Source organism: Prunus dulcis, chromosome 4, assembly GCF_902201215.1.
Source record: "Prunus dulcis chromosome 4, ALMONDv2, whole genome shotgun sequence".
Classification (NCBI taxonomy): domain Eukaryota; kingdom Viridiplantae; phylum Streptophyta; class Magnoliopsida; order Rosales; family Rosaceae; genus Prunus; species Prunus dulcis.
Genome location: NC_047653.1, coordinates 5,217,709 through 5,279,407, shown reverse-complemented (window position 1 = coordinate 5,279,407; position 61,699 = coordinate 5,217,709). Strand labels below are relative to the sequence as shown.

Here is a 61,699-nt window from a genome sequence, read left to right as displayed (position 1 = left end):
TTGCAGTTTTGGCTCATGCAAGCGACTGAGCATTTGGTGCCTTGTGCATTTTTGGCTTTTGCAGGCGAAGGAGCGTTTTGGTGCCTTGTGCAGTTTAGGCTCATGCAGGCGAATGAGCACTTGGTGCATCGTGCAGTTTTGGCTCGTGCAGGCAAATAAGCATTTGGTGCGCAGTTTAGGCTCGTGCAGGCGAACGAAGGAGCATTTGGTGCTTTGTGCAGTTTAGGCTCGAGTAGGCAAACCAAGGAGCGTTTGGTGCCTTGTGCATTTTTGGCTCGTGCAGGCAAATGAGTAATTGGTGCCTTGTGCAGTTTAGGCTCTTGCATGCAAAGGAGCATTTTGGTGCCTTATGCAGTTTTGGCTCGTACTGGCGAAGGAGCGTTTGGTGCCTTGTGCAGTTTTGGCTCGTGCAGGCGAAGGAGCGTTTGGTGCCTTATGCATTTTTGGCTTTCGTCGTTGGCGAAGGAAATTTTGGATTTGCCTTATGCGTTTTTTTCATCATCGGCATGATGAAGGCGGTGCCTGAGCGGTTTGTTCGAATTTATTTTTTTTTGGAAGTTTTAGAATTTTGTCTTGGCGAAAGCGTTTGTCGAATTTGTGTTAAGAGAAGTGAGAAGTATCCTCCTTATGTTTTTCACCTCGGGAGGTGCTCGACGCATTATTCTTGAAGAATCCCTTGGGGAAGAAGTCATATAGCATGATGGGGCTAGGCGACCTTTGTTTCAAGAGTTCATCTTTTGGAACCATTTTGTTCATATTTGATAATTCATTTCCTCTATGCCTTTTATGTGATTGAGGAGAACTTCTTTTGCTTACAAATCTTTTTGATCGAGGAGTTCTTGGCAAAGGAGCATTTTTATGTAACTTCTTCCGAGTAGCCAATGCCCATCCTTCATTATCGTCATCGAATGAATCGACACTACTTTGACTTTTCACTCCAACACACTCATACGGATTGAGTTGATGGGTTTCAGAGAATGCCCCCAGTGATTGAAGTGAGGGTGAATGTGCCGAACCAGATAAGACAAACGAGATCGTAGCATGGTTAGACTCTACCACCTTGTCAAGATCCATTTCGATTCTTCCTTGTTGTGCCAACTTCATGATGAGATCTTTCAACACGAAGCACTTTTCCTTTGGGTGATTGATGACACGATGGTACATGCAGTATTTCGGGTAGTTAATATGATTCATCTCTTCAGGGCGTTTGCACTCAGGTAACTCAATCACCTTCTTCTCAAGTAAGTCTTCCAGCATGCCTTCTACGTCAGAGTCTGGAAAAGGATACTTCTTCTCCTTCATTTCTTTTAGGGGGTGTCGTCGTGGTTCTTGATCTTGAGTCGACTCGGCCTTCCTCGCATCTTTCTTGCCTCGAGTGGAAATCTTCATTGGAGTAGCACTGATCGTCATTGACTCCAAGATGCGTGTCCTCAAAGAGTCTGCCCCATTTCTCGACGACTTGTCATTTCGATGATCACTCACCATTTCCTTTCTTCCATCGTGATTAGCGATACTTAGCTCTATATCATGCGCACGAGTGGTCAATTCTTCAAAGGTACGGGGTTTGATCCCTTGAAGAATGTAGAGCAGCCCCCAATGCATACCTTGAATGCACATCTCTACAGCCGATAACTCTGACACTCGATCTTTGCAGTCGAGGCTTAATGAACGCCAACGATTGATGTAGTCAACAACAGGTTCGTCTTTTCGCTGCTTTGTGCTAGTGAGCTCTAGCATGCTAACTGAGCGACGAGTGCTATAGAAGCGGTTGAGGAATTCTCTCTCCATTTGTTCCCAACTGTCAATTGACTCAGGTTCCAAGTCAATGTACCAGTTGAATGCAGTGCCTCGGAGTGATCGGACAAATTGCTTCACGAGATAATCGTCGTTAGTGCCAGCGTTGTTGCACATCTCGATGAAGTGGGCAACATGTTGTTTAGGGTTACCTTTTCCATCAAACTGCATGAACTTTGGAGGTTGATAGCCCGTTGGCATTCGAAGGTTGTCTAACCTTTTGGTGTAAGGCTTGGAATAGATAAATGTATCTTGAGAAGGCCCACCATATTGAGCCATGATGGTGTTCGTGATCATGTCCTGAAGTTGTTGGATAGATAAAGAACCCACCGAGGCTGTGTTGCCTTTTCCGTGCGACTTATCACCCGACTCTGTTTCATGACCCAATCCTTTCTCGCTGGATTCAGCTTCATGATGTGATTCTTTCTTATGCACGTCTTGACTAGGCTCCTTATCTTGATGTGTCTCCCACTTGTTAATGAGAGAAGCAATCTGCACATCCTTCTCCTCGACCATCTTAGTCAGTTTAGTGACTGCTTCGCTCATATGGGCCAGCTGTTCTTCAATAGACATAGCTCCCGTCACCATGACCTGCATAGCCATAGAATAAGACTCACCTACGGATGCCGAGGTAAGCTTCTTCTGTTGATCGTCAGGAGGGGATCCATGGTATGAGCCTGTGCTCGAGTCAGCGTCTGAAACAGGCGAGAGTGAGCGTTCTCTCGAATTTTTCGAACCCGAAAAACTCCTCCCTTCACTCCGAGAGTTTCTCTCATCCGCCCGAGAGGTATTCTTCTTTTGCCCCAATGAGGCCAAATTGATAACCGGTTCGCGCCTTCGGTGAACATCTTTCGCCTTGGCTTGAGTCGGTATGGAAGTAACATGTTGAGTTGCGGATATCGCCTTGGCCTTGCTCCGGATGACGACCCCAACAGAATCTCCGCTTGAGAAGGAGGCGCTCACGCTTTTGCCTCTCGTCGCGGGAACGGATTGAATCTTCTTGGAAGCCATCGTTTTTGGTGTGTTGATTGATTTTGGAACTGGAGAAAGAGATGAGAGGCAGAGATGGTCTCACTGGGCGTGCCAAATTTGTAAACACGAATTTCTTGCGACAAATGAGACAAGAACACGTGTACAAAATAATATTGTATTTATGAAATTTAGGGTTACAATCTCTGTCTTGAATCCTCTGATTCGATCTCCAAAGTGTTTAAAGAAAATTTGTGTTTGATACAAGGGTCGTAGAGACTTGATCTTGATCAAACGGGTAGCACGAAGCTTGTTTGGTGTTTGGTGTTTGGGATTTTTATGGTGAAGGAACCGGCACGTATTTGTTGTGCTTGGTGGCTCTTCCAAGGTAGGGTGAAGAATGCAGAGAGTTTTCTGTTTCTTCTGAGTGCTAGGTTTTTTTTTTCTCCGACCCTTCTGACCTCTTCTTTCGTCTTGAGGCCTCCTATTTATAGGCTTTTGTCGGATGCTTGACCTAAATAACTTTCCTTGATTTGTGGGATTTGATTTGATTTAAATCAATTCCCATAATCTGGCAATTTAACCAGATTATCTTCAATTGATTAACCTGATTAATATTTGATTTAAATCAAAGTCAATCATAGAAGATTCTTTCCTTTAATTTTGTCTTCATCTTGAACCGTTTGATGCACTCCGTCGGATGTCGCCATTTGTCATTTTTGACAATTAATCCAATTTTGATGAGTCACACGCCACATGGGTGAATTACGGGGCCCACGATTTAATCCACCGAACCCTAATTATTTTCTTGTCAATAGAATTTATTACACCAAAATTTCTGTGTCTACAGACATCTAAAGCCAATCAAAATTAATCTTGGTCCTATCTAAGAAATAAATCTTGGTTTTACAAAATATAAGAAGGGAAATATGGAAATAAATATTTTACAAAATTAAAAGGAAAAAAAGAAAAGGAAGTTGCAGACATGACTAAAGAGTTCGCATGCACTGAATTGCAGCCTCTTGGGGAGATCGACAAGGGATGGGTCCCCCAGCATGGGTTTGGGCCTATCCGTTTGTCAGTTTTATTGCGGATAATGCCTCTATCTTCTCCGGCCCACGTTTTTTTTTTCAATTTTGTTCTCTTTTCTTTCATATTTCACATGAAATGTCCAGGTGGAGCTTGTACAACACTCACACGTCACTAGTCACAAGGCTCGCAACAATAACTGAAAAAAACAGAAAAAAGAAAAGAAAAAAAAGGGAAAGTTGTGCTAGCGAAAGTTGTCTGCGTGTGGGATCGTTTTCAACCTTTGATAATTGTAGGATGCATCATGCATGGGGTCACTATTCGTAACATTACTAAAACCAAAGATGAAAAGAAGGACAAACATATGTGGGTTATGTAAGTTGATGAAGGGAAATGTGCCAGTCTTTTTTACTCGAGTTTGATTCTTTTCTCGATACAGTAGAATAGTTTAGAATATTGTTTTGTCATAAAAAAGAAGACGAATCGAGTAAGTCCATATATAGATGAACCCGTTTAAATAAAAAGGGGCTCTATAAGCTGGGCTTTAATAAAAAGCAGTTGGGCTTTGATTGGGTCCAATAATGAATAGAGCCTGGAAGTTGCCCACCTGAGAGGCGGGTCTGAGGTTCGCGGAAGCAGAATGCGGATAAGCAGCCAACCGAAAAGTCAGAGGTGTGCTACAATTGTCAGCGGAAATAACAACGATACAAACCCAGAATCTGGCATGACGCATACCAACAAGACCATCTCAGAAAACGAAACCCTCCATTGGAGGCCTTCAAGATCTCTTCCTCTGTAACTGAGAAGAAGAAAAGAAGAAGAAGACAAAGATCAAGAATGGGGTTTCTCACTTTTGCAGCAGCAGGCGGCGGCCTTATTCTGATGGGTGCATACGAAGCCATTTCTACCTCAATCCAAATCCCAGACCAAGATTCAACTCCGTCGTCACCTCCATCTTCACAATCCTCAAATTCAAGAACGCAGACGAGCGTCCAACCTCGCACGTCGTCGATTTATTATCTCGCTGCCTCTGTCATCTCGTTACTTTTCGTTCTAAATTCTTTGGTTTCATTCTTTGACGCAAACGACGCGAGTGACCGAGTCGGCTCAGCCCTCCAATTGCAAGTGATTGCAATTGCCTCGCTCTTCTTGCTTTACGCAATCGCGGGTCTCCTGGTAAACTTCACAAATTCCACTATGCCTTGTTCGTTGCTCAGTTTGGTTGGTCTTTTCGCTTTCATTGAAGAATTTTTACTGTTTTACCTTCGAAAAAAAGACAATAGTGGGATTGAAAATCGGTACTTTGATATGTTGCTTGTGCCAATTGCCGTTTGTATATTCTCCACAATGCTTGAATTCAACAACCCAAAATCGAATTACCCTAAATTGGCTCGTGGGGTTGGGTTACTTCTGCAAGGAACTTGGTTTTTGCAAATGGGTATTTCTTTGTACACCAATTTGATAGCTCACGGGTGTTCTTTGCACGAAAAGAGCAGAGGGAATTACACTGTGAAGTGTAAGGGGCACCCTGAATATCACAGGGCTAGAGCCATTGTCACACTTCAGTTCAATTGCCACCTTGCTCTTCTAGTGATTTTGGTTGTGGGAGTGTACTCAATTATTGGTAAGAAAACTGGAGGCAGGGGTGATGTTTCAAGCTATAAGCCCCTTGGCGCCGAGAGGCATCAATTTGATAATCAGAGCCAGTTTACTTTGGATTCTGAAGATGATGATGTTGATGAAGAGATTAAAGAAGAGGGAAACTTGGCAATACAGAAGGCCGGTGAAGTCGAATTGGGGATGAATGGTTATGGTTCTCACAAGTGAGGTATATTTTACCAATTTTGATACGGTGAATGTGAAACTCCTATTTTTTGTCCCTTTCAGTTTACCACTGGTACAAGTGACTTGGGATACACTCTTCTTCTGTTTTCAGTTATGTAGATTTGATTTTAGTTCATGTGATACATTGTGTTGTTCTTCAGACATTTTTCAGTTTTTGGTAAATTTGATTTGATTACTGTTTGTAATTTGGTTCCTAAGTTCAGTTTTTGTTAATTTCTTTGGGTCGATATTCGAGCAATGCTTTGCTTCTTCTGTCCCAAATAGAATATATGAAAAATAGAAAGAAGAGTTGTGTGCTAGACAGGGAAGAAGATTTGTGTATTTATTGATATCTTTGGTGTTTAAGCTGGAAGATCATACAAGAGCAGGTTAGATTTTGAACTTCCATTATAACCTAAACAAGTTTCCCACTTCCTAATTCTGTAAGAAACTCCACTGCTTGCTTGAATGATTTTCTTTATTTGGGAGGGAGGAGACTAGCGTTTGACACTTAACATAGAAGACAACAAGCAACTTACTTTTTATTTAGCCAATGGGGTCATACCATACTGGAAAAGTATGTTCGGCCTAATACCAGTTGTCTCAGGTTCAAAACTCCTAGACACTGGCGTGTGTTATTGCAAACATACATACTTGGCACCAAGATGAATTTGAAGGCAATACATGCTTTGTATATATAAATCAATTGACTCTGTTAGCAGTTGTAAAACTAAAGTGAACAAGGTATAAGGCAGTGCCCTATATATGTGGGCTGACTTGAATACTTTCTCCCAAATTGAAGTAATTCCCACAATAGAAATCCTTTGTGCAGGATGTCCTGTACAAGGCCTGAATAATTCCAACAACGTGCTTCTTATTAGACAAAAAACGAAAAGGCATTTTGAAATGATACAAGTTACAGGAGTATAAGACTTGGTACTTTTAATGGTCGACGAAACCAAATACCACTTTTTTGGTTCTAACAAAATACCATTTTATATTAAAATCTTCATTTCTATTATACTAAATATGATCAAACGGCTCACAGTGGTTTATAGATGTCTCTCTTTATTTCATCACTCTAATTTGGCCGTCCCTTAGATTTTAAGGGCCCTGTGCGAAACTTAAATTGGAGCCTCACATAATCTAATACGAAAATACTATAAAAATTTGCCAGAACTTAATGTCATAAACAATTTTTTTATAACTAAAATTCACCATCAATAAATATGTAATGACAATCAGAAATCAAATTCATAAAAATTTAAATGTTTCCACTTGATAAAGTTAAATATTTTGTACAAAAATAAGCTCTTTGTGCCCCTATAAAGTCCCTTGCTACCTCCAATAAGCAATCTGTGTTTAATAGGGAAAAAAATTTGGCAATCACAAATTAAAGAGTAGTTGCACACAAATGTCATTAACAAATTAGATTATATTGCATTAAACACAAAAGCCACAACAAAAACATACCTGACCATCCAAAAATCATTCACATTGTATTTGCTATCTTATTTGAAGAATTAAAACTATTACCAGAGCTTTTAGGAATAAGAGTTTTCTCTTTTTGGTGTTCAAAATCTTGAAATTGAAAGAATAAAAGAAATTGTCAAAGGATTGAAAAAAGAACCAAAGAGAAATTGATGAATAATGATGATTACTTACCAGAAAATCAGACTTTAAGAGAAAGAAGAAGCCATGAAGTTTTTTTCGTTTTGTTTTGAATGAAGAAAGTACTTTTCTTGGAGGAGAAAATCTTTTTTATTTTATTTTTAAGAACGATAGTTTGGGGGATATATATACTCCTCCTATGGTGTGGTTAAGCTTTGATGTTTCCTGTTTTTAAAAGGCTTTCTGTTTTTTTTTTTTGGTTGAAAATTTATAATTATGTAAAGTTTGAATTCAAAAATAATATCAAAAACAGCCAATAGATTGACCTCAGGGAGTATCGAACTCTAGCACTTTTGTCAAATAGATATGAGCTCCAACCAACTTTCAGAACATGGTATTAATAGAATCAATACATGCCTGACACGTGCGTGTCTACTCGTTGAAAATGGTACTGGTTGATGGAGGATGCAGCCATTTCTGGCCATAGAGACTTCATCTTCACCACAGACACAGAATACGTACTTAGGTCACCCCATGGATGTGATTGAGTACTCGTTTGGTATTGCTTATTTGGGGTGATAAGTGATTTTTTAAAAATTTTGAGAAGTCCAACCCGTTTGGTAATCTATAAGAAAATCACTTATTATTTAAAATTGCCATTCATTTTCTTTTCTCATTTGGAACCTGGGAAAATACCACATACCCAATTTTTTTAAAGTCTGATTTTCTGTGGATAACCAGGGAAATAGCTACAATTTGGTAAGCAATTCATTTAGTTTGCTTTAAATTTTGTTGTGATTTTGAAAATTATTATCTGGGTTTTCTTTTACTGCCTTTTGTTGCCTAAAAACTTTAATTGTTATTGTATTTTGTTTACTTTTAATCAGCTGCTTTCTTTCTGTACCGGCTTGCATAAGTTATTTTATATATTTATTGCTTCCTATTGGGGTCTTACTCTGTATCTAGTAGCTTTTATTGAAAATCTTGTACATTCTTGAATGGTCAGGAGTTTGGTTGGTTGAACTTTTGTTTCTCCTTCGATATATTTCAGTTATGACTGACAATATATTTATTTTTAATGAAAATTTTATTTATTTTATTTTTAATGCCAAATTGGCCCTAGCCATATGCATCAACGTGGATTTCAAAACCAGTGCACCCCATGAATACGTACGTAGTGAAACTTTCTGATCTTTTCCTTTGTCTTTTCAATGAGTTTTGGAACTATTAGCCGGTTGAATTTTTTTATATTTTTCTTTGGTTTGATCCAAAAATTGGCTTGATTTAGTAATTACATGAGATTTTGTTTTGAGAATGATTTTTTTTTGGAACCTGAGACTACTAATATGTAAGTCAAGGTCATTTTTCACTAAGTTAGACTCTATTGGAAAGTATTTGTTCTCCCAAAAAACCCTAGCCCCCTTTCTCCCAAAAAATACTCTTAGAGCCTTTTCCACTTTGAGGGGGGAGGAAGCCATTGTTCTTCCCCCCTCTCCCCTCTTGTAACACCCCGACTCCAAATTTAATTGTTTATTTTAATCGATGTAATTAAATTTACGAATTTACCCTTGGGGTAGGGGTAAATTGGTCACTTTCTTATCCGGAAGGATTTTGGGACTGTGGATGGTATTTTTGGGTAGGTGGTACCGAGACGAATTCGTAGACAGGCGGTAGGCTTGAATCGGAGTTGTAACGAAAAAATTACGGGCAAAATACTTCCAGTGGCAAACTTGTAATTATTTCAAAAAGTTTGGTAAAAATCAGATTTTCACCTCAGCCTTCTCTCTCTCTCGCGCGACACTCTCTCTCCTCAGTCTCTCTCTCTCCCCGACGTCCGCTCTCTCTCTCCTCGGTTCTTTCAGTTCCGGCCACGGCAGGACCCGAGACCGGTCCCGTTTGACTCGCCTCGACGTCCCGATCAAGCCTAGGCCGTTTTCCCCGTCGGAAACCACGAACTCCGGCCGCGAGCTCGACTGGTTCGAACCGGAGCTTGCTCGCCGTCGCGCCGTCGCCTCTGCCGCCCAAACTCGGTGATTGAGGTATGGTTTCTCCTCCTTTTTACGAGTTCTAGCTGATGTTTGTATAGGTTTGGATCGATTTGTGAGTGTAGAAACCGATTAGGAAAACCTAGGGTTTGGGCCGAATTTCAAACTGAAATTCCGACCAGTTGCCGCCCGAATTGGGCCTCCCCGTAGTTGAAGAAAGTGATCCTGACCTCGAGTAGAAGCTAGGGTAGGAAGGGTGACCTCGGGTGTGGAGTTTTTCCGTCGCCGGAAATTACTCTGCACACCCACGCGCTGCCGGCGCGTGTGGCGGCGCATGGGCGAGTCTGGTGAGGCTGCAATATAACCCGATGAGATCCTTAGGTGGTCACGAGCGCGTAGGAATTCGCGGATCTCAATTCGGATGTCGTTTGACTATCGAACGGATATTCGCATATTGTGCGTTATCCGGGTTCGATAGGTTTCGACCGTTAGATCTTTCTCGCAGTAAAGTATGTTGTTCTAGGAATTCCTAGGACCGTATGGGACTTCACGGATCATGAATCGGAACCCCGGATGTTCCGATTCAAAAATGCAAAGTTTGCGGGTTAGCGATAACCGTAAAAATTGTGAACGATTCCTAAACCTGTAATCGGACCTTAGGATACCTCCTTCACTGTGCACGGATGGGGAATTTGGGGATTTAATCCTTTAATTTGTGATTTCCGCTTAGACGTGATTTTTATACCAATTAACGGTTCGTATCTCGAAATAGGTGTTTCGACTGCACGTACTCAGCAGGCAGGACCCTCACATGGTCAGGCAGCGTGGGATTATCTGTGAGTGGACTTTGTTTTAATCATATGCATGGTTTTAATTGATGAAAATTTCTGCATAATGTTTTAATGGTTTATGGAATTTATATATTATATTCATGAAATGATTTTGATGGTCGTATAGTATTTGGCATTACATTGTGAGTTTGGTATTTTGGGTTTTTGAAAGTGCAGTTATATGGAGAGTGGGGAGGTATAAGTATATATTCGCTATAGATGAGATATTGGGGTAGTTGGAGGTTGATGTGGAAGAATGTGGTTGTGGAGAGAAATTGTGTGATTACACTACGTAAGTACCTTCCCCAGTTACTAGTCTCACTCGCGGCGTTGGATGTTCCGGCGTGTGAGACACTTTCCATATGCGGCGTTGGATGTTCCGGCATGTGGAAAGACTTATTATAGAGTTTAGGGTCATCACCATGGCGTTGGATGTTCCGGTGTGTGATGACCCAGTCTGCGCGCGTAGGACATAGTTTGGAAGCTACACATGGCGTTGGATGTTCCGGTGTGGGAGCTTTGGAGTTTCGTCCCCCGGTTGGACCGCTCATCCCTAGACGCAGGATAGCACCTAGAAATCCTGCAGACTAGTTAAACGATCCCCCAGTTGGATTGTTTTCCCGGTACCTAGGTGGTGTGCTGAGTATATCGTATAGCTATATATATATATTTATTTATACAAGTATCTTTATACGGGTATGTATGGTTGAGTGGGTAAGGAAGTTAGTGGCTTGAAAGGAGTGGTAAGTTTGAGAGAGTGGGGATTCTTTTTAAAGGAGGTAACTGGTATTTTCTGAAATGTTTTTAATGAATTAAGTTTTGGGTAATTATTTATTGAATTGTGAACCTGCATGTCTTGAGCATTATTTTTACATGGTGGGGTTATTATATTGTTTTAACTGCAATTTGGTTTTTGTCCACTCACATATTTTCTGTTTTGCGCCCCCCCAGCCAGTAGTCGCTCCAGGAAGCGTGCAAGTGGTGTACGAAGTTCGATCTGGGCATCTTTCTAGTTAGGAACTGAGTAATTTCTTCTACTCAACTGTACTTGTAATCTAAATTCAGTAGATGCTCTGTATTGCCCTGATAGATTTTACTTGTGAGGCCGTAGGCCTTTCTAGTGTGATTGTAAAATTGTGAAAGCATGGTGTTGGTTGGGACTATTTTTATTACTGTGTGTTGCAGGTGAAGTAAATTTTGTTGGGATTGCTTAGTTTACAGGGGAGACTCTGCCAAATTTTTGGTAGAAAGTCTCGAGGTTTAATTTAGTGGGCCCGGCATCGGGATGATGCCTGGCAACACGACGGGTCCGCTTCCTAAGCCTGAAATTCGGGGCTGGTCCCGCCACCTCTTCTCTTCCCTCCTTTCACCTCTTCCCCATTTTTCTGCAGACAAAGGGTTTTCCCTATTTGTCTTAGTTTTGTTATTGTCACACTTTATTCCCAGCCCGGCCAGAACACGATATAACCGCTTTGTCCTGGCTAATTGCCACATTCTCACCAAAATTTCAAGAAGGATTTGTTCCTGGGAGCTCACGGAGCAACTTCCCAGGGTGGTCACCCATCCTGGGATTGCTCCGGCCTCCCACTCGCTTAACTTCGGAGTTCCCAGTACTCCGAAGCCAGTGAGCTCCCAAAAGGCCTCGTATAGGTTCAGAGTGGCGCAGCGGACCGGGCCCAACTCCACCTACTACGATATTGTCCGCTTTGGCACCCACGACTGGGCCCTCACGGGTTTGTTCTTGGGCCGCACTACATTCTCATGCGCACCCAAGAGGCCTCACAAGCTATGAGGATGCGAAGATATATAAGTAATATCACCCCTCCCTCCGCTTGGTCAGATGGATCGGACGGCCTCACCGCAACACGATATTGTCCGCTGGGCCTCCCGCCACATTCTTTCACAGCCCTCCGCAAGGATTTGTTTCTGGGAGCTCACTGAGCAACTTCCCAGGGGGTCACCCATCCTGGGATTGCTCCAGCCTCCAACTCGCTTAACTTCGGAGTTCTTACAACTCCGAAGCCAGTGAGCTCCCAAAAGGCCTCATCTAAGTTCAGAGTGGCGCAGCGGACTGGCCCAACTCCACCTAGCATGATATTGTCCGCTCTGGGCCCACTCGACAGTATCCCGCACGGATTTGTTCCTGGGAGCTCACGGAGCAACTTCCCAGGGTGGTCACCCATCCTGGGATTGCTCCAGCCTCCAACTCGCTTAACTTTGGAGTTCCTACGAACCCAAAGCCAGTGAGCTCCCAAGAGGCCTCCTCTAAGTCAGAGTGGCGCAGCGGACTGCGCCCAACTCCACCTACTACGATATTGTCCGCTTTGGCACCCACGACTGGGCCCTCACGGGTTTGTTCTTGGGCCGCACTACATTCTCATGCGCACCCAAGAGGCCTCGCGCTATGAGGATGCGAGGTGTGCCATATAAGGCACATCACCCCCCCTCCGTTTGGTCGATGTGGGATCTCACAGTTATGATTTTCATCCAATCATTATATGCGGCTGCGGCTTAGCGTCGGATCTTCACATGCATTTCCCTGTCGGATCTCCACCACCATCTTTTTTGCAATTTCTTTATGTTTGGAATAAGTTGCAAAGACTTTTTGGGTTCTCTGTGTTGTTTTCATCTCTCCTTTTGTGAGAGTTTTTCATATCTCCTTTGTGTGAGCTTTTCATCTCTCATTTGTGAGAGTTTTATTTGTATTGTTATGGCTTGATGTTTTCAAGCTTTATCTCTTTTTTATTATTCTAAGTTTGCAATCTTAGTTGGGATACTTATGCTAGAGTTTCTTCGATCCTACCTGATCGTTAGTGGAGACACGCCATATTATCTTAATTTTGATATTAGACTGCTCCGTTATTGTAATGGCTCTTTTGTGGCTAATGATTTTTTTAGCTGAATTATGAATGCAATCATAAAATTTCTCAAAAAAAAAAAAACTCCATTACTGTTTTGAGAATGATTCTTTAGCAATAAAGAATGATGAGTATTTGTTATTGCGTGAAGCATTTGAGTTTCAAGTATGAGCATATCGCTAGCATGGAGGACATTCAAAATTTCTAGAACGTAGGCCACGGTCCTCTCTGTAAATCTTTTCTACCTCACATGTAAAGTATCTGTGGGCTCTTCACCCCAAAAAAAGACAAAAAAGAAAAAGGTATCTGTGGGCTGTTAAAGTAGGAACGGATGAATTGTGTTGGCTTTTGCCTCAATTTTTAGTCGTGGTCCAAGGGGATCTTGTAGCCAATGCATATTTTCTAAATGAAGTATATTTTGACTCTTTTTGGTCGACTTTTATTGATGCATTGCTCTCATTATCATAGCAGCCTCGCTCCAGTTCGCTATTCTTGTGATTCCAAACCGCCGGCTCGCTTCTCTTCCAATCGGGTTATGAGGTTAGAATTCAAGAAGTCAACCAAAAAAAAAAGGGGGGGGGGGAAGGGATGAGGTTTGGGGAGAACGTATACTTGTCTGCCTTCCCTCATTAGATAAAAATGAATGGAAGTCAAAGGTATACATGAGGGATGTAAAGGATTATATGTCAATAATCATACGTGATAGTTTTGACATTTCTCTTAACTTAATCAATTCGAATTGGATACGTCAAGAGAAGACTTTGCTTTAGCTTGATCTGACGAGTCCAAATCTGCTCTCTCCATTTTTCTTCTCCTTCTTGTATGTCCTTTTCTAATTTCTCCTGGTTAAGTACTCTGTTTTTTTTGTTACTAGTTGTCCTTGAATTGAAATTTGGAATTGCATAATATCAAAATCTGCTGCCCATGATAGATACGTAAGTAATATTCCAAGGGGATCTTTGTAGCCAATGCATATTTCTAAACGAAAAATTACATTTTTTTTTCTTTCTTTCTGGTATATTTTGACTATTTTTGGTCGACTTTTATTGATGCATTGCTCTCATTGTCATAGCAGCCAAGTTGAATTTGGTATCAATAAAACGGGACAGGGAACCTGTACTTGCGTGCCTTCTTTATTAGATAAAAATGAATGGAAGTCAAAGATAAAAATGACGTAAAGGATTATATGTCAATAATCATATATGTGATCGTTTTGACATTGCTAATCAAGTTGTTATTGATAAATCTTTTGGGATTATATTGTCCAATGAAATATTATTAATTATGGACACAATAAGCCAAACCCATTTGATGTGGGATTGCCTATGTGGTACACGATTTCAAATAATTGAATCGAAACTGCAAAATGTGCAAAATGTGCTCATATGGTAAACATAAATTTGCTACCTTGCATCGCTTATTTTCTTCGCTTGATGTTACATCACCTGAAAAAGGAAGAAAGAGAAGACTTTGCTTTAGCTTGATCTGACGAGTCCACATCTGCTCTCTCTCCATTTTTCTTCTCCTTATTGTATATTCCTTTTCTAATTTCTTGATACGTGCTCATCTACTTAACTTCAATATATGCATTCCAATTAATAAGATATAGATCTCAAGAAGAAACTATTATTTATGCAATAAATGTAATATTTTCTTAGGATTAGGATTGAAGAACGCACATTTTTGGCACACATTATAACACACCTTATTAACCATTGGATTTAAAGAGATTTGGACGATTAAGATTGAATATGATAATTAGTAATGATTTTAAAAAGTACTAATTTACATTGGAATCAACACTTAAAGTTGTGTTGAATGTTTCTAAATTTTATAATTAAAAAAAATTCTCCATCATCTTAATTTTCTTCTCTCGTTAAGGGGTGTATAGTTTAAAAGTTAGTGTAAGTGTATGCATTTTGTGTTTTTCTTTTGACTTCCTTTGACAATTTTGTAATAGGACAATCATTGTATTTTCCCAAGCTCTAGTCTAGATTAAGAATTACATCTCCAGGTGTTCTTATCTGGCTTCATTATGATGGACAACAATGCGTTTGACAAAGGTAAGTTTTGCATAGCGTTTTCTAAATTCCTAAAGATTATGATTAGTCATATTTCCACCATATGACTAGTCAAATTTTGCGTTAGTAAGGTTTTCCAACTGTCTCTTTTGTGGATAAGTTTTGAAAAGTTTATTTGCAAACTTTCTCTTTTTCTTCCTCAAGAGTAATCCTCATATTTTTCATCTTTGAGTTTTCTAAATTGATTTTTCGAAAACTACATTTGAAATATGAAAACCTCATCTTGCTAGATCAAACACTCTCTCATATATATATCTGGGGTCAGATTCAAGATTGATTTCTTCAAGAGTATGGTTTCTTGAAGAAATTGGTCATTTTATCTTTGAATCCAAATTTCGTTTTTGTCTGAGTTGGAGCTAGCTAGTTGGACCATGGGATGAAAGAGTTGAAGAAGGAGCTGCCACCTAGGATTTCTTGAGCTTTCTAGTGTTTCTTTGTAAAAATCTTTTTACTTAGTGAATTGCCTGGTCGATTGATGACCCCCAATTTTTCCTAATTGTGGGTTTCTGGGTGAACAATTTTAGGTTTGCATCTCTGTAATTTTCTGGGTTTGTGTTCTTGATATTTGACTCGTCATCGCATGATGTTCATGTATTTTTGGGTTTGTGTTCTTGCGGTTGACTAGTCATCATTTTGTGTTGTTTGGTGTTTTACTTAATTATGATGTCTTCACACACTTTCATCATAGTTGTTGCTAGCACAAGAGATGCCTAGATTGACGGGTCCTTCTGAGTGTCTAGGTTGTCACTAGTAATTCTCTTGGCATGTAGGTACATCTTGGTATGCTCTGTGTATGTTCTTGGTTGTGGTAATTCATGTATAACAGTTGACTAGTCATAAGAGTATTTTGTCAAGGTCTAAAGTGTGTGAAGTTTGTTGTGTCTTGTTTGAATATCTTTAAATTTACCCCTCGTCACCTAAGTACCAATTTCAGTTAGGAGGTATTCAATTTAAATTTTTAAAGAGTTTATAAAAGTATAGTGGTATTCAATTATGACTTTCGAAAAATTAGTTAAAAGTATTTAAAAGTTTGATGGTATCTAAAAAGTTACTTTTAAAAAACTTACTAAAGTTTGGCGTGATTTTCAACTATTTGGCCGCTCAATCACCCTAACATTTACATTTCTACATCCTTCCTTCTTACTTGTCGGAATTCGCTAGAAGAAAAAATGCTTGTTCTTTGCATCTCAAAGCACCACATCGCATTTCAAAATGAATATGGCCACACACTTATAACTAATGGTGTGTTTACTAATCAAGAATTGAAATTCTCATCAGGAATTGAATTCCACATGTGAAGGATTCTTGCGTTTACTTCACATCAAGGAATTGAGAAGTAAGTGGGGCCCACATAAAATTATGAATTGAATTCCTTATTTTGGAGGAGTTCAATTCTTGAGTGAGAGGTGGTATTCTAATTCTTGGAGAACTAACATATTATGAATTCATCTTTTTTACCCATTATATCCTCACACATTTTCAAAATTCCAAATTTGCAATCTACTTTAATCAAACAACGAGGACATTTTAGTAATTAGTGTCATTCCTACCCCAATTTCATATGATTTAGTAAACAACTTCAATAGGAATTCGGAATTTAACTCCCCTTAATTCATATGGTTTAGTAAACAACTTCAATAGAAATCCGGAATCTAATTCTTCTCAATTCAACTCCTCCTCAATTCAATTCATTCTCAATTCAATTCATTCTCAATTCAATTATGGATTAATAAACATGTCATAAGCATAATATTTTAAATTTATTAATGGTGTGTCCCATTAAAAATTTAAAAAAAATTAAAAAAAATTAAAAAATTACATTCTTTTGTTACCGTTTGGTCTTCAGAAATGCTCCTGGTTAAGTACTCTGTGTTTTTTTTTACCAGTCCTTGAATTGAAATTTGGAATTGCATAACATCAAAATCTGCTGCCCATGATAGATACGTAAGTAATATTTCAATCTAAAATTTATAGGGAAAAAAATAGAAAGAGAAGACTTTGCTTGAGCTTGATCTGACGAGTCCGGATCTGCTGTCTCCATTTCCATGTCCTTATATATTCCTTCCCTAATTTATTGATACGTGTTCATCTACTTAACTCCAATATTTGCATTCCAATTAACAAAATGTTGATCTCAAGAACAAACTACCATTTATCCAATAAATGTAATATTTTCTTAATATTTGGGAGTTTTGAATCATACAACAAATTTCATTTTTGGACTGGGGAGGAATTGTGGTATTTTCTTAATATAAAACACCCTAGCTAATTTTATGCACATATAAGTTGCTTAAATATGTATATATATTATTACGTTGCAATTTCTCAATATCCTTGAACCTATTTTCTTTGTTCTTCAACCGATGAATTAATTATGATGTTGCAAGTTTCCAACCAATTAATTTTAACGTTGCAAGTTATGGACTAATTAATTCTGGTTTTATTATTCTGAATAAAGCTTACCATCCATAGGAGCAATTGTTGTTGATTGAGATCAAAATATATTGGAGTTGCAGAAATTCTAAAAACGATGAAGGAACCAAGCTCTGCAATAATACCCTTCTTTGTCTCATTCCTCTGGCTCTGCAGTACGGTTCATTCTATCCTTCCTTTCTGTGCCAGTCTCGATCCACCAATAAAGACGATACCAACATCATGGACAAGTTCTTTCAATGACTCCCTCAAATTTCTTCCCAAAAAATCTCAACAAGTTCTCAATGACTTCATTCAATGCCTTGGAGAAACATCTCAGTCCAACCCTCCAATTTACACCCCTCAAAACACCTCATTTCCCCATGTATTGTTATCACTCATTAAAAACCGCAGATACTTTACACCTACAACTCCAAAACCTTTGGCTATTGTAGCACCCACGCATGAATCCCATGTCCAAGCAACCGTTATTTGCACAAAACGACACGGGTTGCAAATTAGAATCCGAAGTGGTGGCCATGATTATGAGGGCTTATCATACGTATCGGATCTTCCCTTTGTTGTTCTTGACATGTTCAATCTTCGATCCGTTGATATGAATCTTGAAGATGAGAGTGCTTGGGTTCAAGCTGGGGCTACTATTGGTGAACTTTACTATGCAATTGGACAGAAAAGTAAGGTTCATGGGTTTGCAGCTGGATCTTGTCCAAGTGTTGGTATTGGTGGCCACTTTAGTGGTGGTGGGTATGGTCCACTTATGAGAAAATATGGTCTTACAGTGGATAACGTTGAAGATGCTAAACTAGTGAATGTGAATGGAAGAATCCTTGATAGAAATACAATGGGAGAAGATCTTTTTTGGGCCATTAGAGGTGGTGGTGGAGCCAGCTTTGGAGTCATTCTTTCATGGAAGATCAAGTTGATTCGAGTTCCACCTAAAGTGACCATGTTCAATGTTAGAAGGACCTTGGAAGAAGGCGCTACCGATGTGCTCCATCGATGGCAATACGTTGCACCTAAGCTCCCTGAAGACATCTTCATTAGAGTAGGTATACAAGTCAAGAATAGTAGCCAAGAGGGGAAGAAGACAGTGCAAGTATTATTCACTGGTCAGTTTTTGGGACAAAGTGACAAGCTTGTTCCATTGGTAAATGAGCGTTTCCCTGAATTGGGTTTACAACAAAAAGATTTCTTTGAAATGAGTTGGATAGAATCCACTGTGTTCATGGCTGCTTGCCCAATTGGAACTCCAATAGATGTTCTACTTTCTAGGCCAAAGGCGCCAGCAATCTTCTTCAAGAGCAAGTCTGACTACGTGAAAGAACCAATTCCAAAACATGGTTTCAAAGCCATATGGAAGAAGCTGATTAAGATAGAGAAGGTGTGGATGCAATTGAACCCCTACGGCGGAAGGATGAGTGAGATTTCTGAATCAGCAACTCCATTCCCTCATAGAGCTGGAAACCTATATTCGGTTCAGTACTTTATATCTTGGATGGAAGAAGGGATTAAGACCACCAATCACTATATTAAATTGTCGAGAAAATTGTATACAAGTATGGCTCCTTTTGTCTCCAAGAACCCAAGAGAGGCCTTGCAAAACTATAGGGACCTAGACATTGGTACCAACCTGCGCAACCACACAAACTTTCACAAGGCTAGACTTTATGGAAGGAAGTATTTTAAATATAACTTTGATAGATTGGTACAAGTAAAAACAATGGTTGATCCTCAGGATTTTTTCAAGCATGAACAAAGTATTCCACCACTTTAGAGAGAGAAAGAGAACCATGAATTTTCCGGATTTTACCTATATATGTTGACGTGTAGGTTCGTTGTGACAGATATTTAATTCGTTGTGACAGATATTCCACCTCTCCAATGCTTGTGGCAGTGGAAGAGGAAGATTATTAATGAAATACAAAGTCTCCAAACAGAATACAACACATGAAACCTATTTTTCATTAAGCATATTTGTTAAGCATATATGCTTCATTACTTTGTGTTATGGGATGACGAAGGAACTGAGACCACCAACAAATACCTCAACTTTTCAAGAAAGTTGTACGAAGGAATGACTCCAGAGTCCAAAAGAGGCCTTCCAGAACTACAAGGATCTTTATATTGGTGCCAAACTTTATGGAAGCAAGTATTTTAAATGCAATTTTGGAAACTTAATAAACGTGTATTAGAAAGTAAAATACATTTCTTAAATATTTTATTACTCGGAAAAATTGGAAAGTTACTTTTGGATCATATGTAATCAATAAATTGAAATGTGAGAGAGTTAAACAAGAATAAATAATGATGACAAGTAAGCAAAATCAATTTGGTGACTCAAAAAGCGTGACTGTTGCCTTCTTTTTTGTTTTTTTTTTTTTTTTTGTAGTACCATATTTATTTCCAGAAGAATAGCAACAGTCGAAATGCCCACCATTTGTCTTCTTCACAATTGGTTTTTGGGTTCAAAGTTTGTAATTGGTACAATTTCTCTCATTTTGTTTGTTTTATACAATCTAATCTCAAAGGCTAACTTTGTCATTTGGAGAATTTTTTGTATAAAATCATCAGTCTTTGGATGAAAAATCAATGAAATTAAAGGTGTTTTTGTGTGAAAACAATTTATAAACTCAGAGGGTGTTTGTGTAATTTCAAAAATCTCAGGGAGTTTTGTGAAAAAGCCAAAAACCTCAAGAGTGTTAGTGTAAATAATTGAGTAATATCTAATTCCAAAAACAGACAATCTATTTCATAGTTACATAAAAATCAGAACGAGAATTCAAGTAATTAAATCTGATATAATTTATTTAGAGGAAAATGTTATGTTTAAGGTACGGCAAGAAATCAAATAGATTCGCAGAAAGAAATAAACAATGATTATACATGTACTTGCCATCCGATTTGGCAAGAAATCCAATCGTTGCTTTTCAACTTTATTGTGTTACCCTAATTACTTGGTCAGGGTGGTCTTAATTAGGAAGAACTAACTAGTTGCTCAAAAATATATATTCCGGTGCAATCACTTCATTGTAAATACGACGAAGAAGTGAAAGAGCCAGGGAAAAAAAATGAAGGTACGAGTACTCTTCGTTCTCTCAGTCCTTTCGCTTTTAGTGTCATGGACAACTTCAGATCCAGTTCTCACTGGCTTCCTCCAATGCCTTCCCAAACAACCTCAATCTGCTTACCCAATCTTTGAAGCCATTTACACCCGTGAAAATACCTTATTTCAATCTGTTTTGTTGGGATACATTAGGAACAGCAGATATTCTACACTTGCAACTCCAAAACCATTGGCTATTGTCACAGCACTGCATGAATCTCATGTCCAAGCAACTGTGATTTGTGCGAAACAACACGGGTTGCAGATTCGAACCCGAAGTGGTGGCCATGATTATGAGGGCCTATCATACGTATCCGATGTCCCCTTTATCATTCTTGACATGTTTAATCTTCGATCCATTGATATTGATGTCGCGGATGAGAGCGCTTGGGTTCAGGCTGGGGCTACTATCGGTGAACTTTATTATGAAATTGCAAATAAAAGTAAGGTTCATGGGTTTCCAGCGGGAGCTTGTCCAACTGTTGGAATTGGTGGTCACTTTAGTGGTGGCGGGTACGGGCCTATGATGAGAAAATATGGCCTTACAGTGGATAACATAGAAGATGCTAAACTTGTTAATGTGAATGGGACAATTCTTGACAGGAACTCAATGGGAGAGGATCTTTTTTGGGCCATTAGAGGAGGTGGCGGAGCAAGCTTTGGGATCATTCTTTCATGGAAGATCAGGCTTCTTCCTGTTCCAGCCAATGTGACTGTATTCAACGTTAAAAGAACTTGGGAGCAAGGTGCCCTAAATGTCATTTATAAATGGCAATACGTAGCACCAAAGCTGCTTGATGAAATCTTCATCAGAGCAATTACGCGACTGAAGAATAGTACAGAGGGCAAGAAGACTGTGGAAGTATCATTCGTTGGTCTCTTTCTCGGACGAAGGGACAAGCTTGTGCCATTGATGAATGAAAGTTTCCCTGAACTGGGTTTGCAACTAAAAGATTGTTTTGAAATGAGTTGGGTAGAATCTACTCTATTCTGGGCTGACCAGCCAATTGGAACTCCCGTAAATTTCTACTTAATAGGCCACAGGGGCCACCAAATTTCTTCAAAAGTAAGTCTGATTATGTGAAAGAATCAATTCCAAAACAAGGAATTGAATCCATTTGGCAAATGATGCTTAAGATGGACAAGGTGTTGATGCAATGGAGCCCTTATGGTGGAAGAATGAGTATGATTCCGGAGTGGGAAACTCCATTTCCTCATAGAGATGGAAACCTATTTTTGATTCAATACGTGACGTATTGGGTGGAAGAAGGGGCTGAAACCTCAAACAACACCTTGGGTTTGTAAGAAAATTGTATGAAGGAATGAGTCCCAGGATTTAGTCCAAGACAGTCCCAGGATTTAGTCCAGTCCATGACAGTCCGCCGTTCCAAACGACCCCTATATGTTTCCAAGAGCCCCAGAGAGGCCTTCCAAAACTATAGGGATCTCGATATTGGCGCCAATCGGCAGAATCATACGGAATTTGAAACTGCAAAAGTTTATGGAAGCAAGTATTTTAAAGGAAATTTTGATAGACTGATACGTGTGAAAGTCATGGTTGATCCTTATAATTTTTTTAAGAATGAACAAAGTATCCCACCTCGTTAGGAGACCCAAAAAAGAGAGAGGGGGGTCGAGGGGGAGGGAGAATATTGGTGGCTCATCACAGAGCATAATTTCTTTCTTTCAATATTTTCTTAGAAGGATTGTGTTTCTACTCAGATTTGGGGAAATTTTAGTCACATGAAGTAGCTCTTGAAGTTTATGGTACTTCATTATTAAATGATGGATTCCGAGCCCTGCATTTAACATTCATGCATTTATTCAAAATATATGAACCATTAAATTATCCAACCGTTTAAGTCATGACACATAAGCATTTATTTATTTTTATCAGAAAATTATTGGGGAATGCTAAAGCAACCTTCTCTTTTGGACATTCTCTCTTTTACTCATAACATGTGTCAATTTGCTTACACTTCAAAAAAGGTCATTAATGCATCAGATAAAGTATCTTTTATTTTCCAAGTTTACCCTTATTAATTTTTTATTATTAATTAAAACACATTAACCAATTAGGACTTTTCCGCTTCCCAGCTCCCCTAACCCAGCTCAAGAGAATAGAAGAGAAGAAGACATCCATTCATATGCAAAGAGAGTCGGTCAGTCAAAATGTCAATGAATAGCCTATTTGCAGAGCCTAATTTGTATCCCACCATCACATTCATTGATACCAACCTCATATCAGAAAGCTCCAGATTTATTTTTTTTTTTGCCACCTGCCACAGTTGAATTGCTACCCAAGTAGTGCGGCTTAGTAGTTCTTTGTTCTTGTTCTATACCTTTCTCAATTTCTAGATGGTTGGCAAAGTTGGCAAGGCCAGAAGAGTCTACAAGGTGTGCTTTTTCCTTATCCGACATTGTGTGCCCAATTTCCTTTGGGGTCAGTCTTCTACGTCGAGGATGATAAACCAAGGTTGCCAAAACTCTCACGGGGGGAGGTTGCCTGCCCTATTTCATATGCTGCTACTTCTTGGTCGCACAGTTCCTTTTTATTTTGTAGTGTTTGGCTTTTGAATAGATACCGTATTCTTGGAGTTTGGCACACAACAAGGAAATATAAAAATCCATCATGACAAACAATTTGTACTCAAGATTTTAATTCTTAAAGCTATTCGGGTTTGAGACCCTTGTCGAAATGAAACAGTAAATTACAGTGGGTAAGAGATTTTTGAGAAACTTACTCCTTTTGCTGCATGCTCATCCATTTATTGGATTTATTTTTATTTGCTATTTGAATTTTCTCTTTCTATTTATTTGCTCATACATACATATAAATATATGGCCAAGTCCTGTACATGGACTCCGCCACCGCGTTGAAGTAATTGAATTAAGCGAGGTTGCAAGTATGTTTTTGTTGGAAGTTTGGTTATTATATTTCATGAGAGAACAATCATTGGATTTCTTGAATTTTTGAAAGTTTTAGACCTGACACTAGCGATACCCATGTCAATAAGAATAAAGCAAAAAGAGTGGTTAATCTCAACCTTGTTTGCTTGGTGAAATCTTCCTGTTCTTAGAATTAAAAAAATGAATTTAAACTAATTTGTTTGTGATAATACATCCAAGGGTTTTTCAGAAGGGACCTTTAATGGAGGGACTATATATATTTTTAGGGTTTTACAGAGGTGAAGGGGTGTTCTATTTATTTCTTTTCTTAATTTTTTTGGTTTTTGCTGGGTGAAATTCTTTTTGTTGAAACAAAAAGATGATGGCAAAAAAAAAAGAATGAGATGACATATGATTTGGACTGTGCCACATATGTTGGTATCAATAAGTTGGTAAACAAGTTGGTGCCTGTAGCATTATTAGGGTCAATTCAATAACAAGGAAACAAATAAAGTCCTAATTGCACAAGATCTATACAAAAGAGAAAGAAATAAAATAATAAGAATATGAATTAAATCTCCTAATTAAAGTCAATCTCGCCATAATTTATCTTAACAACTCCTTAAATTCTAAATTAATGTTATTTTTAAAAATTCTTCTATGAAATTTATTCATGTTTGTAACTCATGTCCAATGTGAAAATACAAAGTCCTATTATATAATTAAGACAATGCTTTAGCCAACTAGCTTTGAATTACAAGGTGAATGGCATTGTACAGCATTACTAATTAAGATCCAACATTTTACCTGTACTAATTTTTGCTCCAATATTTCTCACGATTTGATTTGACCTAACCCCAAAAACACATCCTTGTGCATCTGGAAGCCACTTCAAATTCTAAATTTTGTCCCTTGGAAATTTATAAGCCTTCCAATTCAATGAAACTAATTTCTTCATTTGGCCAGATTTTCTTATTGGTGAGCAGATCTAGCAAGGCGTTCATCTCTCTTTTAGCCCATAAAATTATTTGGTAGACTATCTATCTGTGTACATGGTTTTGACCAAAATAAAAAACTGTTCTCAGTGGTTTTGACTTCTCTAGAAATACTGCCAACCAAGTGAAGAGCCATAACCTGCGGTTTAGTTTTCAAAGAAAAAAAAATATTTCGACAAATGAAGAAGGTGCCAACCTCTAAAGCAAAATTATTCTTTGTTCTCTCAGTCCTTCTGTCCTCAGTCTCATGGACAACTGCCTATGCGGATCTCAATGACTTCCTTCAGTGCCTTCCCAAATTTTCTGAGTCCTCCTATCCAATCATTGAAACCATTTACACACACAAAAATACCTCTTTTCAATATGTTTTGAATGCATACATACAAAACCGCAGATATTCAACACCTACAATTCCAAAACCAATGGCTATTATTGCAGCCATGCATGAATCTCATGTCCAAGCAACTGTGGTTTGTGCAAAACAACATGCTTTGCATATTAGAATCCGGAGCGGTGGCCATGATTATGAGGGCCTATCATACGTTTCATCTGTCCCATTTATCATTCTTGACATGTTTAATCTTCGATCAATTGAAATAAATGTCACAGATGAAAGCGCTTGGGTTCAAGCTGGGGCCACGGCAGGCGAACTTTATTACAAAATTGCTGAGAAAAGTAAGGTTCATGGATTTCCGGCTGGAGTTTGCCCAACTGTTGCGACTGGTGGCCTTATTAGTGGTGGGGGGTATGGTCCTACGATGAGAAAATTTGGGCTTTCAGCGGATAATATTGAAGATGCTAAGCTAGTTAATGTGAATGGCACAATTCTTTATAAAAATTCAATGGGAGAAGATCTTTTTTGGGCCATTAGAGGAGGTGGTGGAGCAAGCTTTGGAGTTATTCTTTCATGGAAGATTAAGTTAGTTCGAGTTCCAGCTAAAGTAACTGTGTTCAATGTTACAAGAAGCATTGAACAAGGTGCCCTAGACGTCCTTTACCGATGGCAATACGTTGCTCCTAAGCTGCCTAAAAACACCTACATAAGAGCAACTTCGCAAGTCAGCAATGGAGAGGGGAAGAAAAAGGCCGTGGAAGTCTCATTCAGTGGTCACTTTTTGGGTCAAATTGATGAGCTTCTTCGGTTGATAAATGAGAGCTTCCCTGAACTTGGTTTACAGCGCAAAGACTGTTTCGAAATGAGTTGGGTAGAATCCACTGTATTTTGGGCTGGCTACCCAATTGGAACTCCCATCAATGTTCTACTTAACAGGACAAATATACCAACATTCTTCTTCAAAAGTAAGTCCGATTATGTGAAAGAACCAATTCCAAAAGAAGGAATAGAATCCATTTGGCAAATGGTGCAAAAGATCGAGAAAGTGTACGTGCAATGGAACCCTTATGGTGGAAGAATGGATGAGATTGCTACCTCAGCCACTCCATTCCCTCACAGAGCTGGAAACCTATTCAAGATTCAGTATTATATGTCTTGGACAGAGGAAGGAATTGAAACTACCAACAATTACCTCAGCTTCTCGAGAAAATTGTACGAAGAGATGACTCCATTTGTCTCCAAGAACCCAAGAGAGGCCTTCCTAAACTACAGGGATATTGATATTGGCGCTAATCTTCATAATCAGACAGAGTTTGACATTGCTAGGGTTTATGGCAGCAAGTTTTTTAAAGATAATTTTGATAGATTGGTACGTGTGAAAACCGTGGTTGATCCTCAAAATTTCTTCAGGAATGAACAAAGTATACCACCTCTTTAGACAGACGAAGTGAAGCTTAGCAGCAGAGCACATGACATTAGGCCAATAAAAATTGTTTTTAGCTACATCGGAATACTTGTGCTTAAAGTTACAAAAAATTTTACTGAGCAAACGTGTAATACTAGTGAACATTCTATCGTTTATTGGTGAAAGTTATAAATGAAGTTATTCTTTATTATCCAAAAAGAAAGTTGCCAGTATTAGAAAATCTTTATTTTTTTTCTTGATAGAATAGAATGCATCAACTTTACAAATTCAACCTTTACACAAAGATTTCTTTCCTGCAAATATCTGTTGTTCAGATTTCATTCCTACATTCTCTTTTAGTCAGATTTCTCTTCTATAATTGAATTGGGGCCTTGTGCAATCACACAGTTGCTTGCTCCCCTTGAGAACCGGCACTCAGTCCACAAAAATTCTATCATTAGATTTAGGAACCTTTTTTTATCATACAAAAATAAATCCACTGAAAGTCATGAATCTTACAAATTCAACCACAGCTTTTTTTACCATTTTAATTACTTCTAAAAAATCATACACTAATCCTAAAGAGATGAGCTCCAACAGCCAACCCTAAAACCATGCAAGTTTTCTCATCCTCTTCTCTTCTAAGGCACATTTAGCTTAAAAACCCATCTCCATCCCACCCCTGAGATCATTAGAAACATCAACATTGCCTGGAAAAATGAAGGCTTTAGAATGTGCAATACTACTCTCTGCAGTTTTTTCAATCTTTTGTGTGATATCAGTCTCATGTACCAATTCATCCTCAGTTGAATACAATTTTCTCCAATGCCTTTCCAAACATTCTCAGCGATCAAATCCAATCTCTGAAGCAATTTACACCTCCAAAAGTGCCTCTTTTTCCTCTGTTCTGCAGTCATATGTGAGAAACCTCAGATTTATATCCCCGACAACCCCGAAACCGCTGCTAATTGTAGCAGCCAAGCATGAATCCCATGTTCCAGCAACTGTCATATGTGCCAAAAGCCTTGGCTTGGAAATCAGGATAAGAAGCGGTGGACATGACTATGAGGGTGTTTCCTATGTGTCCCGAAATACAAAAGATTTCATCGTTCTCGACATGTTTAATCTCCGGTCCATCAATATTGATATGGCGGATGAAAGTGCATGGGTCCAATCTGGGGCAATACTTGGTGAAATTTTCTATGCAATTTCTGTGAAAAGCAAGAACCATGCCTTCCCTGCTGGTGTGTGTCCTAGTATTGGTGCTGGTGGACATTTCACAGGAGGTGGTTATGGTAACATGATGAGAAAATATGGACTTTCAACTGATAACATTGTGGATGCAAAATTGGTAAATGTAAATGGTAAAATCCTTGATAGAAAGGCCATGGGTGAAGATCTATTTTGGGCCATTAGAGGAGGTGGTGGATCAAGTTTTGGAGTCATTCTTGCCTGGAAAATCAAGTTCGTTCGGGTTCCTGCCACGGTGACAGTGTTCGAAGTAAAAAGGACATTGGCACAAGGTGCAACAGAAAGTCTTGTGAAATGGCAACAAGTTGCTGATAAGCTAGATCACGATTTGTTCATAAGAGCAATTATTAAGCCAGCGAATGGAACGATCGAGGTGTCTTTCATGTCCTTGTTTCTCGGAAACTCTGAAAGACTTCTGAAGCTGATGAGTCAAAGCTTTCCTCAATTGGGTTTGCAGAAAACAGATTTCCATGAAATGAGTTGGATTCAATCAGTTTTATATTGGACAAACTACCAGAATGGAACTACTTCCCCTGAGGTTTTGCTCAACAGGGTCCCCAAGGGGCAAGTGTTTCTGAAGCGAAAATCTGATTACGTGAAACAACCAATTTCAAAGACAGATTTGGAGGCCTTATGGAAGGTGATGATTGAGATTGGAGAAGTTACGATGCTGTGGAATCCTTATGGAGGAAAAATGAGTGAGATTCCAGAGACAGCTACTCCATTTCCACATAGAGCAGGTAACTTATTCAAGATTCAGTATTCAGTTAACTGGAAGGAGGAAGGGTTTGAGTCCACCAAAAGGTACTTGAGTTTGATGAAAAAACTTTATGTAGCAATGACTCCTTATGTGTCCAAGAATCCCAGGATGGCTTTCTACAACTATCGTGACCTTGACATTGGTACGAATTCGAAAGGCGGGTACGATGAAGCAAAAGTGTACGGGACTAAGTACTTCAAGGGTAATTTTGAAAGATTAGTACGTATTAAAACAGAGGTGGATCCTGAGAATTTTTTCAGAAATGAACAGAGCATTCCAACTCTTCCGTCTAAACAACTATAAAGGAGGGGCCGAGGGGGCTTTAGGTTTTGATTTTCTACAGTCATAAATAAGAAAGTGAAGAAAATTTTGTTGGGATTAGATAATTCTCTTGTTTTGCATTCTTTTTGTTTTTCCAGTTTTTGTTATGTACAGGATGGAGGCTTAGCCCATAGTTGTAGTTATCTAAAGGTTGGACTTAACATGTCTCATGTACCAAATCATCTATTTCTTGTTTTATCCTTTTGCCAAACCCATCTATGTATTGTTCTCTTCAAACGTTTTTGTTGAAAAAATAATGTTCATTTGTGTTCTACACAATTCTAGAGAAGTCAAGAATTTAAAAGATGGAGATGGCAATGCAAGAATATTCTATAACAAGCTAGCAGTGGCTGAATGATTCAAAGCAATAATATCATCTTTTATTGGCACATGTGTCCCCTATATCCATTGTAGGCTCCTCTAGCTTTAGCAAAATCTATAAATAAATTAATGCTAACAGTATTAGAAAAGTTGACAACAGACAAGCAGATGGACTTTTCAAAGCCTAGATTGCAAAGCTCTCTCAATTCTATGTTGTATGGCCATAAAATCTCAGTGAATACAATGAAATAAACTTAATAATTACTGTAGGCAAAGTTCAAAATTTCCACGATCTCCATCAATATTGTATTAAATAATTTTGTATGTAGATTGCCAACCCATGGATCTATAGTAGGTTTTTCGTACCGGTAGTTATCTAAAGGTTTGGCCTGCTTAAGATAAGTTATATTAGTTTGATCATTATTTGTAGTTATAAGTTAGCTAGGCTGTTCATACCGTTGGGTGTGTTAAGAGTATCCTGCATTGAAAATGGAAGCATCAAAAAGGTCGTGGGGGCATCTCCATTTCATTGTCATTTGATTTTGGATTGAATATTCACATTCTAACAAAGCATTAGCCTCGTTTTTCCATGTACATCGTAACTTCCCTCCCTCTCATTGGGTCGGAATGTCTTTCCTTTTGCATCATAAATTTCTTATTGAAGTGTCTAAAATCACTTGTAAATTGACATACCACCAAACCCATTGAATTTAATGCAATAAATGCATGTATAGGTTGAGCCAGGAGTGTCCTGGTATAGTTATCTTTGTTTATGTTGGGTTTCGCCCTCATTTTATAATAATAATAATAATAATAATAATAATAATCACTTTGCTACAGGCTATCTAGCAGTTTTTTTTTTTTTTTTTAAAAAGGTATTATGCTTGTTTCTTTTTTCTTTTCTTTTTTGAGAAAATTCCCATCTACTTTCTTTCTTTATGCCAAATCTATTTAATTTATTGTTGCCTTGAAACTTTTCTCTGGGCAAATGGATGCTTTGTTCTGCTTTGCAGTGTGGTGATACCACAGTCGTCTAAGCAGTTATTAGCGGTTCCCAGTGGTTATTTTGGTTTTCAGGATTTACAGAAGCAGTTGGAGGAGTTTGTGAAATTTCGGTTACCAACAGTTGGCTTTATCTTTTTAAATTTAACAGATAAGTTAGGGCTGATTTGGGAGTGATTATGGATATGCTAAAATCACTTCTGGGGAGAAGCACCTCCCACGTAGTTATCCATATCTCGTTTGGGAGTGATTCTGGATAGGCCAATAATCACTTCTCCATATAATTACTTCAAGTGGTTTTAAGTGACTTTATGGAGAAGCACATGGGAGGTGTTTCTATGTGCTTCTCCCCAATCACTTAAAACCACTAAAAGTGATTCTATGAAGAAGCACATGGAAGACTTGCTTTTGTACATAGAAGGTTGCTGGTTCAGTTGGCTTGTCGAGAAGAACATCTGTGGGAGTTCCAATAAGATTCTCAGCCCAAAATACAGTGGCTTGCACCCACCTCACTTCATGGCAGTCTGTTTGTTGTAAACCCAATTCAGGGAAACGCCAATGAATGATACTGCCAGAGTCTTGTATAGGCTGCACAGATTTCAATCCTGCAGACGATGGACTGTTTACCAACGATATTCTCATCCCCTTTTGATTATTAAACTCATCGTATGGAAAGCCTTGTCCATTATTAAGAAAAACTGAAGGAAATCGACGAGTATATACATGAAGGACCTAATCAGACGGCATTATTTTGATGTTGGCCATGTGGAATCATTCCCTTGATGTTTTTTATATGCATGGATGGATAGGGTACAGTTTGTTTGAACATGTTTGCTGGGCTATTATTGCTGCATGGATCTCATAGTTGGTATTAATAAAATTGAAACATATAGGTTTTGTTTTCTAAATTATTAGGGTTATTTCCTTTGGTGTCATATGCTGAAGGAAGTTGAGGTTCCATCCCAAAACCAATTGATTTTAGGGTGGAACCTTAACTTTCTTCAAAGTATCATAGTCAGGTTTTACATATTGGGCACAACGGCCACACGTGCTTCAACGTCACCAAATATGTGTTATTCACATGTTAGGCTAAAAGTTCACCACACCTGTAAGGGCGTGTTAAGAGTGTTCTTGCTCACATTAAAAAATTAAGAGAGCTAGCTTGGATTTATAATGAGTTGAGTTATTCCCTTTATTACCAATCGATTTTGGAGTGGAACCTTAACTTTCATCACATGCATCCCTTATTATGCCAAAATTGCAGAACTATAATACGAATAAATTATTATTATTATTTAAAAGAAAAGGAGAAATTATACTAAATTTCCCCTTATTTGGCCGAATGCGAATTTGGATGGTTGTGGTGGCTGGACGTCGATATGGAGAACCTAAAGACTTAATTATGTATTTTATTTTATTTCACATGTTCCGGATTTTGACCAAAAAAAAATTTAAGGTTAATCATGCTTAGTTCTTTCTCAAAATTTTATTATGATGGATGCTTCAATATTTTATTTTTTGGCAATTTTGTTGCTAGGTCTTGCTTTTGCACTATGGTGTGTAAATATAATTTCATTGGATGCCCCTTCGTTTGATATTTGTGTGCTTGAACCATATGTCATTTAGGGGGAGTTTTTTTTTGTGTAATGTTTATACATAGAGTTCAATTTCAGTCACATGATTTTATTTTTCTGCAAATTCTTTATGCTTGTTCTATGTTTGGGGTGGTGTGCCTGGGAAGAATCTCATTTTCAATTTTTGTCTCTGCGCAATCTTTGAGGACCCAATTGAAATTTGAGTATAAATTTAGAGACCACTAAAGTTAAAAACCCTTAAAAAAAAAATACAAATCATTGCAAATAAATAGAACTTCAGTTTATTCATCATCTTTAACAATACATTATATCAATGTTGGTTACATCGATATCATAATCAAGCATGACACACACACATCTCATAAGACGATACATCTAAACCTTTTACTTATTCTCTCTCTTCCACTTATTCTCACAATATATGTATATATATGAGGCGGAATTTTATTATCCATACATCCCTCTCTCTCTCTCTCTCTCTCTAAAAAGGTGGGATACTTTGTTTATGCCTGAAAAAATTATGAGGATCAACCGCGGTTTTCACCCGTACCAATCTAGCAAAATTACCTTTAAAGTACTTCCTTCCATAAACTGTAGCAACTCTAAGGCTAGTTTGATTATCTTGATTCGCACCAATGTCGAGATCCCTGTAGTTTTGGAAGGCCTGTCTTGGACTCTTGGAGACATATGGAGTCATCATGTCATACAGCTCTCTTGTTAAGCGAACGTACTTGTCAGTGGTCTCAGTCCCTTCATCATACCATGAGCTATAGTATAGAGCAAAAAATAGATTTCCAGCTCTGTGAGGGTATGGCGTTGCAGACTCAGGAATCTCACTCATCCTTCCACCGTAAGGGTTCATATCCACCCAAATATTCTCTATCTCAATCATCTTCTTCCATAAAGCTTCTATAACATATTTTGGAAGTGGTTCCTTCATATAGTCTGCCTTGCCCTTGTAGAAGGTTGCTGGTTCAATTGGCTTGTCGAGAAGAACATCTATGGGAGTTCCAATAGGATTCTCAGCCCAAAATACAGTGGCTTCCACCCATCTCACTTCATGGCAGTCTGTTCGTTGTAAACCCAATTCAGGGAAACGCTCAGTCAACAATGCAACAACCTCGTCACTTTGTCCCAAAAACTGGCCAATGAATGATACTGCCACGGTCTTTTTTCCCTTGGTATCAATATTCTTCACTTGTGGCATTGCTCTGAGGAAGAGATCTTCAGGCAGCTCGGGTGCAACAGTTTGCCACTTGTAAACGAGATCTGTAGCACCTTCCTCTATGGTCTTTGTAACGTTGAACACAGTCACTTTGGATGGAACTGGAACCAGCTTGAGCTTCCATGAAAGAATGACTCCGAAGCTAGCTCCACCACCTCCTCTGATGGCCCAAAAAAGGTCTTCTCCCATTGACTTTCTATCAAGGATTTGACCCTTCACAGTAACTATCTTAGCATCCACCACATTATCGACGCTAAGCCCATATTTTCTCATCATAACCCCATAACCGCCACCGCTGATGTGGCCTCCAGCACCAACGGTTGGACAAAGCCCAGCAGGAAATCCGTAAACGTTGGTTTTTGTACCAATTGCATAATAAACTTCTCCAAGAGTAGCTCCAGAGTGAACCCAGGCGGTGTTATCCGCAAGATTAACATCAATGGAGTTAATATTAAACATGTCGAGAATGACAAAGGGGATATCCGACGTGTAAGATAAACCCTCAAAATCATGGCCACCACTACGGATTTTAAGTTGCAATCCATGTTGTTTTGCACAAAGCACAGTTGCTTGGACATGGGATTCATGCTTGGCTGTTATAATGGCCAAAGGTTTTGGGGTTGTAGGTGTAGAATATCTGCGGTTGTTGATATGTAATAACAAAATAGATTGAAAGGAGGCATTGTGAGGTGTGTAAATTGCTTCTTGGATTGGGTGGGCATGAGAATGTATTGTAAGGCATTGGAGAAAGCCATCAATGGCAACTGTTTTCGAAGTTGTCCATGATACTGAGAGTGAAAGGACTGAGAGAATGAAAAGCAGAGTTTTTCGGGACTTCATTGCGGGGTGTTTTGCCTTTCTTGCTTTAAGTCTTGGCTGTGTGACAAGATAGTAGACTTGGGGCAGTATTTATAATGAAGCCAAAGTACCCGACTTTAAACTTTTTCTTTTTTTCTTCACCAACTTGTTTCATTTTTTTAACATGAGAGTACGTAGCTAGTTAGCTTAGGCTTTTCATTTTTTAATATCAGTATTGTTCTTGCCAACAAAGGCGGCTCTGATGAGCAGCATCTTGCTAGTTAGCGAGTTGATGTTTGCATAAATTGTAACCCTTGGATGTTAATGTCATTTGCAAAAATGACCCCAAAACATACCAACATTTTGAACGGCAAGCAACTGGATGTCATTCTCATTTGAGTCCTTGTTTTTCAGAGAGGTTGTATGAGGAAGAGGAAGAACCCGATTTAAGGAACATTTTTTTAAAGATTTTTCATCTTATGAGTAAAATACTTGTTGTCAATTCTCTAGCCTTTATATGCCTTTTAATTCCCCCTTCTTTTTTTTTTTTTGGAGAAATAGAGAACGATTAATAATAATTAATTATAAATTAAATTAAATTCCATTTTTTTTATATAAGAAAACATATTTTGTTTAATAAATAATAAAGAGGACCGATATGTCTACAACGTCAACATTGAACAGATCTACTAACGACGTAATTCTTGAAGGAGAAGAGATTGAATGGAAGGTTTTTTTGAGTTTGTTAAGAGTTTGTAAGGTCTTACAACTTTGGATGCCCATTTAAAAATGACCCTGAAATTTGAAGATACAAACAACAATACCATGTTTTCCAGATGTACAAATAGAATAATCTTTGATTGTTAATTAATTTAGCACAGGGAGCAATGCGGGGATAGAATATGGGCACTAAATCCATTGCATGCTGCTCTAATATTAACAAAAACAGATGGATATTTATAAAAGTCTCCAATAGAATGCCAGATGGATTATACAAATAAATCCTAACACTGTCGAGTATAGCCTGCCCAGAATGCAGAGCCCTATCTCAATTCTATAATATTGGGTGTCTGCCTTCTGCAGATGATGGACTGTACATGTTTACCAACGATATTCTCATCCTCTTTTAATTATGAGAATGTGGAAAGCCTGGTCTATTATTCAACTCATCCTGCTCCATTATTAAGAAAAACTGAAGGAAATCGACGAGTTTATACATGAAAGACCTAATCATACGGAATTATTTTTGTGTTGGCCCATGTGTTATCATTCCCTTCATTACTTTATATGCATGGATAGGGTACAGTTTGTTTGAACATGTTTGTTGGGCTAGCTATTATTGCTTCATGGATCTCATAGTTGGTATTAATAAAATGGAGGAAATGGATAGGGTTGGATTGATATAACAATTATTTCGTACATTTTTATTATCTTTCTCTTAGATTTTACTATGTTCGTAAGTGAGTTTAGTTCATTTTTACTTAGTTTTGTGTTTTACCAGATTTAAAGAGTAAAGATAGAAAAGCAAGCAAAAGGAGCAATTTTGGGATTGAAATATAATGTGCAATCCTAGGAGCAGAATTTCATGTGCAGATTAGTCAACTTGACATGCAATTCAGTTTGAATCGATTTCACTTCAAAATTGCAGTCTAACCAATTAACCGTGGTTGGAGCTCAAATGAGAAGAGAAAACCAACCAAATCGTATAACTATTGGGCGGTTTTTTCTGGAACTTTCATTTACAGGCTTTTCAAATCTAATATTCATGTGAAATGAAGCAAAACAATTTCATACTTCAACTTTGAAAGAAACACATAATATCTACATATTATGTCGTTAGATTCATCTCCTATTTTCTCGTATTCATTCTCAACAATCATGTTGTTCAAAACAAGCATGTAGTATCGATAATGTGGGATGAACACAAAGTTTCTCTCTCAAGTTGTCATTGTTCTGCAATATTCCAATCCCTTGATGGTGTTTTATTTATTTATTTTCTTTTGGATTTCCATGAAGAACAAACTACTAGCTCAACTAAGTTTAGAGAAGAAGGTAGTGCTCATCTCCTTAATAGACCTAGGATTGTTTGATCTTGTAGTTACTTTGATAACCAGTCACGTATGAACAGAGGAAACGAATAAGAAAACTAAAAAAGGTTATGGATTTCTTTTATTGATTCTCTCTATTGATTCCATACAATATTAGCTGGCTCAATATTTATAGAGTTTTGGGTTTTATAGAATACATGAGCTGTCAAAGACTTAAGCTCTAAGCTAGTAACAAACTCACTTAACTAACTGACAGCTGGCACACCAGCTTCAAACTACTTGACTAAACTTAATATAACTCTTAACAACTTTTTCTGTAAGACTCTCTTGACTTAGTGTATTGCCTTGTCAGAGTGATCGCCCCCCTTCTTTTTTTTCAAGTGGTGGGTTTCTGGGTAAACATTTCTGGTGTGCGTCATACTGTATGTGTTATCTTTGACATCTGATGAATGTTCACACACATTTCACTCTAGATGTTGCTACCACAAGTGATACCTAGATTGACGGATCATTTTGAGTGCCTTATTGTCACTAGTAATTTTCTAGGTCTGCATGTTTTGTGAATGTATTTGATTTGGATCTATGTATTTGTTGTCTATTCATAGATCTATGACTAGTTGTTGACTAGTTATATTACTATTAGGAATAATTAATTATTATTATCTTAAATTTGTCCATTAGGATTTTAATTTACCACCTTCACTTAAGTACCAATTTCAACCTTTTATTGAGAAGTCGGTGCGTGTTCAATTAACAAACTACCCCCACAACATGCACCAATTTCAACCTTTTATTGAGAAGTCGGTGCGTGTTCAATTAACAAACTACCCCCACAACATGCATAGAAGGGGAGAAGAAAGCAAATTGTACACACAAACAAAAACAAAAAAACAAGAAACCACCCAGAAACGATGGTTTAGTCAAGAAATGTGCAAATTCCCAATTGTTTTATGTTGGTATGATCTAACCGATCCTCATAGTTCTGGAATTTTCGAGTTTTATTCGGATTGGGACCTAAAACTCGTTCTAATCTAGTGTTAGAAGTAAAGGATTTTCCTCCTATGTTCGTTCCAATAAATTTTTAATTTGGATTTATGGATTTAGTCGGGGTAATTTACCTTTCATTTTTTGTTATGTCTCCCAAAAAAAAAAAAACAGTTCTCTTTCCTATTCAATTAATCAGTATTTATTTCACTTTGGATATATATTTGCTTTTATCTTTTCACATCTCCAATTCTCTCATTCATTCCAATTAAGTCCTTCCGTCAATTTGAGTGTTAAAATCATCCATTTGAACTAAAATATGAATAACTAATTAAATATTAATAAAAAAGAAAAGGAAAAATAAAATAAAAAAAGCCTATGCCCAATCTTCGAGGACTCAATTGAAACTCATGTATAAATTTGAAGACCATTAAAATTAAAAACCCTTTAAAAATGCACAAATCATTGCAAATAAATAGAACTTCAGTTTATTCATCATCTTTAACAATACATTAAATCGATGTTAATTACATCGATATCATAATCAAGCATGATACATCTAAACCTTTTACTTATTCTCTCTCCCTTCCACTTATCCATACATATATATGAGGTGGAATTTATTATCCATACATCACTCCCTTTCTCTCTCTCTCTCTCTCTCTCTCTAAAGAGGTGGGATACTTTGTTTGTGCCTGAAAAAATTATGAGGATCAATCGCGGTTTTCACCCGTATCAACCGAGCCAAATTACCTTTAAAGTACTTCCTTCCATAAATTGTAGCAACTTCAAAGCTAGTATGATTATCCTGATTGGCACCAATGTCGAGATCCCTATAGTTTTGGAAGGCCTCTCTTGGACTCTTGGAGACATATGGAGTCATCATGTCATACAACTCTCTTGTTAAGCGAACGTACTTGTCAGTGGTCTCAGTCCCTTCATCATACCATGAGCTATAGTATAGAGCAAAAAATAGGTTTCCAGCTCTGTGAGGGTATGGCGTTGCAGACTCAGGAATCTCACTCATCCTTCCACCGTAAGGGTTCATATCCACCCAAATATTCTCTATCTCAATCATCTTCTTCCATAAAGCTTCTATAACATATTTTGGAAGTGGTTCCTTCATATAGTCTGCCTTGCCTTTGTAGAAGGTTGCTGGTTCAGTTGGCTTGTCGAGAAGAACATCTATCGGAGTTCCAATAGGATTCTCAGCCCAAAATACAGTGGCTTCCACCCACCTCACTTCATGGCAGTCTGTTCGTTGTAAACCCAATTCAGGGAAACGCTCATTCAGCAATGCAACAACCTCGTCACTTTGTCCCAAAAACTGGCCAATGAATGATACTGCCACGGTCTTGTTTCCCTTGGTATCAATATTCTTCACTTGGGGCATTGCTCTCAGGAAGAGATCTTTGGGCAGCTCAGGTGCAACAGTTTGCCACTTATAAACAAGATCTGTAGCACCTTCCTCTATGGTCTTTGTAACGTTGAACACAGTCACTTTGGCTGGAACTGGAACCAGCTGGAGCTTCCATGAAAGAATGACTCCGAAGCTAGCTCCACCACCTCCTCTGATGGCCCAAAACAGGTCTTCTCCCATTGACTTTCTATCAAGGATTTGACCCTTCACAGTAACTATCTTAGCATCCACCACATTATCAACGCTAAGCCCGTATTTTCTCATCATAACCCCATAACCACCACCGCTGATGTGGCCTCCAGCACCAACCGTTGGACAAAGCCCGGCAGGAAACCCGTAAACGTTGGTTTTTGTACCAATTGCATAATAAACTTCTCCAAGAGTAGCTCCAGAGTGAACCCAAGCGGTTTTATCCGCAAGATTAACATCAATGGAGTTAATATTAAACATGTCGAGAATGACAAAAGGGATATCCGACGTGTAAGATAAACCCTCGAAATCATGGCCACCACTTCGGATTTTAACTTGCAATCCGTGATGTTTGGCACAAAGCACAGTTGCTTGGACATGGGACTCATTCTTGGCAGTTATTATGGCCAAAGGTTTTGGAGTTGTGGATGTCGAGTATCTGCGGTTATTGATATGCAATAACAAAACAGATTGAAATGAGGCATTTTGAGGGGTGTAAATTGCTTCTTGGATTGGGTGGGCATGAGAATATTTTGTGAGGCATTGGAGAAAGCCATCAATGTCAACTGTTTTTGCAGTTGTCCATGATACTGAGAATGAAAGGACAGAGAGAATGAAAAGTGCTAGAGTGTTTCGGAACTTCATTGTTAGGGGCTGGGCTTTCTTGCTTTAATTATTGGCTGTGTGACAAGATAACGGACTTGGGGCAGTATTTATAATGAAGCCGAAGCACGCCATTTTGGACTTTTTCTTTGGGCTTTCATGGAGCTACTGTAGGCAACATGGTCTCCTTCCATTTTTTTAATATCAACTTTGCTATGCCATGACTATTACATAATAATAGACCATACTTTGCATATACGATGAGTTATTATTATAAGTTTCAACGGATTAAACCAGACACCAATTAAGACAAATAAGTCTATATATTCTAGCCAAAATGTCCCCTCCCCATGTGAGTGATTATAGAATATTACGGTAGTACGGTTACGTGATACATTGTCTACACGTATTATAATATAAGTATATATTTATTGATACTATTTCCTAAAAAGAGAGAAAATAAACTTTATCGTCCATTCATATTATAACATGTATACAAGATGTACCACGTGGTAATAATACTGTAGCATTCTATAATTTCACTTAAAAAAATAAGTCCGCGTGTTTCCCATGCTTGGATCATCTTTTATATTAGCAAAAACAGATTGACATTTCTTTATAAAAGTCTATAATAGAATGGCAGATGGAATTTTAAAAGCCCCCTCTCAATCCTACTCGAGTATATCATGCCCGGATTGCGAAGGCCTCTCTGAAATTCTATAATATTTGGTGTTCTGCAGACGATGGATTGTTCCGACAGGTTTTGTCCGGAAATCCATAAACAGCGATGCTTGAATCCAAATTGAGTTATTAAACTCATCATATGGAAAGCATGGATCTATTATTAAGAAAAACTTGCAGAAATCGACGAGTATGCATGGAGAACCTTATCATTCTGATGTTGGCCATGTGATTTCATTCATTTTATATATTATTTGATGCATTAATTGCTCTCCTAGTTGGTATTTACAAATTGTCCAATGCGGTTTGGACGACCAAATCATTTCATCGTTGAGAGCTACAATTTGAGCTAAAATCAAGTAAGTATTCGATTGTTTGGTTCGACATGTTTGGTAGTTTAAGCCTAAGCTCAATACTAGTGATTTTCTTTAGTATTTTGTGAAATGAAACATAACAATTCTATACTTCAAAGTTGAAACAAACACATCAAATTTTGTAAGTTCAGATTTGTATGGACTTTTTCTATGGTTTTTCACCCCTTAATCCATTTTATTAATACCAACTTTGCTGTGCTATGATCTATTACATAATATATAATAGACCACTAGGCTCGCTTTCCATATGGTGAGTTATTCTAAGTTTCAGACCGATTAAACCAGACAACTATTAAGACAAATAAGTCCACGTTTTTCCAATGCACAAATAAGATCATGTTTTAATTGTTAATTTGGCATTGACTATACATATTAGCGGTAGTTAATTTGACAAACTCATCAACTCTTGTAATAAACAGATTTGCATTTCTAATGTTATCAAACCTTTGAGTGGTTCGAACCCTATGGTACTTTGATAGTATGTGTAAGAGAGAAAACCTCCTCCGCCTTTCTAACTTTAGCAAAAAGGAAAAAAACATCAACAACCGTTGCCCAACTCTTCAAAAACCCACAATAGAAGTTGGGTTTTGAAGTAAAATTCATTGGGCTAGTGGTCGATGAACATGTAGTGCAAAAACTGGCCGATCAAAGCCCAATCCTGGAATGGTTTAGTCAAAACTGTACCCGCAATTGATAAGGCCGAACTCCAACGGTTAATGGATGTGTGAAAAGAGAAATCCATATCCATCTACAATAGCTTCAAATTGCAAATCTGTGTTGTAGCCTACGAACTTTGGCCGCCATGGTTCTCCAAGGTTGTCTTGCAAGTGATCCTCACAACCAACACCACAAAACAGAAATAATTTTTACTTTAAGTACTAATCAATTTGCCAACTGTTTAAGAGAAGGAATTAAAATATGAAATGATTGGCGGCCAAAACTAAACCATAGTAAAAATAATAGTAAATTGAGGTTACACCCATAAAATTCATTTAAAATCATCTACAATCCTTCCTTTTATTTTTCTATTTAAAATACCCAATTTTTTCAAATAATACCCAATAATTAGGATCCAACTAAGCAGTTACCTAATATGACTTAAAATCTGATTTATTATATTTTTCAGATTCCAAAACTACCCCTATTTATAATTTAATGTGCTATATGAGAGGTGTATTAAGCTTTAGAAGCACAAAAAAGACAGAAAAGGAAGTTAAGAACATGAACAAGGAAAGCTCATTATTAATGAATAGAAAGTGAAGTAGGAAGAGCTCCTGAGCAATCAGAGACTTCCATAACTGTACATTAATATCCTCATCAGTTTGATTGAAGTGGCCACTATAATCACTTCCGTAAATGATGACCATTCAGTATGAAATCAAAGCACTTAATTTACCTACAGCACATAAACAAAACACTTAATTTACCTACCCAACAGCACATACAAAGCACTTAATTTACTTACCCAACAGCACATAAACAAAACACTGAATCTGTATTTTATCGTTCCAAATTTTGAGTTGTGATGTGCTTCCAGTGCCATGAGATGAACGAGCTGAAAGAGGAAGCTGTCATCATCATGAACGACTAGCTGCGAGCATTTTGGCTAAGAGAAGAAGATAGCTTGGAAAGGTATAGCTACTCCTTAATAGGCCTAGAATCCTTGAGCATATACTTGGTGTTTTTGTAACTATTTTATTTTTCTTAGTGGATTGCCTGGTCAAGATAGCTTGGAAAGGTATAGCTACTCCTTAATAGGCCTAGAATCCTTGAGCATATACTTGGTGTTTTTGTAACTATTTTATTTTTCTTAGTGGATTGCCTGGTCAGTTGATGACCTCCAGTCTTTCCTAGTGGTGGGTTTTTGGGTCATCATCTCTAGGTGTTCTTTTGAATGTTGCTTTAAATTTGTCTTACTCTGCTTGTTCCACTAGTAAAAAAAACCCCTTGCGCGACCAAATTTTGCGCGACAAAAAACTATTCGTCGTACAAAGTCACTTTGCGCGACGAAACAAAAAACTTCGTCGCTCAAAGTATTGCGCGACCAAATTTTGCGCGGCGAAAAACAATTCGTAGCGCAAAGTCACTTTGCGCGACAAACTTTTGCGCGACGACAATACATCGTCGCTCAAAGTCTTGCGCGACCAAATTTTGCGCGACGAAAAAAAATTCGTCGCTCAAAGCAACTTTGCGCGACACACTTTTGCGCGACAACAATACATCGTCGCTCAAAGTGACTTTGCGCGACGAACTTTTGCGCGACGACAATACATCGTCGCTCAAAGTCTTGCGCGACAAAAATACATCGTCGCTCAAAGTGACTTTGAGCGACGAAACAATAACTTCGTCGCGCAAAGTCCTTATAAAAATAAAATATATATATTTTTTAAAATCTTTGCATGACGTAATCCAAACATTTCGTCGCCTAAACTAATTTATTTTTGTTTTTTATTTTGTATGCATATAACACTTAAGAAATTAAACAATATATATATTTATTAAGTAGCTTTAAATTTATTATTTTAGATCGGATCGGATTTTTGTTAGAAAAATATATTATTGTTGTTCAGATTGGGTTTTTGTTAGAAAATATATATTTTAAATTGACGATCGAATTAGTTCATTGTATTCATATAGGGTCAAGGAGTGTAGCTGTAAAAAATCATCAAAATCGGAGTTAACATAACCGTTAAATCGTGATTTTTCATTATAACCGTTGAAAAGTTTTGTCCCATTACTTGATCTCTGAATGTTTATTTTTTTCGATTTTTGGTGTACATGATCTCGAAGTATAAACAAACAAGTTTGACGGTTGGATCGTTGAAACTAGTTTTGGTGAATGCATATGCCATCAAAACAATATATTCACTAACAATTAAGAGTTTATTTATATTTTCGTTAAATATAACATAAGATTTTGTGGTATCCACTAGTGTAAATATTTTAAATTGAAGATCAAATTCAGTCATTGTATTCATATAGGGTCAAGGAGTGTAGCTGTAAAAAAAATCATCAAAATCGGAGTTAAAATAACCGTTAAATCGTGATTTTTCATTAGAACCGTCGAAAAGTTTTGTCCCATTACTTGATCTCTGAATGTTTATTTTTTCCGATTTTTGGCATATATGATCTCGAAGTATAAACAAACAAGTTTGACGGTTGGATCGTTGAAACTAGTTTTGGTGAATGCATATGCCATCAAAACAATATATTCACTAACAATTAAGAGGTTATTTATACGTTCGTTAGATATAACATAAGATTTTGTGGTATCCACTAGTGTAAATATTTTAAATTGAAGATCAAATTCAGTCATTGTATTCATATATGGTCAAGGAGTGTAGCTGTAAAAAAAATCATCAAAATCGTAGTTAAAATAACCGTTAAATCGTAATTTTTCATTTATAACCATCGAAAAGTTTTGTCCCGTTACTAGATCTCTGAATGTTTGTTTTTTACGATTTTTGGGGTATACGATCTTGAAGTATATACAAATAAGTCTGACGGTTGGATCGTTGAATGGTGTGTGTATATATATTTATTTATTAAGTAGCTTTAAATTTATTTATTTTGTAAGTATAACACTTAAGAAATTGAATAGTATATATATTTATTAAGCAGCTTTAACCTTATTTATATTTTAAATTGTAAAATAAAATAATTTTAATTTTATTATTCATAACAATTATTTTTATAAATATTGTGTTACGAACCAATTTTTCATCTCTCAAAAGTTTGCGCAACCAACAGTTTGTCGCGCAAAACTCTAAAAATTTGGATGGGTACCAAAAATGGGACGCGGGATTTTTAAAAAAAATAAAAAAAATTTAGACTTTGCGCGACCAATATTTTTTGTCGCTCAAAACTTTGCGCGACCAATATATTTTTTTCGTCTCGCAAAAATTTGGGCGGGTACCAAAAATCGGACGCGGGAATTTTTTTAGACTTTGCGCGACCAGTACGTATTTTTCGTCGCGCAAAAATTTAAAAATTTTGGCGGGTACCAAAAATGGGGCGCGGGGATTTATTTTTTTTTAAATAATTTTTTTAGACTTTGCGCGACCAATAATACACTATTCGTCGCGCAAAAATTTAAAAATTTTGGCGGGTACCAAAAATGGGACGCGGGGATTTTTTTTTTAAAATAATTTTTTTTGACTTTGCGCGACCAATATTTCTCTATTCGTCGCGCAAAAATTTAAAAATTTTGGCTGGTACCAAAAATGGGACGCGGGGATTTTTTTTTTTTAAATAATTTTTTTGACTTTGCGCGACCAATACTCCTCTATTCGTCGCGCAAAAATTTAAAAATTTTGGCGGGTACCAAAAATGGGACGCGGGGATTTTTATTTTTTTTAAATAATTTTTTTAGACTTTGCGCGACCAATATGTTTCGTCGCGCAAACCTCTACGCGATTAATATTCCAATATTTTTCGTCGAGCAAACCTCTGCGCGACCAACAATATTTTTCGTCGCGCAAAGTGATACGGTTTTTAAAACCGAAATAACTCCACCATTTTCTCAATGCCTTTCTCTACTCTTACCTCTCCTTTCTCTTTCCCTCTCCCCAAATCCCACCATTTCTCTCACTCACTCCTCTCACTTAATCTCTCATCTCTCTCTTCACTATCTCTCACTCTCTCTCACTCACTCTCTCATCTCTCTCACTCACTCTCTCATCTCTCTATCACTATCTTCTCTAATTCTCTCACACTCACTTCTCCCTCTCATTCTCATTCACTCTCAATCTTGCCAAAAGGTATATTCTCTCCAAATTTTAAATTTTTTTCATTAATATGTGTTTTTTGAGTTAATTTTGAGTTTGTGTGGGTTTTGGGGTTGAGTAAAGGGGAGGGATTGGAGTTTGGGTTGGATTTGTGGTATAACAATTTTAGGGGAGATTATGCCTTTTTTTTTTCTTTTTTTTTTGGTGTGGTTATTTGACCATATTTATTTTTTTTTTGTAGGGAATCATCGAGACTTTGACGGCTAAAGTTGAGGATTAGGAAGCTATCAAAACATATCCTCCGCCACTACCACCACAATACGCTTGTATTAGAATTTTATTATTGTACTTTGTTAATTTATGTGTACATTTTGAATATTATATATATATATTTATTGGATAATTTAATCACTATTTTTCATATGTAATTTTATTTTGAATATGTCAATTTAAATTAAAGTAATTAAAAAAATCATACAATTAAATTAAATTTAAAAGTAAAAATTAATATCAATTTAAATTAAAGTAATTTTAAAAAGAAATCATACAATTAAATTAAATTTAAAAAGTAAAAATTTGAAAAAATTCATATAAATAAATTCATATTAAAGAAATAATAAAACAAAAAGTCAAAAACCTTGCGCGACAAAATATTTCGTAGCGCAAACTATTAAATTAGTTTATTTTAAATTAAAAAAATTTAAAACAAAAAATATATCGTCGCGCAAATATTTGCGCGACGTTAGTATTCGTCGCGCAAAACTCAAAAAATTTGGGTAGGTTCCAAAAATTGGACGCGGGAATTTTTTATTTTTTTAAATTTTTTTTAGACTTTGTGCGACCAATGTTTTTCGTCGCGCAAAGTTTTGCGCGACCAATATATTTCGTCGCGCAAACATTTGGGCGACCAATGTATTTCGTCGCACAAAGCTTTGAGCTACCAATATTTTTCGTCGCGCAAAGTCACTTTGCGCGACCAATCCAAGTCGCTTTGCGCGACTAATATGTTTTCGTCGCGCAAAGTCACTTTGTGTGACCCATGAAATGTCTTCGTCGCGCAAAGTCTTTCTTCACGATCTTTGCGCGACGGAATCTGAGCGACGAAGTTTCTGTCGCGCTGAAATTTGTGCGACTACAGTGTATTTTGCGCGACGAAATTCTCTTCGTCGCGCAAAGTGTAAAATGTAGTAGTGTTCTTACTTGTTTCTCACACGCATCTTACCTACTTATTACTAGCACAGAGGATGCCTAGATTGACGGGTTCTTCTGAGTGCATAAGTTATCACTTAGTTGTTTGCTAGGCTTGTGGGGGTTTGAGAATTGAATGATAAATGAATGTGTATCTGCTGTGTGTACTCAGACCTATGACTAGTTATTGACTAGTCATATAGTTGTTAGGTTTACCTTGTTATCTAATCTGTGGTCTGCAAGTTTAATTTTTAATTTACCCCTTTCACCTAAGTATGAATTTCATATGAAAAATTAATCATAAGATCCTTTCTCTAGATAAAGAAAACCATTATTAGAAAAAATTCCAATGTTCAATTAGGAGTTAATTCTCTATGGGTCTAGAAGTAAACGAACTTTTTCTTATTAAAAATTCCAATGTTCAATTAGGAGGTACTCCTTAATAGGCCTAGTATATATGCTGCTCTAAGCTTATCAGGATTGAGGTTTACAAAATGCTTTACAATAAGCTCTACCTGGGTTTTAGACTTGAGAGTATATTATTAAACATTCTTCGTACATAATTATTATGCAATAATAGAATTTCCTAGAACAGTTTATTCAACATTAAATTAAATCGATATTGGTTACATCGATAACATAATCAACCAAGCATGCACATCATACATGTAAACAAGCTTCTACTTATTCTCCCTCTCTCTCTCTCTCTCTCTCTCTCTCTCTCTTATATATATACACACACATATATGCGCACACACACATATTTATATATAGGAGGTGGAGTTTATTATACATCATCTCTCTCTCTCTCTCTCTCTCTCTCTCTAAAGAGTTGGGATACTTTGTTTATGCTTGAAAAAATTATGAGGATCCACCTTGGTTTTCACACGTACCAATCTATCAAAATTACCTTTAAAGTACTTCTTTCCATAAAGTTTAGCCGTCTCAAAGTTAGTCTGACTGTCCTGATTGGCACCAATGTCGAGATCCCTGTAGTTTTGGAAGGCCTCTCTTGGATTCTCGGAGACATATGGAGTCATCATTTCGTACAACTCTCTTATTAAGCCAAGATACTTGTTGGTGGTCTCAATCCCTTCATCATACCACGACGAATAGTATAGAGCAAAAAATAGATTTCCGGCCCTGTGAGGGTATGGAGTTGCTGACACAGAAATCTCACTCATTCTTCCACCGTAAGGGTTCCAATCCAACCAAATATTCTCAATCTCGATCATCTTCTTCCATATAGATTCAAAAACATGTTTTGGAAGTGGCTTCTTTACATAGTCAGACTTACCTTTGTAGAAGGTTTCAGGTTCAGTTGGCTTGTTGAGAAGAACATTTATCGGAGTTCCAATAGGATTGTCAGCCCAAAATACAGTGGATTCCACCCAACTCACTTCATGGCAGTCTTTTCGTTGTAAACCCAATTCAGGGAAACGCTCATTCAGCAATGCAACAACCTTGTCACTTTTTCCCAAGAAATGGCCAAGGAACGATACTGCCACAGTCTTTTTTCCCTTGGTATCAATATTCTTCACTTGTGGCATTGCCCTGAGGAAGAGCTCTTTGGGCAGCTTGGGTGCAACAGTTTGCCACTTATAAACCAAATTTGTAACACCTTCCTCTATGGTCCTTGTAACGTTGAACACAGTCACTTTGGCTGGAACCGGAACCAGCTTGAGCTTCCATGAAAGAATGACTCCGAAGCTAGCTCCACCACCTCCTCTGATGGCCCAGAAAAGGTCTTCTCCCATTGACTTTCTGTCAAGGATTGTACCCTTCACAGTAACTATCTTAGCATCAACGATATTATCGACGCTAAGCCCATATTTTCTCATCATAAACCCATACCCGCCACCCCCGAAGTGGCCTCCAGCACCAACCGTTGGACAAATCCCAGCAGGGAACCCGTAAACCTTGGTTTTTGCAGCAATTGCATAATAAACTTCTCCAAGAGTAGCTCCAGACATAACCCAAGCTCTTTTCTGCGCAAGATTAACATCAACGGATTTAAGATTAAACATGTCGAGAATGACAAAAGGGACATCCGACGTGTAAGATAAACCCTCGAAATCGTGGCCACCACTTCGGATTTTAATTTGCAATCCATGACGTTTGGCACAAACCACAGTTGCTTGGACATGGGATTCATTCTTGGCTGCTATTATGGCCAAAGGTTTTGGAGTTGTTGGTGTAGAAAATCTGCGGTTGTTGATATGTAATACCAAAACAGATTGAAAGGAGGCATTTTGAGGGGTGTAAATTGTTTCCTGGATTGGGTGAGCAGAGTGAGAACGTTTGGTAAGGCATTGGAGAAAGCCATGAAAGTCAGCTGTTGCTGAAGTTGCCCATGATACTGAGATTGAAAGAACTGAGAGAATGAAAAGAAGTACTTTAGGGTTTCGGAACTTCATTGGTACGTAACTTGTGAGGCTTATGGTGGCTTTCTTGCCTTGAGTTTTGGCTGTGTGATAAGATAACAGACTTGGGGCAGTATTTATAATGAAGCCAGAGCACCCAAGTTTGGACTTTTTCTTTGTTTTCTTACGTACGCAATCCCCTTGCATTTTATTAATATCAACTTTGCTGCTTCGAGTATTGCATTGCATATGACCAGGCTTTCCATATGATGAGTTATTCTAAAGTTTCAAGTTTCAACCCAGACAGCTTGCTATACATGACCCCTTTGCTTATGGCATTAATTTGTCAAAAAGATGAACATTTCTAATATATAAAAAGATCTACAATAAATCTATAATATTGGAAAAGTTCACAATATTATATAGCAGGAGCACGCCCAGATTGCGAAGCGCTCTCTCAAAATCTATAATATTGGGTGTTCTGCACTCGACGGACTGTCGCAAATTTGATCCAAAACTCCATAAACATAGATGGGATTGTGGAAAACCTGGTCTATTATTAAACTCACCATATGGAAAGCCTGGTTTATTATTTAGAAAAACTGACGGAAATCAAGGAGTATGCATGAAGGACGTAGGGATTTTATTGATGTTGGCCATGTGGTATCAATGATTTTATATGTAGGGATTTTATTGATTCGTTGCTCTCATATAGTTGATTTTAATTAAATGGAATGGGATCACGTTATATATGGGTGGACCCGATCATGTTTGGATCGCTTTTCCTTCAAAACCTCTTTCAAATTAATCAATCAGTGAAGGCTATGGTTTGAGCTAAATTGGGAGGAGAAGCTTAATGAAATTAAGCAAACTGTTGGGTTGTTTGTTTGGTTCAATGTATTTGGTGATTTAAGCCTAAGATCAATAATATTTATATACATTAATTGAGAGTTTTCATTGAGGGATTCCTCAAATAAGCTTATTTGAAGGACACCCTTGTAGGGCCCACTATACATTATATTTCACTAATCCAAATCATCTAGTTTGTAGATACTAATCCAAAGATCATCTCTATGAAAAAAATACTTGAATCCGATATCATTTGACCATTCAATTAAATTATTGAAGCACCGTGTTCATTAATTTTGTTGGTCTCAATTAGATGCTTTAATGATTTTCAAGTTTTCTGATTTTTTGCAAGGATTATTTATGAATGAAGACTTGAATGGATCGTTGAAAAAAAATTCGTAGGGTACCCTAAAGGGTTTCCCTCAATGGAAGGGAATATATATATATACAGTCCCCTTCTATTGAGGGACGCCTTTAGGGTATCCTACAATTTTTTTCCCAATGATCAAAACTATCTATTTTTTAGGACTTCATTCATAGATCATCCTTACAAAAAATTAGACAAATCGGAAACCATTTCGACATCCAATTGTGTCTTACAAAATCAATGAATACGGTGCTTCAAGAAAATACTAAAATTTCAATAACTCAATTGAGTGGGCAAATGATATCCGATTCAAGTGATTTTTTGTAAAGATGATCTTTGAATGAGTATCTACAAAATAGATGGTTTGGATTAGTGAAATACAATCCGGAGTGGGGCCTACAAGGGGTATCCCTCAATGGAAGCTATATATATATGTACAAAGATCATCTCTACAAAAAAGCACTTGAATCCGATATCATTTGACCACTCAATTGAGTTATTAAAATTTTAGTACTTTCTTGAAGCACCGTGTTCATTGATTTTGTAAGACACAATTGGATGTCGAAACGGTTTCCGATTTGTCTAATTTTTTGTAAGGATGATCTATGAATGAATACCTAAAAAATAGATGATTTAGATCTTTGGAAAAAAATTGTAGGGTACCCTAAAGGGTGTCCTTCAAATAAAATATTTGAGGGATCCCTCAATAGAAGAGGACTATATCTATATAGAATCGCTCAAATAAGCTTATTTGAGGTATACCCTTATAGGGCACACCCCGCCTTGTATTTCAATGATCCGAACCGTCTATTTTTTAGGTATTCATTCAAATATTATCTCTTTAAAAAATCACTTGAATATGAATCCATTTGACCACTCCATTAAAAGATTTTTATTTTAGTATTTTTTTGAAGCGCCATGTTCATTAATTTTGGTGGGCATAAATAGATGTCTTAACGGTTTCCAATTTACCTAATTTTTTGTAAGGATAATCTATGAGTGAAGACTTGAAAATAAGACAATGCGGATCGTTGAAATAAAATTCATAGTGTGCTCCGAAGAATGTCCCTCAAATATATTATTTGAGAAATATCTCAATAGAAGAAGATTGTGCATACATTTTATATATAGGTATTCAGTGATTCGGCCCATTTAGTATTTTATTTTTTCTATAACTTCCATTTACACACTTTGCACATCTAACTGTCATGTGAAATGAAACACATCAATTATAATTCAAATTGAAACAAACACATCAAATATTTCTTATTATTACATCAACGCACATAATAATCTTATGAAGCCAATCAACCTAACAATCTTATAACAATTTAAAACACATAATAAGAAGCCAATATTGTATCCACCATTCTAATTTCTAAATATGTACGTAGTATCCTAACAATAATATTCAACATCACATCAAAGTCACAAACTAACAGGATTGGTGAAACTGTTGAGGAAGAAAACAATGTTAAGTTTTAGTTTGTTGAGTTTTAGATATCTTTCAAAAAATTAGTTATGAATATTGAAAGTTATTAGGCACACTGCTATTTCCAGAATATATAGTTTCTTTTTAGTTTTTAAATATTATAGCTTTCAATTCTTTCAATCACAGTGCCTTTGATAATTTATTTTTCCTACATTCTGGCTTCGATATATGAAAGTTTATTTTTCTTTTGAGTACAAGTGATTGGGGGAGGTGTGTTTACATAAATATTTATTGAGTGTTTGGAGGTTTCAAAGCTCTGCCTACATATATGAAGATAAAATAGCTCAACCAACTGAGTTATACCTCACTGACAATAAATGAAAGAACTTACTAATATGCTGTTTTTAATATGCATCTATACTCGTTTAATTTGATTATATATAATATGCTTTGTGCTGGTGGATTGCTGCTTTGCTTTTATTTATTTATTTTTGTACCCATTTAATTCACAGGCACCTAACCTATACATAATAATGGTGTCCCGACAACCATACACGGCCTTTGTGAAGCAAAAAAATAATCAAAGCCTGAATTTGTGCTTAGGAATGAAAAGGAAAAGAAGAAATAAAGAATATAAGAAATCCCAACGGATGATTCATGAACATTAGATAGACAGGTGTAGAAAAAGTGGTCCATAATTTCTTCATTTCTTAGACGTACAGGGAGAGAGTTTGAGGGTGTGCCAGCCTACAATTGATTTCTTTTGTAGATAAGGTTCATTGTGTGAACATGATTTGAAAACTTTTCGTAAAGCTCAATCCCTTTATGAGTTAATGTACCAAAAGGAGGTTTCGAAAAAAAAAATTTGTACCAAAAGGAGTCATTTGTATCTATGTGAAGGACTTGTTGATTATATTAGGGTTTACAAAGAACACATATATAGTAGAGATTACAACTTACAAGAGATCGTCATTGTAGACTACAAGCTTTATTTTACAACAAATCAAATCAATATTTTGGTAACATCAACAACATCATCAAGCATGACAAACAGCTCATAAGATGATTTATGTTAACCTTCTTCCACTTATTCTATATCTATCTCCCTGTCTCTCTTTCTCTCTCTCGGAGGTGGAATTTATTCTTTTTGAACATCACATATACATAGTATACATCTCTCTCTAAAGAGGGGGGATACTTTGCTTATGCTTGAAAAAATTGAGAGGATCGACCATGGTTTTCACACGCACCAATCTATCAAAATTACCTTTGAAGTACTTCCTTCCATAAAGTGTAGCAGTTTCAAAGTTAGTCTTATTATCCTGGTTCGCACCTATGTCGAGGTCCCTGTAGTTTTGGAACGCCTCTCTTGGACTCTTGGAGACATATGGTGTCATCATGTCATATAACTCTCTTGTTAAGCTAACGTACTTGTTGGTGGCCTCAATCCCTTCGTCATACCACGACGAATAGTATAGAGCAAAAAATAGGTTTCCGGCCCTGTGAGGGTATGGAGTTGCTGACTCAGAAATCTCACTCATTCTTCCACCATGAGGGTTCCAATCCATCCAAATGTGCTCTATCTCAATCATCTTCTTCCATATGGAATCAAAAACATGTTTTGGAATTGGTTCCTTCACATAGTCTGACTTACCTTTGTAGAAGGTCTCTGGTTCAGTTGGCTTGCTGAGAAGAATTTCTATAGGGGTTCCAATAGGACTTTCAGCCCAAAATACAGTGGATTCCACCCAGCTTACTTCATAGCAGTCTTTTCGTTGTAAGCCCAGTTCAGGGAAACTCTCATTCAACAATGCCACAACCTTGTCACTTGTTCCCAAGAAATGGCCAATGAATGATACAGCCACAGTCTTGTTTCCCTTGGTATCAATATTCTTCACTTGTGGCTGTGCTCTGAGGAAGACCTCTTTGGGCAGCTGGGGTGCAAGAGTTTGCCACTTGTAAACCAAATCTGTAACACCTTCCTCTATGGTCTTTGTAAGGTTGAACACAGTCACTTTGGCTGGAACTGGAACCAGCTTGAGCTTCCATGAAAGAATAACTCCGAAGCTAGCTCCACCACCTCCTCTGATGGCCCAGAAAAGGTCCTCTCCCATTGACTTTCTATCAAGGATTCTACCATTGGCAGTAACTAGCCTAGCATCCACGATATTATCGACGCTAAGCCCATACTTTCTCATCAAAAACCCATAGCCGCCGCCACTAAAATGGCCACCAGCACCAACTGTTGGACAAATCCCAGCAGGAAAGCCGTAAACGTTGGTTTTTGTACCAATTGCATAATAAACTTCTCCAAGAGTAGCTCCAGAGTGAACCCAAGCGCTCTTATCAGCAACATTAACATCAATGGAGTTAATGTTAAACATGTCGAGAATGACAAAGGGCACATCCGACGTGTAAGATAAACCCTCGAAATCATGGCCACCACTTCGGATTTTAATTTGCAACCCATGATGTTTGGCACAAAGCACAGTTGCCTGGACGTGGGACTCATTCTTGGCTGCTATTATGGCCAAAGGTTTTGGAGTTGCAGCTGTAGAATATCTGCGGTTATTGATATGTGCTACCAAAACAGATTGAAATGAGCTATTTTGAGGGGTGTAAATTGATTCTTGGATTGTGTGGGCAGGGTGAGGATATTTTGTGAGGCATTGGAGAAAGCCATCAATGGAAACTGTTCCTGCAGTTGTCCATGGTATCGAGAGTGAAAGGACGGAGAGAATGAAAAGCAGGACTGGAGGGTTTCTGAACTTCATTGGTAATATGTGGGATTGTAGCTTTCTTGATTTAATGCTTAGCAGTGTGATAATACAACAGGCTTGGGGCAGTATTTATAATGGAGCCAAAGCACCCAACTTTGAATTTGTTTTTGGTTTCTCATCCAACCCGTGTAGCGTGTCAAATTCAACTTGTTATGTTGAATTTTATAAAATCCAATTTGTAATATTAGTTTATCAAATTCGCAATATTAGAAGAGCTTATCCGTTTGAGAAATGGACCTTTCAAATCTCCCTCCTCAACGCTGGAGTATAGCATACCCAGTTGCAACGTCCTCTCTTAATTCTATAATATGGCGTCTTCTGCAAGACTAAATTAACATCTAATATAATTGATTTCATATTTTTTATTTTTTTTATTTTTTTTTTGTCGGGTACAGTTTGTTTGATTATGTATAAAATGGGGGTATTATTTTTTTCAGTAAAGCGCAACGTTATGATTGTTGTACATTGAATATGTGATCAAGATAATTATCTTGATAATCAAAGTAGTTTCAAGCAATTGTTCCTCTAAAACAGGTCATGTGTTCGAGTTGTTATTTTCACATTGTTATAAATTAATGGAGCTAAATATTGACTGTTAGGCACCCCATGGACTAATTGACAAATTAATGCAAATTATAGTAGAAAAGTATACAAATGGAATTGTCCACATGTTGGATGCCCCCAAGTCTAGGGTAGAGTTGGTCATTATATTAAAAGGGGGGGAACTGGTCATTATAGCATTTCCGCTTTGCTTATCTTCCTGGGAAATTTCTCTAGGGTAGAGTTGTTTGACAAAGTTTGGTGGGCTTTTATTGATGTTTCACATTCATAGCAGCAAAGTTGGTAATAATAAACTAAGAAGGGATCATGTTAGGGTTGAAAGCGACCCAATTTGAATCAGTTTCACTTTAAAATACGACAAAATCAATCAACCGTTGAATGGTGTGATTTGATTTGTTTAAGCTAAGATAAGGAGAGAACTCAAACCAAATCAAACAACGATTAGACAGTTTGGTTCAAGTGATTTGGGCATTTAGATCTAGGCTCAATACTTTTTTTAAAGTGATTTAGCTCTTCCACACATTTACACTCCACCCAATATGTCAAATTAAATTATTATTTTATTACTTTTTAGTGTTGATTTATTTTTAATTAAAAAGAAAATAAAATAAAATAAAATAAAATATTCATTTGACATCTTTCTTTTGGGATGTCAAAAATAACATCTCAACCTCCAGCCTTCATTTCACATCAACTTTGACACATCGGTTGGAGTGATGTGAGATGTTATTTCTAGCCGTTAAATGTCTATGTGACACTTTTGACACATCGATTGAAGAAACTTCCGTCAGTTTGTAATTGTGTTTTTTAAGAAATAAAACCAACAAGTTTCAAATATTATTAGGAAAAAGAAAGGAAGTATATAAGAATAATAATTTAAAAAACAAAGAAAGCACGTTACTTAATATTTACGATATATAAAGAGTATCACGGATCAATTTATTTTAATTAAACATAAGAAAGTTCTAATCTTCATGAGATATATGTATCAAACCTAAACGCCAAAAAATTAATATCATACTTGAGTCTACTGTCAAAGTCTCTTAACTTAAATAATTCAAAAGACTAATATTTTGATTATAAATTGAAGTAACATTATACAAGATCCCGAGTTTCTGCATTTAAAATAAATGCATTTTTTCACATTTGATTTAATCTTAGTTGTTGTAATAATCTAACGACCCATAACATGACATGTCAACTATCATCAATTTAGATTAAGTTTAACACTCTAAGGGCATGTTTGGTAGGCTGGATTGGCCTGGAGAATGTTAAATAACACTTTCAAAATCATATTTTGGTAAGAGGGGGACTAAATTAAATGGGATTGTATAGTACAACAGTAAACAAAAAGCCTCACTCGCCCTTCCAGTTTAGCGAGCCTCAAACACCGTTCGCAAAATAGCGATTTCGCTAAACGGAGAACACAAGTCCGACAATAACCAGCTTCTTCTTCTTCATCTAGAACTGTAACCACCATAGACCCAGCCAAACCACCATAATCACCACAAACCATCATCAAACCCAGTCACTCGAACCAACCACCACCAATTCAAACCCAATGGAACCACAACCCAATTGAACCCAAATTCAACAACCACTGTCAAACCCAATTGAACCTTCCAAGAAATCATCCACCATGATCAGGACAACTGCAAAAGGAGACACCATTAACGGAGATGTGGGCTTTCTTGTATGAGACTGAGAGAAGGAAGTCATGAATCCCAGTCTTGAAGTGGTTTGACAAAAATTCTAAAAACTAATTGGTACCCATTAAAGGATTCTTCCGGGAAATGACATAGAAGCCATCAAGTTGAACTTATGGAATAAATAGCTGGTAAGCCTCTGTCTCTGTCTCTCTGCATTTTTTCTCACCTAAAACCCTTGACCACTCTCTCTCTCTCTCTCTCTCTCTCTCTCTCTCTCTCTCTCCAATTGATTAAGAGGGAAGGAAGAAGAAGAGGAGAAGAAAGGGAAAAAAAAAAAAGGAAAAGGGATGGCCTAGGAAGGAAGAAGAAAAGAGGAAGAAAGGTTATAAATAATAAATTTTTTTTAAAAAAAAAGGGGGGGGGGGATGGCCTAGGAACTTGGGAAGGAAGAAGAAAATAGGAAGAAAGAAAAAAAAAAAAAAGGGTTGGGAAGGAAAGGAAGAAGAAAAGGAAAAAAAAGAGGAAAAAAAAGAGAGAAGAAAAGAGAAGATAATTTTAGCAATTTTTAATTAAAATTAAATATTAGAATTTTATTTATTTATAATTAAATTTAATTATTAAAATAATTATTTTTTTAGTCTGACACAACACCAAACATAGGTTTTCACTATTTTTACAATCCAGCTTCTTAGTCCGACGCAGCACCAAACTTAGGTTAATACTTAATCCAGCTTAGGCTAATCCGAGCTAATCCAAGACGGTTCTAGAATTTAATCCAATCCATAACAGTCCACCGTACTAAACAACCCCTAAAAATCCAGTTTTACCCTTCCAATAAAATCGAGAATTCTTAACTGGAGTGGAGCTTCACTAGTACATCAAGATAGGCGTAAATATCAGCATTTGTCACACCAAAAATATAAGAAAAAGAAAAATCATCATCATTTAGGTTGAGGGGCGAAGCCTTGATTGTGGCTTGGTCCGGTCTAAGCCCAATGCCTGTCCAACTCAACCGGACCGAAGTAAGTAGGAAGCTGGGCCTAAAACTAACAATCCCTGACCCACTAGACTCAATTTTCCTGCAAGTCAAAGATTAAGCTCAAGTTCTTGGCCTTCAACAAGCCACGAGTTCCAGTCTGTCTGCGAGTTACCCAACTTCTTGGCCTTGGGCTGGGTGCTTTGCCTTCCCAATTTCTCTCTGTTCACCAGTCTTAATCCTTAAGGCATTAAATTTGGAACTTGGAAGCAGAAACTTCCGGCTTATTATTTGTTAGTTGTCCTAAGCAAGCACATATGGTAGTTAATTTGGCAAAAGTGACAAAACTCAACTCACATTTCATGGAAACTCCGAGTAGTTGTGCAATTTTAGCAGCTGGTTTCTTCCTTCTTCTCCATGTTTCAATGGCAGCTTCAAATCCAACCCAAGACACCTTCCTCCAATGCCTTTCCAATCATTCCCAATGTTCCTCCCCACCAATCTCTGCAGTCACCTACTTTCCCAACAACTCTTCATACACATCCATCTTGCAGTCATATATCAGAAACCTGCGCTTCATAACCCCCACAACCCCAAAGCCACTGTTCATAGTCACTCCCACACACGTTTCCCACATCCAAGCTTCGATCTTTTGCTCCAAAATCCATGCCCTTCAAGTCAGAATCCGCAGTGGCGGCCACGACTATGATGGGCTCTCTTATGTGTCTCAAGTTCCGTTCATCATCGTTGACATGTTCAGTTTAAGATCCATAAGTGTCAAAGTAGAAGATGAGAGTGCTTGGGTTGAATCTGGAGCAACATTGGGTGAAGTTTATTACAGAGTAGCAGAGCAGAGCAAGATCCATGGCTTCCCAGCTGGTGTTTGCCCCACAGTTGGGGCTGGAGGACACTTGAGTGGAGGTGGGTATGGTAATATGATGAGAAAATATGGCCTTTCTGTTGATAACATACTTGATGCTCAAATTGTTGATGTTGATGGAAGACTTTTAGATAGAGAGTCAATGGGAGAAGACCTATTTTGGGCTATTAGAGGAGGAGGTGGAGCTAGCTTTGGTGTGATTGTTTCTTGGAAAATCAAGTTGGTTCCTGTCCCAGAAATTGTCACAGTTTTTCGAGTTGAGAGGACTTTAGAACAAGGTGCCACCGACATTGTTCATCAGTGGCAATATGTTGCTGATACAATTCATGAAGATCTTTTCATTAGGGCGGTTGTGATGCAATCGAATAAAAAGGGGCATCAGACAGTGAAAGCTAAATTTGTGGCATTGTTTCTAGGAAATGCAAAAAATCTTCATGCTTTGATGGATGAGAGCTTACCCCAATTGGGTTTGAAGCATGAGGATTATATTGAAATGAGTTGGATAGAATCTGTCTTGTATTGGTCTAATTACCCAATTGGAACTTCCACTGATGTCTTGCTTGAAAGACAACCATCATCAGAAAAATTTCTGAAGAAGAAATCTGATTACATCCAAGAACCAATGTCAAAGTCAGGTCTTGAAGAACTTTGGAAGAAAATGATGGAACTGAGAAAGCCAGTACTAACATTCAATCCTTATGGTGGAAAAATGAGGGAAATTTCAGAGCTTGAAACCCCATTTCCACATAGAGCTGGAAATGTGTACAAAATCCAGTACTCAGTGAATTGGAAAGAGGAGGGTGTGGAGGCTGCAGATAAAAACCTTGATCTGATAAGAAGGCTTTATGAGTTTATGACACCTTATGTGTCAAAGTCACCAAGGTGTTCATATCTCAATTACAGAGATGTTGATTTGGGTACCAATGGAAATGGCAATGCAAGCTACTCAGAAGCTAGTGTTTGGGGGACCAAGTACTTCAAGGGGAACTTTGACAGATTGGTACAAGTGAAGACTGCTGTAGATCCAGGAAACTTTTTTAGTTATGAACAAAGTATTCCATCTCTCACAGCTTGGGAAGGTAAAATGGCAGGGTAAAGGCTGCTTTTGTGTTTGTGTGTGTGTGTATTTATATTTGTAAAGGAATGAAAATTTATTTGTATAAGATATTATTGTTGTACATGCAAAAGTTTGTAGCAGAATAAGCGGAGCATGTGGAAATGTTGGATTTGAAGGTGAGGAACTGAATTTGTCCAGTTTTCCTTGGCCTATTTAATGGAAATTCCAAGTTTAGTTGTCTTTATTTCCTTGTTGCCTTTCCTTTGTCTTGGATGAATATTCCTGTTGGGTTTTCCTTTTTCTTATGATTGTGGAAGATGGATTCGAAAGTTGGAAACCATTGGAAAGAGTTATATCAATAGTTGGTCCGCTTGGTTTTTTTCCTATTCACTATTATAAACATAGCTACAAGTTTATCTGCTTAATATAAACACAGCTATAAGGGCAAGAGTGTAACGGGGATGAAGGTGGTGATGAGGGAAAAATGCTTAACAGAGATGGAAATGGGGATGGAAATGACATACCCACCCTGATTTGCTTGTCATCCTTACAAGAGAGGACAGTCCCAGATTTTATCCTCACCTTCCTAGGTGCATATTTTGTCACATTCCATGTGCTGGGCCTGTAAATTAATGCTTGATCAAAATTTCACTTGACAACTCAAGTAAAGCCTGATAGTGGCTCATTCTAGTCTAAACCCAAAATCAACCCAACCCAGTCCGACTGGAGTACTTATAACCATAGTTCCGAGTCGTTTTATGGTGAGGGTGTCACATATGGACCATATATATAAACTTTCATAATAATCACATGATTCATCTGAATAGTAACTTCAGTTAAGTTTAATGAAATGATCCTGTGGGTAATATGAAAGTCCACATGAAGAGTCCATATATAACACCCTCACTATAGAATTTCGCCCATAATTCCTTGACCCAATGGTCGTTTTCATTTATTTACTGTTCCCTTTGAATGCTTCATTTGTAAGTTCTATTGATATATTCATGAAGAAAAACAATAAAAAAAATTTATTATCTAGAACAAATTGACGGATCATTTTATGCATCAATTAGTTAAACCAGCATAAAATCCAAAACTCTAATTTCTTTGGCAAGTTTTTGTTTCCTTTTTCCATAGGATTGTATGTCTAGGATTCCGAGCCTCTGCATTTAACGTCCGTGCATTTACACATATTTAAAGGGATATTAACCATTAGATTGATCTAATGAATTTTAACAAGTCCACATCCATGGGCGGCTAGCCCAATTTTTTTTTTTTAAAAAAAATTACCTACATGTGTTATAAACCCATCCCAAAATTAAAAACAAACTCTACACATATATTGCCCATCCAGGTAGTCCCATATCTTCTCTCTCCCTCTCTCTCTCTCTCTCTCTCTCTCTCTCCCCTCTCTTTGCTACCCGACAAGTGCAAGTTTCTCCCTCCCTCTTTTTTTGGGCCAAATTCTCTCTCTATTGGCTACATCTTCTATTATCTTGGGTGGGCAACTTGGCAACAACATATTCTCCTCTCCTTTTGTCAACAAGAAGTATTATTCTCATTCTCTCCTTTGTTATATATCTTTAATTATAGTTTTAATTAAAAAATGAGTATTTTAGGAATTAAGGATGATTTATAATTTTGGGATTTTGTTGAAATTAATCAGGGCTTTGATTAGGGATGAATTATTGTATGGCTTTGATTTGGGATTTTGTTAAAATTGAGTATTCTAGGGTTTAGTTATAGATGAATTATAAATTTTGGTTTGGTATTGTTGAGTATGCTATTATGAAAATTTGTTTGATTTTTCATTGGTATGTTTGATTAAAATTATTTCTACATATTATTCATAGGCTATCTTTTAAGAGTTCCAAGCCTCACAGGGTTAAATTTTAGATTTAAATAATGTTGTTTTGTATTGCATTGCATTTACTTTTGGTTTTAGTTTTAGCTTTTGTATTTGTTGAACTTTTATTTATGGTTTTAGATGCATTTGGGGGTATGGTTCATCATGTCCCCTTGACTAGGTGTATATTTTTATGTTTATTAATGAAATTCACTCGTACCATCGAGTTTAGTATGTAAGTTTTGCCCAATCGACTTTTAAATCCTGGAACCGCCACTGTCCACATCTCAGCATCTCTTTACACCTTATGTGTATCTAATATCTTTGAAATAAAATATTACAGATACAAAATAACAGTCTCTGCCCCCAACCCAGCCCTTAACAGCCCCATCCCTAAACCACTCCTACTGATTGCTACTATCCAGGGCCACCACCTCTCTCTGTGCCATCCATAGTCCTATCGTAGTATTTAACATGGAATTATTGTCTCAACAACAAGCAAGTACTTCAAAATTAAACTGCAATTGAAAATCCTAGAGGTGCCTTCCAACTATAGGACCTAGTGAAGGTGTGTGTGAGAGACTGAGAGAAGAAAACAGAGTGGTAGCTGTATAGGGGCTCAGTTGGGGAGGAAGGTGGTAGCTGTTTGATGGGAGTTTTTAATTTTTAATTTTTAATTTTAAAGATATACATATAATAAGGTGCAAATGGTGAGTTTTGGTATAATACAATTATGATTATGTGAACTTATTAAAATTCATTAGATCAATGTAATGATTAACAGCTCTTTAAATGCGTGTAAATGCACGAATGTTAATTAATTTAAAGGCTCTGGATCCCGAACAAGATTGTATGCCTATATAAAAGTTTATGATTGTTATTTCCAAATCCGAATTCTACCACAAATTGGGCAATCCTAATAATCAACCATCTTTGGCAACAACAAAATAAATAAATAAATAAATCAACCATCTAAATTTTACTAGGAATTGATGAGTTCCTAATTAACAAAGGAAACATAAAGGAAAATCCTAAATCAACTCAGAAAAGCAAATCAAATCTTTATGAGAAAAGAAAGCACAAAATTAACAAATAAAAACCCTAAAATATCCTTAACTTTTTTTTAGAAATTCAGACTTACGGTCCAATTGATGCATAAACTGATGTGCCAGTTGTTCTACATCATATATAGATGAGAGATGTATAATATATTTGCGTAGTCCATTTTACACCGTGCAAACTACAAACAAGTGACGAAGAACAAAATATATCTCATCTCTCATGAAGTCAATCCTTTTATTGAAGTTTTTTA

The 61,699-nt window shown here is 37.3% G+C and overlaps 9 protein-coding genes and 1 pseudogene across 9 annotated transcripts; 6 read left to right on the top strand and 4 right to left on the bottom strand.

Annotated features, from left to right (window-relative positions):
• Positions 1-4,382: 4,382 nt before the first annotated feature.
• Positions 4,383-5,989, top strand: LOC117623805. The gene has a single exon (XM_034354793.1). The coding sequence runs from the start codon at positions 4,630-4,632 to the stop codon at positions 5,617-5,619; it is 990 nt and encodes a 329-aa protein (XP_034210684.1). The 5' UTR covers positions 4,383-4,629; the 3' UTR covers positions 5,620-5,989.
• An 11,522-nt stretch (positions 5,990-17,511) lies between these two features.
• Positions 17,512-19,188, top strand: LOC117624311 (berberine bridge enzyme-like 7). The gene has a single exon (XM_034355475.1). The coding sequence runs from the start codon at positions 17,512-17,514 to the stop codon at positions 19,186-19,188; it is 1,677 nt and encodes a 558-aa protein (XP_034211366.1).
• Positions 19,189-20,482: 1,294 nt separating this feature from the next.
• LOC117626240 lies at positions 20,483-22,125 on the top strand (annotated as a pseudogene).
• Positions 22,126-24,580: 2,455 nt separating this feature from the next.
• LOC117624309 (berberine bridge enzyme-like 7) lies at positions 24,581-26,173 on the top strand. The gene has a single exon (XM_034355473.1). It carries the CDS (start codon positions 24,581-24,583, stop codon positions 26,171-26,173), a length of 1,593 nt encoding a protein of 530 aa, XP_034211364.1.
• A 564-nt stretch (positions 26,174-26,737) lies between these two features.
• Positions 26,738-28,750, top strand: LOC117624961 (berberine bridge enzyme-like 8). Its single transcript, XM_034356501.1, has one exon. It carries the CDS (start codon positions 26,859-26,861, stop codon positions 28,452-28,454), a length of 1,596 nt encoding a protein of 531 aa, XP_034212392.1. The 5' UTR covers positions 26,738-26,858; the 3' UTR covers positions 28,455-28,750.
• Positions 28,751-31,871: 3,121 nt separating this feature from the next.
• Positions 31,872-33,455, bottom strand: LOC117624308 (berberine bridge enzyme-like 7). The gene has a single exon (XM_034355471.1). The coding sequence runs from the start codon at positions 33,453-33,455 to the stop codon at positions 31,872-31,874; it is 1,584 nt and encodes a 527-aa protein (XP_034211362.1).
• A 3,657-nt stretch (positions 33,456-37,112) lies between these two features.
• LOC117626437 (berberine bridge enzyme-like 7) lies at positions 37,113-38,699 on the bottom strand. Its single transcript, XM_034358130.1, has one exon. It carries the CDS (start codon positions 38,697-38,699, stop codon positions 37,113-37,115), a length of 1,587 nt encoding a protein of 528 aa, XP_034214021.1.
• Positions 38,700-46,451: 7,752 nt separating this feature from the next.
• LOC117626343 (berberine bridge enzyme-like 17) lies at positions 46,452-48,044 on the bottom strand. Its single transcript, XM_034358013.1, has one exon. The coding sequence runs from the start codon at positions 48,042-48,044 to the stop codon at positions 46,452-46,454; it is 1,593 nt and encodes a 530-aa protein (XP_034213904.1).
• A 3,485-nt stretch (positions 48,045-51,529) lies between these two features.
• Positions 51,530-53,457, bottom strand: LOC117626178 (berberine bridge enzyme-like 17). The gene has a single exon (XM_034357829.1). The coding sequence runs from the start codon at positions 53,410-53,412 to the stop codon at positions 51,820-51,822; it is 1,593 nt and encodes a 530-aa protein (XP_034213720.1). The 5' UTR covers positions 53,413-53,457; the 3' UTR covers positions 51,530-51,819.
• A 3,301-nt stretch (positions 53,458-56,758) lies between these two features.
• On the top strand, positions 56,759-58,785 carry LOC117624015 (berberine bridge enzyme-like 8). The gene has a single exon (XM_034355122.1). The coding sequence runs from the start codon at positions 56,922-56,924 to the stop codon at positions 58,578-58,580; it is 1,659 nt and encodes a 552-aa protein (XP_034211013.1). The 5' UTR covers positions 56,759-56,921; the 3' UTR covers positions 58,581-58,785.
• The last annotated feature ends 2,914 nt before the right edge of the window (positions 58,786-61,699 follow it).

What these genes read in the sequence shown, in the direction of transcription:
- LOC117623805 (XM_034354793.1), top strand. Translation starts at nt 4,630, where the DNA reads ATGGGGTTTCTCACTTTTGCAGCAGCAGGCGGCGGCCTTATTCTGATG.
- LOC117624311 (XM_034355475.1), top strand. Translation starts at nt 17,512, where the DNA reads ATGAAGGAACCAAGCTCTGCAATAATACCCTTCTTTGTCTCATTCCTC.
- LOC117624309 (XM_034355473.1), top strand. Translation starts at nt 24,581, where the DNA reads ATGAAGAAGGTGCCAACCTCTAAAGCAAAATTATTCTTTGTTCTCTCA.
- LOC117624961 (XM_034356501.1), top strand. Translation starts at nt 26,859, where the DNA reads ATGAAGGCTTTAGAATGTGCAATACTACTCTCTGCAGTTTTTTCAATC.
- LOC117624308 (XM_034355471.1), bottom strand. Translation starts at nt 33,455, where the DNA reads ATGAAGTCCCGAAAAACTCTGCTTTTCATTCTCTCAGTCCTTTCACTC.
- LOC117626437 (XM_034358130.1), bottom strand. Translation starts at nt 38,699, where the DNA reads ATGAAGTTCCGAAACACTCTAGCACTTTTCATTCTCTCTGTCCTTTCA.
- LOC117626343 (XM_034358013.1), bottom strand. Translation starts at nt 48,044, where the DNA reads ATGAAGTTCCGAAACCCTAAAGTACTTCTTTTCATTCTCTCAGTTCTT.
- LOC117626178 (XM_034357829.1), bottom strand. Translation starts at nt 53,412, where the DNA reads ATGAAGTTCAGAAACCCTCCAGTCCTGCTTTTCATTCTCTCCGTCCTT.
- LOC117624015 (XM_034355122.1), top strand. Translation starts at nt 56,922, where the DNA reads ATGGTAGTTAATTTGGCAAAAGTGACAAAACTCAACTCACATTTCATG.